Source organism: Oncorhynchus mykiss, chromosome 6 (assembly GCF_057628025.1).
Source record: "Oncorhynchus mykiss isolate SJ-2025 chromosome 6, ASM5762802v1, whole genome shotgun sequence".
In the NCBI taxonomy this organism is placed as follows: domain Eukaryota; kingdom Metazoa; phylum Chordata; class Actinopteri; order Salmoniformes; family Salmonidae; genus Oncorhynchus; species Oncorhynchus mykiss.
In genome coordinates, this window is record NC_143027.1 from 6,993,932 (window position 1) to 7,047,582 (window position 53,651).

The window sequence follows — 53,651 nt, forward strand, 5'->3', positions numbered from 1 at the left end:
TGGTGACAGGTAGCCTAGTTAACAGCGTTGGGCCAATAACGGAAAGGTTGCTGGTTTGTATCTCCAAGCTCACTAGGTGAAAGATCTGTCGTTGTGCCCTTGAGCTAGTCACTTAACCCTATTTGCTCCTGTAAATCACTCCTTGATAAGAGTGTCTGCTAAGTGATGTAAATGTTTGTTCTATCAGTGGGTAAAATAAACATTTCCCACATGATGTAACTTCTAAATGGTCAGGAAATCGTACAGGAACGCATCATAGTGACATAGTTCTTCTCACTGGAGATAGGGGATAACACACTGTCACATTTAATAACGCTTTTAAAACAATTACCTGGACTCCAGATTGCCAAATCAGCCAATATATGGTATGGGCATACTTGTCTAGAACACATCCATATGTTCATATTGTCATGACAAAGTATTTATTTGGCTTAGATGTGCTCAATCTAAACAGTGTAGGAAATTATTCAACAGTTTTTCTCCTTTAAATACCATCTCCCAATGCCCCATGTGTGTCTGGGAAATGTGGGAAAAGCCGTTGCTGCCATAGCAACGTACTCAGCACTCGCTCTGGGCTGAGAGGAACTGTTGAATGCTGTGAGATTGACAGTGCAGTTTGTTTAGGCAATGGAACAGCTAGCTAGCTACTTTTGTATTATTGTGTGTCGCTATGTTTACTAGCTACCTAGCTAGAGAGAGCATTGCCGGTTTTAAGGTCGACATGAGCTGCAACATTTTTCCACAGGGATTTTCAAGTATCTAACAACCTTGCTCTAGCGACAAAATTAAACATTGTTCACAAAAAATATTGTTTTCACATACTAGTGTTATTAATCACTATTAATAATAGGGATTAGTGGTTTGGGTGGATTATTCCTTTAAGAGACAAAGTTACTCCCACCCTTTACCCATGTTTCATTGCATTGAATGAAAGGAGGTCTGGGGCATCCCCAGGGAGGGTGGTGTATTATGAGGTGGAAGTCATTGAAGTTTTAAGGAAGTATTTTTTAAATGTAAAGTCAATTTAAAATGATTTTAAAAAACATTGCCATTCAAAAAAGGTACATGTTCTATCCGTGGGTAAAATAAAAAATTGTCCTGCATGATTTAACTTCTAAATGGTGTTAGTGTTCAAATACTGGAGAGTTGAGACCAAATCACGGACGCTGGACAGAGTGGATTTCAGTTGTAACGAAAGACAGTTTTAATGAGTCAGGGATATCTTGTCCCGCAGTTTTACGTGCACGGACCTAGTTCACATAACTCGGCAAGGAGCCAGGTGAAAAAGAGGCCTATACAATGGTTACATACATTTTTATACATAGAATAAAGTAGGTGGAGTCTTTCGTTTCGGTCTTCTTGACTGGTCGGAGGGTTGGAGGCGGGCCTTGCTCTAGCCAGAGCGGGCCCCATTGGTGCACAGCAAAAGTTCTTTGCTCTTGGGACCGGCCAGTTAGAGGGAGATGAGATGTGTGTTTATATAAGGAAGAGGGGGTCAGTCTTATGGCTGGGTGTATGTGTTCTTACGACGGAATGTCTTTGTTTATATGAGCTATGTGTATGAATATTTATATAACAAATCCCCCTCTTCACGTCTATTAGACGTGAAAACTATAGCAGAAAGGTGGCGGTTGCAATCGTGGGTATACATAAGGTGGTGCTCCTAACCTTGTCTGGTTTGCATGGTGGGTCTGTAGGTGTAGTGCTACGTTTGGGACGGGAGTGATTGGAGGGAGTGATATCAGGAAAGGAGTTAGGGACATGTGTAGGGGTTGGTGTATGTGATGTGGCAGGGTGAAATAGTTGTTCAATTAACCATGTGAAAGTCCTAGGGTTACTCCAAATATCAGTAGGAATATCACAAATAAGGGACCAGATATCCCCAGCCTCACCCAGAGAGGGAGAAATTTCCCTCTAACTGGGCGAGGTTCCCTTCTCAGGGGAGGCGGAGTTTGATGCCGCATCACCTGAGGAAGGAGTGTCTTCATTTGGAATCGAATTTAGGCCGCTCAAATCAGCTCTGACTTCAGTCAGTGTTCTAGAAGGAATTGGGGCTGGGGTGCAATGTGTAAGGCGGTGCCAAGGTGTGCCTGATTTACCTTTGACCTGGACTGAGTGTGAAGTAACCTCCTTCACTTCGTACGGTCCAGTCCACCTGGGTTCCAGCCACTTTCTCTTGTGGACTGTAACCCTCACCCCGTCACCAACCTTTACCTTCAGTAGTGGCGTGTCCCCCGGCAGCTCCCCCTCCTGGACCTTGTGAACCTGGGTAGAGAGTGCTGCAGAGAGAACCGTCAGTTTTTTCACATAATTAGACATTACAATTTGTTGTACATCAAGGGCGGGCATATGACCTCCCTCCCTTGGTGGACCATGCATGACTCTACCAGTCATTATCCCAAAGCTATCTTAGCTTTTGGTTTGACGTTCCACCAGATTTTGGGATTGGGGCCTGTACACAGATCCAAATCTGTGGGTTATGCCAAATCTTTCTTCCACCTGTCTCAGGTGTTTGTTAAATGTGAGCCATTTGTCAAATTTGATTTGTCTTGGGATGCCATACCTGGGTATTAGTTTGGTTTGTAGCCACTTAAAGACTGACCTAGCATCCTCCCCTTTTGTTATTATTGCCTCTACCCATTTGGAGAACCTATCTACTATGACTAGGAGATAGAGTTTGCCTTTAGATACATTTTCGGGGCCCATGTCGGTGTAGTCTATACTAATATCCTGAAAACATGCATTAGGTATTACGTATGAGCCCATTGGTGTTTGATATGGTTTCTTTGGGTTGTGTCTGTCACAACCATTGCATTCGTCACAAAATAAATCATCGTCATAAAATAAGTCAGTCATATTTTTTATGTGAGGGTGCCACCAGATGTGCGAGGCCTTTTTGGAGGGTCTTTAGTTTGCCTTCGTGTGTGGGGCCATGTGTTTCTCATAAAAGTTCTGGGTCCATCAGTGTGGCCTGCTTCATGGGCATGGGCTGAGTCTGTATAAATATTCAGTCTTTCCTTTTCCTCTGATGAGGACCTGCGTCAATCCGATGATTTCAGCTAATTTGGCCGATGCTGGTTGAGGGATGATGGCTGATTGAAGGGTGACATCACGAGGTGAGCTGTTTTTTCAATAGCTTTTGCTACTGCAGCAACGTATCTGGAGCATGTTGACTGTCCTACCTCAATGTGGTCAAGTTTGAAGAGTAGTACATCAAGACCCTTCTCTCCCCCTCTTGTTTCTGGAATAGGACGGATGAGGTAAATCCCTCCCTTTCAGAAACATCCAAATGGAACTTGTTCTTGTAGTCAGGTGCAGTCAGAGCTGCTGCCGCTGATAGATCTGTTTTCAGGAGTGCTATGGCTGTTGATGCTTCAGCCGTCCAGGCCAGGGGTGCATGGAGGTTCCTTGATCGTAGGATGACCGGTGCTGCCACCCCCTCTGGGCCACACCCAATGGTACAACACCTGATAGGTGGGGTCAGGTGCATCATGTCTTCGTCCCAGTCTGCAGTGTAGAGGCAGTCATCAGTTTCTGTTGCATTGAGTGTGCAATGGATCTCAGCTTGGGGAGTCTTATATGGGTGCAGAGTGTAGATTTGAGCTTTCAGTTGGTTGAACTTAAACTGGATGTGAGGGGTGGCAGGCCCTGTGGGTAGGCATTTTAGCCAGTACACTTCTTGGGCTTCAGACAGTGTGGTCATCGGCAGGAGTGGCATCCTCATCATTCTTACTGGGTGATCAGGTGTTGAAGTGGGAGGGTTGGTTGTAATCTTGCTGCTCCTGCTGCATGTGTCTAGGAGAGGGTCCTCTTCCTCTTCCTGGTGCCCCTCCACGTCCTCTTCCTCTTTCTCTCCATTGCTGTTGCTGCGGGGAGAGTGGTTTCGTGCAATATTTGGCATAGTGACCGGGAATTCCGCAGTTATACCACTGGTAGTTTCCCCCTCTGTATGGTCCAGTGTAGGGGCCTCGTTGAGCCCGTTGCCGTCTGTGGGGGAGGGTAATGGGGTGGTGGGGCTGCCTGCTGTTGGATCATCTGAGAGACAGTCTGTGCCACGATCTGAGTGTTATCTGGCTGCTCCCCTTGGTCTTGAGTTTCTACTGCAATCATTTGTTTGGGCGTGATGGCTGCAGACATTTTATCTAAGTCGTCTGATAATGTGTATAATGCGTTATTTAGGTATATTCAATCCTTACTATGTGGTGTTTATTTCTATCGTTGTATGCTTAGCCTGTCCCTGGTCGAGACAAAGGGGGTTATCAGTATGTGACGCCCGCCACGTGTGTATTTCACCGGTATTTTATTTGAATTTGTTCAGCGATTCGTTTAGGTATTTTCTATAAATGATTCTGCGATTTCCTTTTGGAACAATATATCAGTGAATATATGCGGTTCTATAACAATTTTCAGAGTAATTCTAGCTCTCTAGGAAATATAGATAGAATGTCTAGACAACTAAGAGTTGTTCAGTGAATTATTTAAATACTTTCTGTAAACAATTCAGTAAATTCCTTTATGAACTTATATCAGTAAATTCGAGCGATTCTATAGCAATTGTCAGAATAATTATATATCTTTAGGCAATATCAACAGGAATGAAAAAAAACGAAAATCAGTATTCCATTCGATACTAAGGTGGCTTTGTCTACCAGCACGTGTGCATAATAGCCCAGTTACGTATCCCAACCTACTCCGCGACAAACGTTTCTTTCAATTTAATTTCCCCCATCTCCAAATCATGGAATGTCAACTCTGGTTCATCTTATGTTTATTGTTTGATGTGCAATAGCCACATCATTCCCGATCTCTGTCTAGTGGAAGGCCAAACTTACATATCCTATATCTATTCGACTACACCTCTAACATAACCAATTAAACAGTTTACAACTCATTCAATAGGATCTTTTACATGCAGATTCAGTCGATCTATTAATTAACTAAATCTCTAAACACAACCAATTAAACAGTTTAGAACTTATTCAATAGGAACTTTTACGTGCATACTACACAAAACCAATTAAACAGTAAGCACTTATTTAATAGGAACTTTTACATGCAGATTCAGTCGATCTATTAATTAACTAAATCTCTAAACACAACCAATTAAACAGTTTAGAACTTATTCAATAGGAACTTTTACGTGCATACTACACTTCTAATAATAGGCCAATTGATAAAAAATAAAAATACAAATAAAAAATAAAAACGAGCAAAACAAGATCTCCCCGATCAATGTCTTAGGTTCTTATGTAAAAAATTTGGGCACCGATTCATACTCACGCCCAGTACTTTCTGATCAAAATTTGGTTTAGGCTATAATACAATATGCAGATTTCGATATAACGGGCTCTGCTCACCTTTATATAGAGCGCTCCGATCAGATTTCCTGAGGCAAGATGAATGGCTGGGGAAGTCACTCTTCCGTCTGATTTTTTAGCCGTGATCAGTCTCGTCCTCTCACACTAACTTATAATAGATCGAATTCGAGAACAACCAAACTCTGCTACCAATTCTGTTAGTGTTCAAATACTGGAGAGTTGAGACCAAATCACGGACGCTGGACAGAGTGGATTTCAGTTGTAACGAAAGACAGTTTTAATGAGTCAGGGATATCTTGTCCCGCAGTTTTACGTGCACGGACCTAGTTCACATAACTCGGCAAGGAGCCAGGTGAAAAAGAGGCCTATACAATGGTTACATACATTTTTATACATAGAATAAAGTAGGTGGAGTCTTTCGTTTCGGTCTTCTTGACTGGTCGGAGGGTTGGAGGCGGGCCTTGCTCTAGCCAGAGCGGGCCCCATTGGTGCACAGCAAAAGTTCTTTGCTCTTGGGACCGGCCAGTTAGAGGGAGATGAGATGTGTGTTTATATAAGGAAGAGGGGGTCAGTCTTATGGCTGGGTGTATGTGTTCTTACGACGGAATGTCTTTGTTTATATGAGCTATGTGTATGAATATTTATATAACAATGGTCAGGAAATTGTACAGGAACGCATCATAGCGACATAGTTCTTCTCACTGGAGATAGGGGATAACACACTGTCACATTTAATAACGCTTTTAAAACAATTACCTGGACTCCAGATTGACAAATCAGTCAATATTTGGTATGGGCATACTTGTCTAGAACACATCCCATATGTTCATATTGTCATGACAAAGTATATATTTGGCTTAGATGTGCTCAATCTAAACAGTGTAGTAAATTATTCAACTAACTTTCTCCTTCAAATACCATCTCCCAATGAGCCCTGTGTGTCTGTGGGGAAGGCTGTTGCTGCCATAGCAACGTACTCTGTGATTGATAGTGCAGTTTGTTTAGCCGATGGTCCAGCTAGTATTGAGAATTTTTCCAGAACATATGTGGTAATTAATTGCAGAAGAGCTAGCAAGATGAGTGCACTCTATGTGCTCTGGGGTCATAAGACGCCATTAGACACGCACCTGTCTGGGGAGTGGACATGACTGTTTATATTTGTAACTGTTATGACCTAATATGTACTGTTGCTATGGTTACATATAGCGGGTTTTTATATGTACCACAGGAGAACAAAGAAATGAAGAGCGACACCACGGCTGTCTTTTTGGCTTTTATGTCGATCTGCAATAGTATTGTGAAAAGACAGGACAGGAACACATCAGTCTCCAATGCACCATCTGACAAGTTGTTCTGTCTCAGTGTTTTCTCAGACTGAGGAGAACGGGAGCTACGAGTTGTACCAGGGTGTTAGTAGGTGACGCAAGCACCCAGATGAAATAAAATACATTTAATGAAACAAAACCCCAAGATGTTAATATCATTCAGCTACTGTAGTTCCCTACCTAACGTCAACAGGCAGCACCAGTAGCGCAACAATTAAAAATAGACACCAAAAGTAAATTTCCTGGCGATCATAGCGATCTGACTCCCCCCCTTCTGTCTGAACTTGGAATATTCCTGTTGGCGGGCTTGGGCCACTGACCCCCAACCTGGTTGTTCTGTTCTGCCTTGTGTACTATTCTAATCATTTGAAGTTTGATGGAATCACCTTTTAAACTCTCCTACATACTCTCGACTGCCCTGAGTTTTTCTGAACCGTCTCAGTGCTTCTCCTTCCAATAGGGCGCTTTCCCTTTTAATTCCCAATTAAATATCCAGCATCAGCTGCGCAAAAGTGGGGTTGTGAGGGAGAGCCTAATAGAGTTTACCCAGGATAGGATCCACTCTTGGCGTCCGTGAACTACACCTCTCCGTTGTTTTTCGTGACCTTTCTCCGCTGGAGATCTGTTGGCGGATTGGATTGTCTGACTACAACCTTTTTGTATACGGTATTTCATTTGTTTTGATGTATACTGTGATTTAAGTTAGTTGACGCATTAAGAGTTGATACGCTTGATGGCTGTGTGGTAAAATAATTATTTTGAGAGCTCATTATTTGTTTTATATATATGTGTATGGTCAATTATGTTGGTAATACAACCCACGCAAAATAATACCGTTTTTGAAGTTCTTTCCAATGTTTTAAGGGATTAATGAAAAGTATATTTCCATCCTGTCTTTTACAAAATATCTTTGTATTGGTGTAGACTTGACGGACCAGATGGGACTCATTCCCTCCCAAACCAAAAGGAGAAAGCAATATTTTCTCTGCTAGGCACAACCTACCTGGCACCCCTATAAATAATAACCTCAAGTCAAAACCGTTACATAACACGTCTTGGGACTTTTCCAGAACATGGGTGTTCCTTTCAGAGGAACAAGCATAATAATATTACTATCATACTATTCTCTCCTATTTATATCCATGTTATTTTCCTCTCTGATTAATGTACTGAACTATTGGTAATTACCCGTTTCTAGGTTATAATTGTTCTCTCTTTGAGTGTATTCTTACTTCAAGTGTTCCAATTTCTATATACTGTATATTCTTCCACTTCTAGTATCATATTCCTTCAATGGGTATTTATGTACCAATCACATTCACCTCCCCTAGTGCAGGACGAGACACGTCCCTTCTGTCAGATCAAGAGAGGCCCTCAACCTTTTTATCCCACAACAGCAGACAACAGTCACTCACCTTTCACTCTTTCCTAAGCGACCTGAGTATACAGGATTTGCATTTTAATTCATTATCAATACATTCCCTCAACACGACAAGTAAGTCATCTTATAGTATTTCTCTTCCACTTTCCTAAGTGGCTTGGAATGCACATTCTGATCCACTTCCTCGACACAGAAAAGCAATATTATTCCGCATTATTTGAGTAAGGATATTGTAATATGGGGTACTTGGTAAAGTTACTAACATGGAACCCAAACCGGCTGCTCGCGTGCGCCATCGTGCATACATTTATTTTGTCCCCTCACGCCAAACGCGATCACGACATGCAGGTTAAAATATCAGAACAACCTTGAATCAATTATTATTAATTTGGGGACAGGTCGAAAAGCATTAAACCTGTATGGGAATTTAGCTAGGTAGCGTAGCTTGCTGTTGCTAGCTTATTTGTCATGGGATATAAACATTGAGTTATTTTACCTGAAATGCACAAGGTCCTTTACTCCGACAATTAGTCCACACATAAAACGGTCAACTGAAACGTTTCTAGTCATCTCTCCTCCTTCCAGGCCTTTTCTTCGCTTGGCTTTATAATTGGCAACAATTGGCAACTTTCATTAATTAGGTGCATTACCGCCACTGACCTCATTCGTCTTTTAGTCACCCATGTTGGTGTAACCAATGAGGAGAAGGCACGTGGGTACCTGCTTCTATAAACCATTTAGGAGATGGGAGAGGCAGGACTTGCAGCGCGATCTGCGTCAGAACTAGAACTGACTACCATTTTAGTCCTTGGCAAGCGGCGTGCGCGAGCGAGCAGTGTGGTTTAAATAATTTAATAACATAAATTTATTTAGAAATATATTTTGCAACGCGTGCGCGAGCGGTGTAGTCAGAATGTAAGCCAAATAAATACTTTGTCATGAACATATGGATGTGTTCTAGACAAGTATGGCTGATTTGGGAATCTGGAGTCCCGGTAATTGTTTTAAAAGCGTTATTAGCGTTATTAAATGTGACAGTGTGTTATCCCATATCTCCAGTTATGAGAACCATAACTCGACAGCTATTATGAGTTCTAATATGATTTCCTGACCACTTAGAAGTTAAATCATGCAAGAACATTTTAATTTTACCCACTAATAGAACAAACATTTACATCACTTAGCAGACACTCTCATCGAGGAGTGATTTACAGGAGCAAATAGGGTTGTGACTAGCTCAAGGACACAGTGACAGATTTTTCACCTAGTGAGCTTGGCGATTCAAACCAGCAACTGTAACGGATGTGAAACGCTAGCTTAGTTAGCGGTGGTGCGCACTAAATAGCGTTTCAATCGGTGACGTCACTTGCTCTGAGACCTTGAAGTAGCTTTGTGGGTGGCTGTTGTTGATGTGTGCAGAGGGTCCCTGGTTCGCGCCCGGGTATGGGCGAGGGAACGGTATAAAGTTATACTGTTACACAACCTTTCCGTTATTGGCCCAACGCTGTTAACTAGGCTAACTGTCCCCCATAGGCTTTCACCAAATTGACAGGAGTTTCATGATATTTATTCTTGGGATGGATTATCGCTTTAAGGTAGCCAGATGCGATCTTATGAGTCAAAATGTGAAAATGTTTTTATTTTTATTTTTTTACAATGGATAAAAGTAGACTCAAAATGTTATATAATACACTGCATTTGAGGAACGATGGGAAAAGTCATTCTGCTTTGAAAGTTGATCAACTTGTAAACTCACTTTTGAAAAAATCGCTTATGAATGTTTTTGTATCTAGTGAAGAGCTCTTCTTTGTCTACACCCATTCAGCATCGTTCACACCCTCTTCAGCTTTAGCCCCACCCATCTCTGACCGCACACTTGACTCTGGCGGATGATTTCTTGACTTCTGGATAACATGAAAACAGCCTAACAAGCTCTGCTGGCAACAGGTGTTGTACACACGTTACGTAATGTTAGCTAACGAGCCAGCCAGCTAACTTTAGCTAGTGCAACAACAATGAACATGGCTTCCAACACTTTCTAACATTAGGCTCTAACTAGAAAAGCTCTGAGAAACGTATAATGTCCGCTAGGGATCCAGCCAGCTAATGTTAGCTAGCTAGCTAACAGTGCACTCTAGCTTTAGACCTAGCTAGGTTAACAATGAACCTAGCTAGGTAAACAACATTTTAAGACCACACACGTCACGTAACTTTAGCTAATGAGCCAGCCAGCTAACGTTAGCTAGTTAAACAACAATGAACAAAGTGGCAACAATGCCACAGTGCTGTGAGTTAAGCAACCAGGTCCAATGTTAGCTAGCTAACATTAGACTCTTAACTAGAAAAGCAAATGGCTCTGGGAAACAAATAACGTCAGCTAAGGGACCCAATCAGCTAACGTTAGCTAGCTAGCTAACAATGCACTTTAGCTTGCAATGAAACCCCTTTCTGTTAAAATTAGAAACATATAAGCAACATATAATATATGAAAATGTAGCTGGCTACCTTTTCTGCATACATCAACACTGTCAGGAATGCCATACCACAGAACAATCTGAACTCCTCTCTCGGCATATCCAGCCCACTCATTATTTTTCTGTGGCTTAACCAACTAGGCTCATAATTTACAGATGGCATACAAGTTTTGTTATTAAGGCACATGAAAGTTCACATGTTCGAGAAGGAATTTCTGGCAAAAAAAAAAACGCATTTTGATAAAACCGTTTTTTTTAAAGTTCAAACGACTTGCGACATGTCTAGTTTCCTGAATCGGGTCACACACTGCTCTAAAATGGCCAGTGGATCAAAAGCTGGTCTCTACCTTTTTTATTCATACAAGTCATATGGAATGGAAGTAATTGAGATTTGAAGAAAGTATTTGTCATGTTAACACAATTCATTAGAGAATTAATTAGAGAATATCCAAACATAATTGCTGTGGATTTGATGGAAGAGGTCCTTGGACCAATAACAATTGGTTGTATTCATGCAAGTTATATTGAGTTGAAGCTATTGAAGTTTTATTAAGGAAGTAATATTCATTACTTAAAATAAAATGAATTGAAAATATAAAAAGTCAAAAGTCCATATGGATTTGCCGTTGATTGGAGAGATCAGATCCTTGAACCAATATCAGTTTTGTTGTATTGAAGCTATCGAAGTTTTATGGAAGTATTTTTTTTCATGTAAAGTCAATTAAAATTATTTTTAAAAAGAATACAAAAAAGTAATTGGTGAGGTTCCAGAACCAAAACAGTTGGTTGTATTCTTAAAAGTAATATGGGGTGGAAGCTATTGATATTCTAAGGAAGTATCTCTAATGTAAAGTTAATTTAAATTGGTAGAAATTCACAAGTCAAAAAATACTAAAGTAATTGCTGTTGATTGAAGGGCCCTGAACCAGTCACAGTTAGTTTTCCTCATGAACGTTACATGGGGTGGAAGCTATTGACGTTTAAAGTAATAGTCAATAGTAATAGTCACATTTTTAAATAAGTATCCAAAGTCTAAAATAAAACACATTGCTGTTGAATGGAGGCATGACGTCCCTGAACCAGTTGGTTGTATTCATAATAGTCTTATGGGGTGGAAGATATTGATGTTTTAATTTAAGATTTTTTTTATGTAAAGTGAATTTAAATTGATAGAAAATTGCTAAAGTAAGAAATTACAAAAGTAATTGCAGTCAAATCACATTCGTATATGAATTGCTCAGAGATCCTAGAATGTAACCAGACTTCACTATATCATTAGGGGTGTAGTATATCCTATAGGACACCATATCAGAGATCCTAGAACGTAACCAGACTTCACTATATCATTAGGGGTGTAGTATATCCTATAGGACACCATATTTGTTCAGAGAGCAATGCCTTTATGGCACGCTGATGACGTGGTCTTCACTTGAACGACTAACTTTGTCAAATAAGCACCAATCGGGGTCATGCAAAGCTAGCTAAATAGCCAGTGAGCTGGGCTTTATGGGAGTATTCGGGAAACCCTGTATCTGTCATCAAATGTAGCTACTAACCATGTACGACAGTATTTTCCTTTTGGACAAAAAATTATTAGAACATTCAGAATTATGAAGTTATGAAAACTGGTTGTTTTGCAAAGTTGAAGTTATAATATGGCTACTAATACTGGAAAAGCTAAATCAAAGGCCCAAGTATACAGATTTGACGATATTCTTACAGAAAAATGTAATATGAATGCAAATGTCTCTTCACGATATGCCCAAATGTACCTGGTTGACTTCGCTCATACATCAACTTATCCGTCTGAAACTTTTGCACATACACTGGTGCCATCTTGTGGACACCAACAGAATTACAACCAGAGTGATGGCTGGAACTGGGACCTTTCTGTTGCATTTCAAAGAGGGTGTTAGAAAAAAAAGTAGTTTTTTCTTTGTATTTTCTTCTCCTATATTCAATTCACATTTCCACAAACTTCAAAGTGTTTCCTTTCAAATGCTACCAAGAATATGCATATCCTTGCTTCAGGGCCAGAGCTACAGGCAGTTAGATTTGGGTGTGTAAAATTGCTAAAATAAGAAAATACAAAAGTAATTGTTGATTGGAGGGATGAGGTCCCTTAACCAATAACAGTCATGAAAGTCTTATGGGGTAGAAGATATTGATGTATTTTTGTGCTTTTCTGTAAAGTGGTTTATTTATAGATGAAGTCAAACAAAGTTCAACTAATTGCGTTCGAAAGAAGAGGTCTCTTTACAGTGTCAAATTGGTTTGAGTACTCTATGTCTTGTAGTTGAGAAGGTATTGGCATTTATAATTTACAAGCAACAGTAGGCGTTTCAGTTTTAAGACGGTCCCTTAACCCACTGAGCAGAGGATAGTACATTTTTAGCTACGTTTCACCTCCAAAAAGTAAATATGACACCGAATGGTAAAAACAAGGGGTCTAACTTATTCACTATCATCAGCTGATTTAGAATATTATATTAATATCATCCTTGCATGTTCCGTTGAAGAGTTACTGAAGAGTAAAGTCTGAATCTTTAATATAAAGCTAACTTCACCGTTGTAAAACACTGAATGATTGAATCAACCAATTTTGATTCACCAATAAAAACGGTGAGCTCATCTTTTAATAATAATGTATTCATCATAGAATCATCTTTGATTATAGTATTGTCAGTGGCGAGCCGTCATTCAGGGCAGGTTTTGAGCCCCACGTGTTTAGCAAAAAAAAATATTTTGCAATGATGTTGCTTGTTTTGCATGTTATTTTGGCATTAATATGTGTCGCATATAAGTTTGCAAACAATGTAAATACTGTTCTGACTTAGTGGTGCACATTTAGACTATAGCCTGTTTTAGAGAAATGTAATCACCGAATATTATAAGAGCTTTCATTGTCTGCTTATATGCCCGCTTTATTCATCCTGCGGTTCTGATTTGGTGTACAGGGATAATGCTGTAATAACGGCCCCATGTTCTGAATTCTGTCGCTGTACATTTCAAAAGTGCTGAACAAATGGTTATATTCATTACAGTGGTTCCTCCTTTAAAAGTTGTGAGCTTATACTGCAGGACTTGAGGTACACAGTGTCACGGCGTCATTGCTCCAGACCACCACAAGGGGGAGTTAGAGCACTCAGTATGCATTTGGGTCCCAAGGTTTTTATATGACCAATCATATTGAATTTGACGCGAGCCACATGTAAGTAATTATAACGTCACAACACGTCAAGAAAAAAAATGACAATTGAGAGGAATATGTTAGTTAATTTAAAGACAAACGAGTGTGTATCATTAATTGTTCATTAGGTGATGGGGAAGCATCATTTGTTGTTCATTAGGTGATGGGGAAGCATCATTAGTTGTTCATTAGGTGATGGGGAAGCATCATTAGTTGTTCATTAGGTGATGGGGAAGCATCATTAGTTGTTCATTAGGTGATGGGGAAGCATCATTAGTTGTTCATTAGGTGATGGGGAAGCATCATTAGTTGTTCATTAGGTGATGGGGAAGCATCATTAGTTGTTCATTAGGTGATGGGAAATATGCAATATGCATACAAAATAATATACTTACCTGTTTGTATGTTGAAAAAAAGCATTGGAATTAAAAGTGAAATGTTTGAACTGCTTCATTATTTATGTATAACCAGTACGAGAGACAGGGGAGCAGGAAGTATTTTAACCGAGCAATGCAACAAAGCTGGATCATTCTGGCAATGATACCTGCACCATCTACACGCTGCAGAGACTCCCTAATTCTTCGCCATTGCACACGATGGCCCATTGCTCTGAGACTTCCTCTGACCATCTTAAAGCCGGCATGAGGCATCCCTTTCTTCTCCATTGCACACGATGGCCCGTTGCTCTGAGACTTCCTCTGACCATCTTAAAGCCGGCATGAGGCATCCCTGCCTTAATGGGGCTGACTTTCTGGTCTAACTCTTCATCTGACATATCAGAATAGCATTCCCTGACAGACATATTATGTTCTTTCATCCTTCTGTAAAACCTTTTTTTTTTTTCAAGCGAACCGTTTCACTGTCATGGAATATGATTATATATCGACTATGAAACAAATAGGACATGGCCTGCTTATGAGTCGCCATAAAAGAAAGTTAGATTAATTCAACTGAAAATGGCGAGAACAGGCGTTTGTAGGTAAATGCTTTCGGTTAGCTTGAGAACGATAATTGCATGATTTATCATTCTATATAGTACAATGTTATGAACCGACACTGAATCGTGTGAGCTAACTACTAGCTATGTAAAATTTGGGCGGAAGAACGCCCAGTGCTGCTTACCTGAGATGCCATCATCACACAGTCCTTCTTCGTAGGTGTCCGCTATGACTTCCTTTGTGTCGGAAAGAAAGGATGAACAGTATTGGTTGTAGCCAAACTGACAATCAAAAACTGACCAAAATGGAGGGTGGTTGATAGCGAAATTAAATTTGAGTTTTGTTTTCAAATACATTTTTTGTTCTCTAAATATTATTTAGGAAAAAATGCATGAAGTTTTGCGCTCTATAACAAAATATTTGATTGCAAAAAAAAATGTTGAACTTTGAAGCCTAGTTTTTGCTTTCAGAAAAATAATTTTTGGAGATTTGCTCTTGACAAAAATACATCCATTTGTTGCAAGTTGGGGAGGGGGGCTAATAGCTGAACAATAGGCTGTTCAACCTTTACTAAAGAATAGTCTAATAGCCGAGCTAGGTATCACAGACCAGATTTGCCCTCATGACCCAGTTAGAGCACTGATTAAGCTTTTGGGTCACAATGCACTAAGGTGTCTCTAACTGACACCGAATGGGCAATATAAACCAAATAATAAACTGATAATTGTGCACAACATCAAATGAAACAAGCAGGGAGCAGGTTTCCAACCCTCAAACTTCTTGCCCGAAATCCAGCGAGCTATCGACTGTGCACCAAAAGCATGCTCAAGCTGCAGAGTCGATAGAGCGTGTCCCTGTGGTAGCATGCTACACAATGTAGCAATACTAATGACTTTTCAAATAAGTTACCTTACACTTTATGGTGGCTGACAATTTGTTAGCTATGTTGTCCACCGGTATGTTAGCTATCTACCTAATGTTAGTAGTTATCCATCAGCCTATAGTTCATACACTGTCAAGTTTATCTAACTACCTAACGTTTGACTTGATTATTCCCGTCATTCTTAGCTTAGCTAAATGTGCTTTCATAAATTCGCTCTGGCTATCTACTCTGATTTAAGAGCACTCTCGTCTGAGTGTACCAGAGCGCAGAATAATAAATTTACGAGCGCTCAACACCTGTTGAATATTGCCGGTGTCAGTAAACGTCAGCAAAAATAGCTCAATTAAATTGTTTCCAGCAACACAGTCACCAATGCTCTGGTTAACACGGAAACTGCCTAACCAGCTCTGCTAGGGTGAGTAAAATGATCAAAGTGTCTGGAAGTTGCTAGCAAGGTAGCCAACGTTAGCTTGGGTGCTTGACTGCCGTTGTAAGGCCAGAACGCTCAAATCAACCCTACTCCTCGGCCCCGACCGTCCAGTGTGAGCTCCGAGAGCGAAACGGTCTGAATTTACCCACATGTTTTTAGTTTTTCATGGAATGGAAACACCATAATATGAATCTATTAATAAGTACCAGTCAAACGTTTGGACACACCTACTCATTCCAGGATTTTTCTACAGCATACTGCCAATATGCCAATATGGAAGACTGTCAAATGCTTCTCAAACTAACACTAATTTGCAGTAACATAAAAAATTGCTGACAGTTAAATGATGCACCGCAGGATGCTGCGGCAGCCCGCAAGGTGTGACGCAACTTTTAAAGGAGGAACCACTATATGTCTGTCCTAGCTCGCTAATTAAGGTCTTAAATACTTCTTGGGGCTGGACACCAGTCGACAACTTCCGGTGAAATTGGAGGGCGCTCAATTCAATTAAATAATCATTAAAATTATGGATATTAAACATTCAGGTACATACAAGTATCTTATATCGGTTAACTCTTCCAGATGCCTTTCTTTTTCTTGTTCTTGGAGGTTAGCTCTGATGTTTCAGCCTCTTCTGGAGCTTCTAGCTGCTGGCTGTCTGGCCCCCCCTGATGGTTCTCTGGCCCCTCCTGCTGGTTCTCTGAACTCCCCTCCTGGTTCTCTGCCCATGCCTGTTGCCTCCTTGGCCTTTCCTGGTGGCCATCAGCAGATCCAGTGGGCTCTTGGCTTACTTGTTGGCCTGTGGCCCACCAGGGCAACTCCTGACCGTGGTTGTAATCGTGGCTGTGTTGGGTGGTTAGACACCGGTTGTTGATTTGAGCATCAGCCTCCAGATTCATCTGCTCAAGGTAGTTTTCCTTCATCCTCTCCCTCTCCTCCTTCAGTTGTTGATGAGTCTGTTTTTTAAGCAGGGACCGCTCTCTCCACTGCTTATTGAAATCCTCCATCTTCTTCCTTCTCTCTTCAGCCTTCAGCAGCTCCTTCCTCTTCTCCCTCTCTCTCTCTGCCCGGGTCATGGTGGATGTTAGCCTTGTGTGCCCAGGGATGGCTGGGAGGGGAGAAGAAGTAGAGTTTACATTCAACTTAGTGGATCTGATATCAACTTAAATGTAATGGACACAGGGAATGAAGAATAGAAAACCCAGTTGGATCCAATGATTCTTTACTCTTTTCAGTTGAGCATGGCATGGAATTTGTCAATAAAGTGCAATAATTCCCATCCTAAATTGACCTGACCCTAAGTTGAACATGAGTCCAGAATGGCACCTATTCTTTGTATAGTGCCAGGGCATATGTGATCGCTTAGCGCCCCATGGCCACTAGTAGCCCCCGGATCCCCCCAAAACACGTTTTTGTGTGTGTTTATTAGGAACTTGACCCCCATGAGGAACTCTTTCAGGGTCTCAACTTACTCTGCTATCAATTTAAACGTCATGAACAGAGGGAAAACAGGTCTTACCTATGTGGATGATCTTATAGCCCTCCTCAGCTTCTCTCTGATACGTTCTCTCTATCTTTTTGAGGTTCCTCTTCTCCCACTTCTTGTTTACCCAGCCCACAGCTCTCCTTCGGATACTTTTATCAGGTGGGAGAATGTCCTCCTTGTCAGTGTTACAACAATGTTGTCTCAGATGTTTATGCTTGTAGAACCTACAAATGAGTAATGCAATTATTTACAACCTGCACAGATACAGTTATCAACAACAACAACAGTAATGACGTTAATAAGGAAGTGGATATTCAACCGGCAGAAGAAAGGCATAGGGTTTGAGATAAATTAAGGTTAAAGGTTCAGTACCTAGGTTTGGGTTAAGGTAAAGGTTAGGTATAGTTTCAGTGAGGTTAAGGTAAGGGTTAAGGAAAGGAATAAAAGTTAACACTGGGTTAGCGTACCGCTGTCTGCCACTATTCATTTTCAGCTGGGTAAATATACACTGCCTTTTAATAATAACAATGACATGTCTTACTTGGGCCAGTTGTAGGTCCACCATCAGTAGATCCAGCAGTTGTTTGAGTCTTTTGATCTCCTGCAGTTTTCTTTGGTTCTCCTTCGTTTCTGTGACTCTCTGGCTCTGACTGGTTTCTGTGTTATGCACTATAGCCCATTACCATATATATGATTGAATATTATCTGCTGTTGGCTTGTGTGGATGTATGTGTTATGCAACATAGCTGACTTGAAACATTGTTAAAAGTGTCAGGGCCAGGGGACTTACTCATGATGGAAAAATACAGAAGACAGGGCACATTCAGAGCTTGGGGTTGCAGAACAAGCGGTCTTTTGTTAGATAACAGGAGCCAGGTGCGAGATAACGGTATGGAGCATGAGAGCCTGGATGTTCTTCACAGCAACACTTACATCTATCAACAGAAGCGCCAAGAGGCGGAGACCCGCAATAGGCTGAGCAAGTTTAAACCACGCCCAGGCTCTGTGATAGGCCAACAGAAGGGTTGGAACTGTCTATCACAGTAGGAAGAATACTGTTTTACATACGTCTTGTCAGTTCTCTGTTTTGCCCTGCGAGGTGGGACAGAGAAAATTGCATTTACCACTTATTGCTTAGCTAATAAAAAATACATAGTATACAATCGATGACTCATTGTCATATTTATCCTGATACAAGATTCGAATTGACGCAACTCTAACACACTCTACCTTCCTGAGTCTCAGGATTTCAGTCTTCCACTCTTTCATTATACCCCTTTCTACTCTTCTCCTCCTTTCGTCTTTTAAAAGGGCTCTGAGGTGGTCTGTCTCAGACTGTAATTGTTCAATGATCTTGTCCTTCTCTGTTCCACCATTCCTCTTCTTCTTTTCCTCCTCCCAGAGGCACACTTGGAGTCTGTCCATCTCCTTCTTCTGATTTCGGATTGTTCGATCCTTCCCCCTCAACTCAAGCATGTGGGCTTCCTTCTCTGTACAGGTCTTCTTCTCTTCTCTCGGGAAGTGAACCTCCATCTCTGCCTGCTTGTAGCTGGGAGCAAAGGAATGTCAACACATTATTTAGGAAGTGAACTCAGACAATTTAATACAATATTAAAATAATAATTCAACTTCTGCTCAATTTAACTGTCTTTAATAACAAAACTAACACAACTGTGACTTAACAGTAGGTGAATGTGATGAGTTGACTGTCCATATTGGCCTGAGGTGGGTAATGTGTCACTCTGGTCCAGGGCGTTACGTACAGCTTGCAGACACTGAGCCTTCCTTCAGCAAGCCGCACATAATGCCATGGACCAGAGCTTGGTTATGTGATGAATGACTTACAGACTGTTCCACATGATAGGAGGGGGTAAGAAGACAGTCCCAGTAGGAGACGGAGATCGTCCAGAAGAAGAAGAGGTGTCCATCTCCTCAGAGCCTGCAGGAAACGTCTACAAGTTTTATTTCTGGAAAATAAAGAGATGCCTTCGTTCAGCAACAATGTGTGTTTCTATGTTTCTGTCACTAGATGGTGCCATTGTACACAACATTTACTCACCAGGTCAGTGAATTCAGAAACAGTCTTCAGAGTTGAGTCCTCAAGCTCTAGCCTACAACCCATCATGCATCAGCACAACTAATAAAATAATACCTCATCACAACTGCATAATCACAGTACACCTGGATTGTGTTCACAAAGTGTTTCAGGGTAGGAGTGCTGATCTAGGATCAGGTCGCCTCCTGTCCATCAAAACGTATTCAGTTTAATTTAAAAGACCAAACTGATTATTGATCAGCACTCCTTCTATGAGACTTTGTGAATATGAGTGTTGATGATTAACTACAGGAGAGTGAGACCAAATCATGGACGCTGGACAGAGTGGATTTCAGTTGTAACAAAAAGGCAGTTTATTGAGTCAAAAGATATCTTGTCCTGCAGTATAACGTGCACAGACCTGATTCATATAGCTCAGAAGGAGTTAGCTGAAGAAGGGGTCTAGACAAAGGCTGTAGCAGATTATATACATGGAATAATGTAGGTGTAGTCTTGTCGTGGTGGTCTTCTGACTGGTCCCGAAGAGTTGGGGGCGGGCCTGCTCCAGCCAGAGCAGGAACCCCAATGGTGCACAGCAGAGTCCTCTGCTCTTGGCACCCGACCAGTAGAGGGGGGTGGAGTGTCATCGGTCGCTGCATTGGTCGCTGCATCAAAACCAAGTATCCATTACAACTCTATTATTGCATTACATCTCCACATTTCATATTCCAGTATCAAAAAAATAAAAGGTCTGAGGTTAAAATACTATCACCACACATCTACACATTCACATTATATATAACTCACTGTACTATCAGTGTCAATTTGGAAAAAGCTATACATTACTGGAGACCTGTGCTAAACGGTGATACAACCATTATATTATAAACCACTAACATGTAAGCTGATGTTGACTGAAATCAACTAACCTAGAGCTAGCTAGCGCTTAGCCAAGCTAAATATGGTTAGCATCAAGCTAGAGAACTGTTAAATGCTATTTTTGTAGAAATATCAACACATTTTATCGAGACATCACATATTTACATATATTACCTGAACTAAACTGAGTCTTTGATAGAAAATAAAACAAATAGGATCTAAAACTTTGTTGAAAAAAAGTACAGAAAGTTCAGACGCCATCTTGTTCCCTTCTCTTACATGTAAACCATTAGCAACCTAGCCAACCTCCATTACTTACAATGGGGAAATACCAACCGGTTTATCACTCTGTTAAAACTCCCTTCAATTGCCTTCAAATGTGACCAAACTCATGGACTATGTAGTTAACCATGTTACCTCAATGTACTGATAGTCATATTGGACTTTTGCACATTTCGTAACTGAATTAATAGGGTAAAATGATGAGACGGAGAAATGTTATTAGTTTTCAGTAGTAGGCATTCTCCAAGATTGAAGAAGAAACCTCTAAGACCTCACGATCTCACTAACGCTCCCCATTGACATCACAGCTCCCCCTAGCAGCAGTAATCATATACATTACTTTAAATGAAAATACCTGGGAGGCCTAGAAAATGATACAAGGGATGGATCCATCAGATAACAAATGAAGTAAAACATAAAGAATATGACCATACATATTTGTATGTTGCACATATACACATGGCATATGCTTGGGTGCCACCTTGACATCTCTGATCTGCTTGCCTCAGTGGTGGAAAAAGTACTCAATAGTCATACTTGAGTAAAAGTAAAGATACCTTAATAGAAAATGACAAGTAAAAGTGAGAGTCCCCCAGTGAAATACTACTTGAGTAAAAGTCTAAAAGTATTTGGTTTTAAATGTACTTTAGTATCAAAAGTAAAAGTACAAGTGTTAACCATTTCAAATTCCTTATATTAAGCAAACCAGATGGTACAATTTTATTTTCTTTTTAAAATGTATTTGCGGATAGCCAGGGGCACACTCCAACACTCAGATATCATTTACAAACGAAGCTTTTCTGTTTAGTGAGTCCTCCAGATCAGAGGCAGTAGGGGTGACCAGGGATGTTCTCTGTTTAGTGAGTCCTCCAGATCAGAGGCAGTAGGGGTAACCAGGGAAGTTCTCTGTTTAGTGAGTCCTCCAGATCAGAGGCAGTAGGGGTGACCAGGGATGTTCTCTGTTTAGTGAGTCCTCCAGATCAGAGGCAGTAGGGGTGACCAGGGATGTTCTCTGTTTAGTGAGTCCTCCAGATCAGAGGCAGTAGGGGTGACCAGGGATGTTCTCTGTTTAGTGAGCCCTCCAGATCAGAGGCAGTAGGGGTGACCAGGGATGTTCTCTGTTTAGTGAGTCCTCCAGATCAGAGGCAGTAGGGGTGACCAGGGATGTTCTCTGTTTAGTGAGTCCTCCAGATCAGAGGCAGTAGGGGTGACCAGGGATGTCCTCTGTTTAGTGAGTCCTCCAGATCAGAGGCAGTAGGGGTGACCAGGGATGTTCTCTGTTTAGTGAGTCCTCCAGATCAGAGGCAGTAGGGATGACCAGGGATGTTCTCTGTTCAGTGAGTCCTCCAGATCAGAGGCAGTAGGGATGACCAGGGATGTTCTCTGTTCAGTGAGTCCTCCAGATCAGAGGCAGTAGGGGTGACCAGGGATGTTCTCTGTTTAGTGAGTCCTCCAGATCAGAGGCAGTAGGGGTGACCAGGGATGTTCTCTGTTTAGTGAGCCCTCCAGATCAGAGGCAGTAGGGGTGACCAGGGATGTTCTCTGTTTAGTGAGTCCACCAGATCAGAGGCAGTAGGGATGACCAGGGATGTTCTCTGTTTAGTGAGTCCTCCAGATCAGAGGCAGTAGGGGTGACCAGGGATGTTCTCTGTTTAGTGAGTCCGCCAGATCAGAGGCAGTAGGGATGACCAGGGATGTTCTCTGTTTAGTGAGTCCTCCAGATCAGAGGCAGTAGGGATGACCAGGGATGTTCTCTGTTTAGTGAGTCCTCCAGATCAGAGGCAGTAGGGGTGACCAGGGATGTTCTCTGTTTAGTGAGTCCGCCAGATCAGAGGCAGTAGGGATGACCAGGGATGTTCTCTGTTTAGTGAGTCCTCCAGATCAGAGGCAGTAGGGGTGACCAGGGATGTTATCTTGATAAGTGTGTAAATTGGACCATTTTCCTGTCAAAATGTAACAAGTACTTTTTGGTGTCAGGGAAAATGTATGGAGTAAAAAGTACATTATTTTCTTTAGGAATGTAGGGAAGTCAAAGTAAAAGTTGGCAACAATATAACTAGTAAAATACAGTACAGATACCCCCCCAAAAAACAACTTAAAAAGTACTTTAAAGTAGTTGTACTTAAGTACTTTACACCACTGGCTATCTTCAATAAATGAATGCTAGAACATTGGTAGCCAGGATTAGCTGTTTGTATCTGGTCTCTTAATAATTGCATAACGGTGCAAGCTAGACACATGTTGTCTTTTGTTTGCATGTGAGCATGTCTTTTTCTGTCGGTCCTGTCAATGTTGAGTGATCACACATGCCTCAGCACACATAGGAGGTTCCTTTGCCTGCTTGTAAATGTGGGCTAAAAGTGGGGATGTTTCATATGATTTCAGATCATCTTAACTCCCCACCACCAATGAACCATTTATTTTATTACAGAAAACCACTGAACCACCACTGCAATATAGACCTACACTAAGAACAAGGTGCTTTCTACAACCTAAAAGGATTATTCCTCTGTCCCCATAGGAGAACCCTTTTTGGTTCCAGGTAGAACCCCTTCTGTGCCGAGGTAGAACACTTTTGGGCTCCATTCCACGGAGTGTTCTACCTGGAACCAAAAAGGATTTTCCTTCGGTGACAGCCAAGAACCCTGTTGGAACCCCTTTTTAGAAGAGTGTCCTCAACAAGTTCAACCTGTTAAGTTTACACCATTTCATTCTGTCCTCAAACTGCTGATTGGTATTCAAGATAACATGCAACATAGCACCACCACCGTTGAAGGTTTTCATCAACCTCTTAAATAGCAGTGTTCCAAGATCCTCCACCAGGGGTGACTGTAGTATCCTCAAACGGACAGAAAGGAGACACAAGAGGGCCCCACACTAATTTTAGATCCCAAGGGGTCTTTATTTTCATACTGGATGCTCTCACCCTCATCACTATCTCCTTTGTCATCTTCCATTCATGGCATTTCAACATTAAAACAGAGGGGCACATCACACTCATGTCTTTTATTGGAGCTCAAACCACACACACACACACACACACAATTATAGCATTTTGTTTACATTTCTCACTTTGTAGGCGCCCAGCTGAGGCCCTGGATGGACCATATTGCAATGAGATGGGCACAGGGGTATGTACAGTTGATGTCGGGAGTTTACACACACCTTAGCCAAATACATTTAAACAGAGTTTTTCACAATTCCTGACATTTAATCCAAGTAAAGATTCCCTGTCTTAGGTCAGTTAAGATCACGAATTAATTTTAAGAATGTGAATTGTCAGAATAATAGGACAGAGAATTATTTATTTCAGCTTTTATTTCTTTCATTACATTACTAGTAGGTCATAAGTTTAAATACACTCAATTAGTATTTGGTAGCATTCCCTTTAAATTGTTTAACTTGTGTCAAACGTTTCGGGTAGCCTTCCACAAGCTTCCCACAATAAATTTGGTGAATTTTAGAAAAAAAATTGTTTCATCAGACCAGAGGACATTTCTCCAAAAAGTACGATCTTTGTCTACATGTGCAGTTGCAAACCGTTGTCTGGCTTTTCTATGGTGGTTTTGGAGCAGTGGCTTCTTCCTTGCTGAGGGCCTTTCAGGTTATGTCGATATAGGACTCGTTTTACTGTGGATGAAGATATTTTTGTACCTGTTTCCTCCAGCTACGTCACAAAGTCCTTTGCTGTTGTTCTGGGATTGATTTGCACTTTTTGCACCAAAGTACGTTCATCTCTAGGAGACAGAACACGTCTCCTTCCTGAGCGGTATGACAGCTGCGTGGTGCCATGGTGTTTATACTTGCGTACTATTGTTTGTACAGATGAATGTGGTACCTTCAGGCGTTTGGAACTTGCTCCCAAGGATGAACCAGACTTGTGGGGGTCTACAATTTTTTCTGAGGTCTTGGCTGATTTCTTTCAATTTTCCCATGATGTCAAGCAAAGAGGCACTGAGTTTTAAGGTAGGCCTTGAAATACATCCACAGGTACACATCCAATTGCCTCAAATTATGTCAATTAGCCTATCGGAAGCTTCTAAAGCCATGACATCATTTTCTGGAATTTTCCAAGCTGTTTAAATGCACATTCAACTTAGTTTATGTAAACTTCTGACCCACTGAAATTGTGATACAGTTAATCATAAGTGAAATAATCTGTTGGCACATTTTTTGGGAAAAAATAACTTTAGATGTCCTAAACATCTTGCCAAAACTATAGTTTGTTAACAAGACATTTGTGGAGTGGTTGAAAAATTAGTTTTAACGACTCCAACCTAAGTGTATTTAAACTTCCGACTTCAATTGTATGTACAGTCCTTTCTAGTGTGGCGACAAATGAGTTGAACAGGAGAAGAGGATGAGGTTGGTGGTGGAGGAAGAGCAGTGGGGGTGGTGGGTAGAACAGCTGCAGTGACGTTGATTGGTTGATCTGGCTCATCACTTGTTGACTAAAAGAAAGAAAGATTTAGACATTTGTTGGACATTGCCATAGTTCAACAGCTGAAAAGCCTTCATTAACATACTCCCAGAGATAGAAAGACATCCAGTATTCACTGAATGAAGGAGCCTATTTACAATTTCATTCATCAATTAAATAAATGATACTATAGTACATTCAATGAAGTTATTATTGTAGACTATAGGCTACTCCTGTATCTACCTTCTACAATACCGTAATCATTGAATGAAGCAGCATGCCCATCCACATTTATAATGGTAGGTGTGGTGGTGGTAGGGATGGTAAGTGTGATAGATCTGGTGATGGTAGGGATACTAGGTATGATGATGGTAGGTATGGTAGGTGTAATGATGGTAGGTGTGGTGATGGTAAGTGTAGTGATGGTAGGTGTTGTGATGGTAGGTGTGGTGACAGTAGGTGTGGTGACAGTAGGTGTTGTGATGGTAGGTGTGGTTATGGTAGATATGATGATGGTATTTTAAGTGATGGTATGTATGATGGTAGGTGTGATAGGTGTGGTGATGGTAGGGATACTAGGTATGATGATGGTAGGTATGGTAGGTGTAATGATGGTAGGTGTGGTGATGGTAAGTGTAGTGATGATAGGTGTGGTGATGGTAGGTGTGGTGACAGTAGGTGTTGTGATGGTAGGTGTGGTTATGGTAGATATGATGATGGTATTTTAAGTGATGGTATGTATGATGGTAGGTGTGATAGGTGTGGTGATGGTAGGTATGGTCGGTGTGGTGATGGTAGGTGTGATGGTAGGTATGGTGATGGTAGGTATGGTGATGGTAGGTGTGGTGATGGTAGGTGTGATGTAGGTGTGACAGTTGTGGTAGGTAGGTGTGATAGTTGTGGTAGGTAGGTGTGATAGTTGTGGTAGGTAGATAGGTAGGTGTGGTGATGGTAGGTGAGGTAGGTGTGGTGATGGATGGTTTGGTGAAGGTAGGTATGGTAGGTGTTGTGATGGTCGGTGTGGTGATGGTAGGTGTGAGAGAAGTGGTGTAAAGTCAATTTAAGTTGGTAGAATATCACCAAAGTTTTAAAAAAATACAAAAGTAATAGCTATTGATTGGAGGGACGAGGTCCCTGAACCAATTACAGTTGTATTCATGAAAGTCATATGGCTTTGAAGATACAGTGTGCCAAAAAAGTATTTAGTCAGCCACCAATTGTGCAAGTTCTCCCACTTAAAAAGATGAGAGAGGCCTGTAATTTTCATCATAGGTACACTTCAATTATGACAGACAAAATGAGGGAAAAAAAATCCAGAAAATCACATTGTAGGATTTTTAACAACTTTATTTGCAAATTATGGTGGAAAATATATATATTTATATATAACTATATATTTACATGTGTGTTGCATGTACACTAAACCCTCACATTTGGATAATGTCACTTTTTAAAGTGATGACATGTATATTAACAGTGTAAAACATGAATAGATATTTAAACATTCTTTACCTCATCCTAATTTTCTTCCAGATGCTTGGCTTTTTCTTTGTCTTGGATATTCGCTCTGATGTTTCAACCTCTTCTGGAGCTTCTAGCTGCTGGCTGCTGGCCCCCCCTGTTGGTTCTCTGGCCCCTCCTGTTGGTTCTTCTTGAGGAAGGCACGGAATTTGTCAATAAATTTAAATAATTCCCGAATTGACCTGACCCAAAGTTTAACATGAGTCCCAAATGGCACCTATTCTTTGTAAAGTGCAGGGCCTCTAGGCATATGCGATTGCTTAGGGCCCCATGGCAACTAGGGGCCCCCTGACCCCCCCAAAAACCTTTTTTGGTCAAATTACCCAGGGGCCTTGAACTACAGTGAGCCCCCACTAATTTTGTTAATCAATTTCATTCAGATATTATCTTAACATGCCATAAGTCATGGCAAAATGTGTAGAATTGAAGGAAATTAGGTTTAAAACTTCTAATTCTTCTCTGCCCCTTTGGAAAATGTGTAGAATTGCAGCAAACTTGCAAAAAATGCAATATGTTCTCTACGCCCCGTTGCAAAGTGTAGATTGGGAGGAAATGTAGTCAAAAACCTGAACAAAATGTTTTTTAGGGCCTCAAAAGGCTATGATGCGCTACTTTAGACCAGGGTCATTGAGATCCAGTTGAGTTTTCCATTCTAAATTCCCTGTGTACATTACATTTAAGTTGATACCAGATCTGCTTGACCATTTTGGACAGTTTTATATTGAAACAATGATGCAACATGATGACTGGTGTGGAACGTATGTGTGTAGAGGAGACTACAGAGGATGATGTCATAAGTAGAGGGAAAACAGGTCTTACCTATGTGGACGATCTTATGGCCCTCCTCAGCTTCTCTCTGATACGTTCTCTATCTTTTTGAGGTTCCTATTCTCCCACTTCTTATTTACCCAGCCCACAGCTCTCCTTCAGATACTTTTATCATGTGGGAGGATGTCCTCCTTGTCATCGTCCTTCTCCTCCTCCTCTTCAGTGTTCTCTAACTCACCCCTCTTCTCAAGGATCTCCCTTCTTTCCTCTTCGGCCATCTCCTCTCTTTTCGTTGCCTCTATTATCTTCTCTCTCTCTGACTGAAGCAAAATGAAATTCCCAATGCAAATATGAGACATTTTACGGAATCAATTATGTCCACAATGTGTACAAATACAAACACACAACCTTCTTGCCCATTCAGTTAGGGGTTTGAGAAATTCCTGTTACAATTTGTGTGATGTTACAACAATGTTGCCTCTGATGTTTATGCTTGTAGAAATTACTCCTACAAATGATGCTTCACTAATGCAACTATTTACAACCTGCACAGATACAGTTATCAACAACAACAACAACAACAGTAATGACGTTAATAAGGAAGTGGATATTCAACCGGCAGAAGAAAGGCATAGGGGTTGAGATAAATGAAGGTTAGGTTCAGGACCTAGAGTTGGGATTTGGTAAAGGTTAGGTATAGTTTCAGTGAGGTTAATGTTAAGGGTTAAGGAAAGGAATAAAAGTTAACATTGGGTTAGCGTACCGCTGTCTGCCACTATTCATTTTCAGCTGGGTAAATATACACTGCCTTTTAATAATAACAATGACATGTCTTACGTGGGCCAGTTGTAGGTCCACCATCAGTAGATCCAGCAGTTGTTTGAGTCTGTTGATCCCCTGCATTTTTCTCTGGTTCTCCTCCCATTCTATGGCTCTCTCTGACTCCCTCTGTGGCACTCTGACTCCCTCTGGCTCTCTGACTCAGCCTTCCACTCTTTCATTATACCCCTTTCGAGCATGAAGGTAAAACACATATCCTGTCTCACATCCCCAATACATTGCTAGGTGCTTTCAGTGTTGACAGTACCAAAATACAACAACTCATGTACAAAAACACTGCAACACAAACAAGTTACAACGTGAAATCGCCTCTATCCCATTCAGACCGGACAAAACTACATCTCCCATAATGCAAAGCCAGCACCAGTGGGCAGCTAACCGTCTGCGTCACAGAAAGGCATGCTAGCTAGCAACAGCACTTTTAGCACTCTGTAAACTATATTAATAACAATAAAACTCTGAAAGTTACATGTTTCAATAGTCTCACACTCCCTTATAACAATATCTACAGCATTAACATCGGGATGTTTTATTTATTTCACGTTATGGACTTCTACAAAGGAGTAATCTGCAACACATACCTTTCTCTCAGTGTTTTCTCAGACTGAGGAGAACGGGAGCTACGGGTTGTACCAGGGTGTTAGTAGGTGACGCAAGCACTCAGATGAAATAAAATACATTTAATGAAACAAAAACCCCAAGATGTTAACATCATTCAGCTACTGTAGTTCCCTACCTAACGTCAACAGGCAGCACCAGTAGCGCAACAATTACAAATAGACAACAAAAGTAAATTTCCTGGCGATCATAGCGATCTGACTCCCCCCCTTCTGTCTGAACTTGGAATATTCCTGTTGGCGGGCTTGGCTGTTCTGCCTTGTGTACTATTCTAATCATTTGAAGTTTGATAGAATGACCTTTTCAACTCTACTACATTTATATGTAGATTATATTTTGGTTTTATATTTCATATTTGATTGATGATTAGGCCTATGACTTTTGATTCCACTCTGGCTACCTTGCACCATATTGTCCTCTCTTGCTATATCTTAAACTGTATGCCCTTGTGCAGATCTTCTCTCTAAACAATAGTCATGATAGTTTGAATGAGTTGAGTAAACTACACTGTTGTTAGTGTAACAGATGTTAATCGTTCTCTCCTTGCGTTGTGTTTTGTCCTAATAAATCACCCCAGCCAGTGGTCCCAGTTGAGCATTATTATCTGTTGTTCAATAGGAAACAGCAGGTTAGTTGTGAAGGGCCTAATGATGTTGATAGCTGTCAATGGTCAAATCTGTAGCATGAAAACAACTGTGTTAGCAGTGGGCTTATGTGACCATTACATCGGTGCATGCTAGCTAACCCACTAATATACAGCAATCATTTACCAAAGCACATCCCAGAAAGGTATTCTAATGAATTCTGTATGAAAAACCCTCTGTGTCTGCATAGTCTCCATGAGTCTTACTGGGTGTTTCCTAACCCGACCAGCCCCTGACCTGACAGACCTAACAGAGTTATCATTACGTTTAACCTGTTCACCTACAACCCCCACTGGTGGGTCACTGTCCACAGTCGGTGGATAGTCAAGGTCAAGGGTTCTGTGACTGTTGCTGGAGCTTGTGCTACCAGAGGCATCTTCAGAATGCCTTTCTTCTTCAGAGGGTTCGGACATTTCTTCTCCAAAGGTTAGCTCTGACATGCTTGTGCCACCAGTGGCACCCTCAGAATGTGGTGAGTTCTGAGGGATGTTCTGAGGGATGCTCCAACAGCTCATTGGGTATAAACGGCGGTACATTCGAAATCGTTACCCTTGTTGACGGAGAGAAAAGCGCCGTAACTTGAATAAACATTCCTTTAAGAAGTACGCCATGCTCAACCATACGATCTACAAGACTCTCTTCTTTAAGAAGTACGCCATGCTCAACCATACGATCTACAAGACTCTCTTCTTTAAGAAGTACGCCATGCTCAACCATTCAATCTACAAGACTCTCTTCTTTAAGAAGTACGCCATGCTCAACCATACGATCTACAAGATTCTCTTCTTTAAGAAGTACGCCATGCTCAACCATACGATCTACAAGACTCTCTTCTTTAAGCAAAACCACCACCGCTTTATTCATCCGTGACGCATAAGCAACATTCTCATATCCCACCTTCTCTCCTACGGCGACCAGAATCTCCTCCACAGTGACAGTAGCTTCAGTAACACACCTGAAGCCGTGCTGAAGTGACAGGGACGGCATCCCCATGTGGGTCGCCACCCCCGCCAAAGCCAATTTCAACACGAAAAACAATGTACTTAATTCTACCACAACAACTAAATAAAAATACTGATAACCTCAATGATGCATAGGAAGAGAAAAAAGACACCACCAAGAAAAATAAATGTAAAAGAAAAAGCAGGATATGTAACTCTACACAACACTCACTCATACAATTCCCAGCATGCACCAAACACTCTCAGCATGCAGAGAGAGATTGTCCAGACAGAATGTTTTAACACTGTTAATTTGACCACCAGAGAAGAGAAAGAAAACAGTTATGAGCTGAACAATATGCCAGTGGAAAGGAGGACCGTACCAGGTGACCCAATTGTGGTTTGTGACTATTATGATTTCCCATTTCAGCCAATTCAGTTGCAGTAATTCGGTTACAGATTTCTTGGTAATTCCACTAGCATTTTGGTAACGGAATTACGAGTTTTAATCACTTAATAATTCACCCAAAAAATATACATCAGAAAAATCACTAGAACTAATTGTTAGCTCCACCATTACTTCTGTGAACTTTCATTATCCCCCCTCCTCACAAAGACAAATGTGAAAATATCTGAAAGTTATGTGGGTTTTTGGTAACGGAATTACAAGGCACAAGGTAATATTTCTGAAACTTAAAGAAGGTTAATGATTTCTCCAAAACCAAATGTAAGTGTTGATATTAGTAGTCAGGGGTCTTTATGTCAACATGATTCTGTTTTTATGTAGTTCTGATATTGGATATTGGACCTTTTAAGACTTTTTCTGGTGATGTTTTCTAAGATCCCTTTTCCATCTGTTGACCCAGAAATCAAAGCCTTCACTGGTTGAAAAATGTATCTAGAATTACATTTACCAAAAATATACACTCTTAGATTTCATTTGACACCCAATTACACATGCTCCTATGAACGATGCGTTGGTGCTCAAATCAAATCAAATTTTACTCTTCACAACACATGGTTAGCAAATGTTATTGCGACTGTAGCGAAATGCTTGTGCTTCTAGTTCTGAAAGTACAGCAATATCTAACAAGTAATATCTAACAATTTCACAACCAATACCTAATAGACATTCATTTTACATGGAAATGCCTTACTGTAACTCTAGAGATACTATCCAGCCCCAACTAGTAATAAAGTGGTCAGGGTGGTTGCTACTGGCCTCTCCAGCTGCAGCCTGAATCCCACCCATGATGAGAGGAGGTTTACTGGACACACAGGGAGAAACTACAGTCTGAATCACACCCATGATGAGAGGAGGTTTACTGGACACACAGGGAGAAACTACAGTCTGAATCACACCCATGATGAGAGGAGGTTTACTGGACACACAGGGAGAAACTACAGTCTGAATCACACCCATGATGAGAGGAGGTTTACTGGACATACAGGGAGAAACTACAGTCTGATGACTGATGAGACTACCTTTAAGGCTTAAGGGTTTGGTTAATGTTAGGGTTAAGGTTAGAGTCCTTTTTAAGTTTTGGCCAGATGGGCTATCAATGGGATGTTGGTCAGAAAAGTCCATTTAGTCTTTCCCTTCTCAAACCTGTCCTCTAACCAGTTCATATCATGTATTCCACCACCAGCACACCTGATTCACTAATCAGAGGTTTGGATGATTAGTTGACCAGTGGTACAAAGTGGACTGGATCTAGGTGAACTATGTGGAGAGTCTTCCAGGGACAGTACAGTACAGACTGAGAAGCTAACAACAGTGTAGTTTACTCAACTCATTCAAACTATAATGAATATTGTTTAGAGAGAAGATCTGCACAAGGGCATAAAGTTTAAGATATAGCAAGAGAGGACAATATGGTGCAAGGTACCCAAAGTGGAATCAAAAGTTATAGGCCTAATCATCAATCAAATATGAAATATAAAACCAAAATATAATCTACATATAAAGACAACATGTCATCTACATGTGTTATAGAATAGCTCCCTTCTCACATCCCAGGTCATGTTTGGACTGGAACGTGACAACTCAACGGGCTATGCGCATCTCCCCAATAGCCTACAGAAAACTTTCCTGACTGCAATGTCATTAATGTGACCGATATGTACAGTATTATAAGCATAGTGAAGAAGGAAAAGATCCCACCTCTGACGCACAGCAGAGACATCACTGCTGAGATTTCCCCTGGAGCAAGAGTCCCTCAAGAATTTAAAAACAGTCATTGCGTTACAATGAATGTCCTCCCCAAACGCTTGTTGCATCGTGAACTATCCTCCCAGTCCCTTGGGATTTCAGCGGATGGATGATGCGCCTCTGCCATTTACTTGGATGAGAAGTTGGACGAACGCTCCTCCAGCTCACGATACGAAATGGTGGAGAACTACAGTGTGGTGATGTGTCGTTCACGAACGAACGGCTCTTTTTGAACGGATCTTTTTGTTGAACCTCGGGAACCGAATTGCATCGGTGAAAGAGCCATTCCTCTGGCTCTATGATTTGCAAACTGCTACTACTGCTTGTTGAGATCAGAACAACGTTTTTCTGTAGATAAATTACAACATCATTATCTAAAGGGGGTGAATCCTCACTGCAGAAATAATAAATAGTGGGGTGAGAGTTGTGATTGTATGTTTGTTTGTACAGTTATGGCTGTAATGTTATTATTTTGTGTTCTCACTAAACACCCACATTTGTATTTGTGTGGGAAATGTTTGTAGGCTATGGTTGCTGTTTGTATTTCATTGAACTTTAGGCCCATACAAAGACAAATCACACAACATAGAATTCAAAACAACCTTAGGCAAAAATACACGAAATAAAAGTCAAGTGAAAATAGTTATAAATGACTTTATCAATTATGAGTAGCTAAACATTATCGACTTTTGGACACTGATGCGCAGGAGAACCCCTAGCTGTCAATCAAGCAGGCGCGGTGAACGGATTATGACGCTCAAGCGTTCCAAATGACGCAACAATACAGCTCCAGACCAGAGAAAGTTAATGCCGAGGATATTATTCGGTTCAACACTAAAACTGAGGTTTGACACGTGTGATTTGAGGTGAGTCAAATATTTACAAAAGTTTACAATACATTAACCATCCGCTTCGTTATTTCTGTTGCTATCAATCACTCTGTAATCTGTATCTACTCTTCTGTCTGTCTGTCGGACTATCTGAATTGTCTGTGTACTGTCTAGCCAGCATATGCCAGAAAGGTTCTTTCACATAGGCTCATATTCACAAAGTCTCATAGAAGGAGTGCTGATCAATAATCAGTTTGGTCTTTTAAATTAAACTGAATACATTTTGATGGACAGGAGGCGACCTGATCCTAGATCAGCACTCCTACCCTGAAACACTTTGTGAACACAATCCAGGTGTACTGTGATTATGAAGTTGTGATGAGGTATTATTATATTAGTTGTGCTGATGCATGATGGGTTGTAGGCTAGAGCTTGAGGACTCAACTCTGAAGACTGTTTCTGAATTCACTGACCTGGTGAGTAAATGTTGTGTACAATGGCACCATCTAGTGACAGAAACATAGAAACACACATTGTTGCTGAACGAAGGCATCTCTTTATTTTCCAGAAATAAAACGTGTAGACCTTTCCTGCAGTCTCTGAGGAGATGGACACCTCTTCTTCTTCTGGACGATCTCCGTCTCCTACTGGGACTGTCTTCTTACCCCCTCCTATCATGTGGAACAGTCTGTAAGTCATTCATCACATAACCTAGCTCTGGTACAGGGCATTATGTGCGGCTTGCTGAAGGAAGGCTCAGTGTCTGCAAGCTGTACGTAACGCCCTGGACCAGAGTGACACATTACCCACCTCTGGCCATCATGGACAGTCAACTCATCACATTCACGTACTGTAAGTCACAGTTGTGTGATTTGTGTTATTAAAGTATTAATTGATTATTATTAAAGTATTAAAGTATTATTAATTGAGCAGAAGTTAAATTATTATTTTAATATTGTAGTAAATTGTCTGAGTTCACTTCCTAAATAATGTGTTGACATTCCTTTGCTCCCAGCTACAAGCAGGCAGAGATGGAGGTTTACTTCCCGAGAGAAGAGAAGAAGACCTGTACAGAGAAGGAAGCCCACATGCTTGAGTTGATGGGGAAGGATCGAACGATCCGAAATCAGAAGAAGGAGATGGGCAGACTCCAAGTGTGCCTCTGGGAGGAGGAAAAGAAGAAGAGGAATGGTGAAATGGAGAAGGACAAGATCATTGAACAATTACAGTCTGAGACAGACCATCTCCGAGCCCTTTTAAAAGATGAAAGGAGGAGAAGAAGAGTAGAAAGGGGTATCATGAAAGAGTGGAAGGCTGAGATCCTGAGACTGAGGGAGGCAGAGAGCCAGAGGGAGGCAGAGAGTCAGAGGGAGTCAGAGAGCCAGAGGGAGGCAGAGAGCCAGAGAGATTCAGAAAGACAGAGAGAAGCAGAGAGACAGAGAGAAGCAGAGAGACAGAGAGAAGCAGAGAGACAGAGAGAAGCAGAGAGACAGAGGGAGGCAGAGAGACAGAAGGAAGCAGAGAGACAGAGGGAGGCAGAGAGACAGAGAGAAGCAGAGAGAAAGAGGGAAGCAGAGAGACAGAGGGAAGCAGAGAGAGCCACAGAAGCAATGGAGCACCAGAGAAAACTGCAGGAGATCCACAGACTAAAACAACTGCTGGATTTACTGATGGTGGACCTACAACTGGCCCACGTAAGACATGTCATTGTTATTATTAAAAGGCAGTGTATATTTACCCAGCTGAAAATGAATAGTGGCAGACAGCGGTACGCTAACCTAATGTTAACTTTTATTCCTTTCCTTTAACCCTTACCTTAACCTCACTGAAACTATACCTAACCTTTACCTTAACCCAACCCTAGGTCCTGAACCTAACCTTCATTTATCTCAACCCCTATGCCTTTCTTCTGCCGGTTGAATATCCACTTCCTTATTAACGTCATTACTGTTGTTGTTGATAACTGTATCTGTGCAGGTTGTAAATAGCTGCATTAGTGAAACATCATCTGTAGGAGTAATTTCTACAAGCATAAACATCAGAGGCAACATTGTTGTAACATCACACAAATTGTAACAGGAATTTCTCAAACCCCTAACTGAATGGGTAAGAAGGTTGTGTGTTTGTATTTGTACACATTTGGACATAATTGATTCCATAAAATGTCTCATAATTTTTTCAAACCATGATAATACATTAATTGACAATGACTTGTCCAGATGAATTGATCAACATGACCCTGCTATTGATGTTGTCCAGTGTTTGATTCAATTACCTAGCTCTAGGTTGTATTTCTGTGTATCGTTCTCTGCAAATCCTTTGAAAGTATGTCTTGGTAATAGATTATCACTAATTTTACCTTTTAAAATGAAGCAAGAGATTGAGAGATTGAGGCTATGGCAGAAAGTCATGGAGGATCAGCGACCAAGACTGGCCTGGAACAACAAACCTATTGAAACAGGAAGAGAGAGGGAAAGAGAGAGAGAAAGGGAGATGGAAAGGAAGAGAAAAGCAGAATTGGAAAGACAAGAAATGAAGAAGAAAGTGGAACAGGCAGAAGAAACGATAAAAGCGTTAGAACGAGAGATTGAGAGATTGAAAGAGATTGAGAAGGAAATCATATTTGAAAGAGAAAGAGACATGCGTATTGCAGAGAATGAGAAAGTCAAACTGGTCAACGAAAAGGTAAAAGAGTTAGAGAGAGAGGTTGAGAGACTGAAAGAAGATATGACAACAAAAGAGATTCAATACAAAATCAAATTTGAAAGAGCGAAAGAAGCGTTTAGAAGACAGAATGAGAGAGTGAAACAGGTTAACCAAAATGTACTAGTGTTAGACAGAGAGGTTGTGAGAATGAAAGAAGAGATTAGATTGAAAGACGAGACTGAACCAGAGAGACCATTTGATAGAGACAGAGAGAGAGAAAATGATTGGAGACGAAGTGAAGAGGAGATGAAAAATAGAGTGGAGAGAGAGATGGAGATGGAGACAGCCCTCATCAATGACAAAAAGACGTCTGAATTGGAGGAAGTCTTCAAGAAAATCAAGGAACAGCAGATAGAATTAGAAAATATGGAAACAGACAAATATAAATGGAAACAGAACCAAATGGACATGGAGGAGAAGATGGAGGGTGAGCACAACAAACAGAAAGAGGTAGAAAGAAAGAGAATGGAGAAAATACCAAAACAGAGACAAGAAGAAGATGAGAAGAAGGAGCTAGAGAGAGAAGAAGAAGAGGAGAGACGCAAACAGAAGCACATAGAGATGGAAGATGAAGAAAGAGAGAGGGAGAAAGAGAGACAGAGACAGATAAAAAGGAAGAGAATGGAGAAGAGACAGAAAATTATGGAAAGAGAAGAAGAGAGACAGAGAGAGATTGAAAGAGAGATTGAAGAAGAAAGATGTAAACAGAAGCAAATAGAGATGGAAGAGGAAGAAAGAGAGAGGGAGAAAGAGAGACAGAGAGAGATCAAAAGAAAGATAATGGAAAAGAGACAAAAACATATCGAAAGAGAAGAAGAGAGACAGAAAGAGATTGAAAGAGAGAATGAAGAAGAAAGATGTAAACAGAAGAAAATAGAGATGGAAGAGAAAGAACGAGAAGAAGAGAGAAAGAAAGAGATTGAAAGAGAGAATGAAGAAGAACTATTTGAACAGAAGCAAAAAGAGATGGAAGAGGAAGAAAGAGAAGAAGAGAGACAGAGAGAGATCAAAAGAAAGAGAATGGAGAAGAGACAAAAACATATCGGAAGAGAAGAAGAGAGACAGAGAGAGATTGAAAGAGAGAATGAAGAAGAAAGATGTCAACAGAAGCAAATAGAGATGGAAGAGGAAGAAAGAGAAGAAGAGAGACAGAGAGCGATCGAAGAGAAAGAGAGACAGAGAGAGATGGGAGAGAAAGAAAGACGACAACAACAAGAGGAGAGAAAGATAATGTTTGAGAGAGATCAAGAAGAAGAAAATATATGGAAACAGAAGCAAATTGACATGGAGAAGGAGGGAAGAGAGAGGGAGAACAAGAGACAGAGAGAGATAGAAGAGATACACAGACGACAACAACAAGAGGAGAGACAGAAACAAATGGAGAAGGAGAAAGAAAGGGAGAAAGACAATGACAATCAGAGAGAGATGGAATTAAAAGATCAGCAACAGAAAGAGATGGAGAAAGAAAAGATGATTATGAGAGAAAGGGAGGAAGCAGGAAGAAGAAAGGAAGGGCAGAAAAATATTTTGGGGGAAATTGAGGGACAGAATGAACTGGAGATAGAACAGGAGAGAGAGATGGAAGAAAAGCAGGAAGTGATTAAGGAAGCAGAGGAAGAGTACAGGGAAAGAGAAGAGAGAGGAAAGGAAGTAAGCATGAAGAAACATGTAGTAGTTAATGTTAAAGCAAAAGCACGGGAAGTCTTCAATAGGCGTAAAGAGAGGAGGTTAGAAGTGTTGAAGGGGGAGCGAGAACACATAGAAAGAGGACAACAAATCAGGAGGGAGAAGGAGGAAAGACGGCTGGAGATGGAAAGAAAACAGGAGAGGGCAAGACAACAAGAGGAGCAGGATAAAAAACGAGAGATTGAAATTGCTAGACAGAAAGAAATGTTGAGACTAAGAGAGGAGGAGAGGCAGAGAGAGGAAGAGAGAGAGGAGGAGAGAAAGAAAGCCATTAAATGCCTTTTATCTTTAATCAGAGAGAGAGAAGAAATAATACAGGCAAAAAAAAGAGAGCAGATGCTGGAAGAGGAAAGAAGGGAGATCCTTGAGTACAAGAGGGGTGACTTAGAGGAGGAGGAGAAGGAAGATGACAAGGAGGACATTCTCCCACCCGATAAAAGTATCCGAAGGAGAGCTGTGGGCTGGGTAAATAAGAAGTGGGAGAAGAGGAACATCAGAAAGATAGAGAGAACGTATCAGAGAGAGGCTGAGGAGGGCCATAAGATCGTCCACATAGGTAAGACCTGTTTTCCCTCTACTTATGACATTATCCTCTTTAGTCTCCTCTACACACATTTGTTCCACACCAGTCATCATGTTGCATCATTGTTTCAATATAAAACTACTGTCCAAAGAATATGTTAGCTGACATGGCTCATTGAGTGACTGACTGACATAACAAGAAAAATACTGCTGATAACAACCACGTTTTTAAATGGTACCTTGTGTCATCTACTAGTCTAACTCTCAAGACTAAGTAGAGACCCAGAAAGAGTTCCTAAAAACACACACACAAAAACGTGTTTTGGGGGGATCCGGGGGCTACTAGTGGCCATGGGGCGCTAAGCGATCACATATGCCCTGGCACTATACAAAGAATAGGTGCCATTCTGGACTCATGTTCAACTTAGGGCCAGGTCAATTCGGGATGGGAATTATTGCACTTTATTGACACATTCCATGCCTTGCTCAACTGAAAAGAGTAAAGAATCATTGGATCCAACTGGGTTTTCTATTCTTCATTCCCTGTGTCCATTACATTTAAGTTGATACCAGATCCACTAAGTTGAATGTAAACTCTACTTCTTCTCCCCTCCCAGCCATCCCTGGACACACAAGGCTAACATCCACCATGACCCGGGCAGAGAGAGAGAGGGAGAAGAGGAAGGAGCTGCTGAAGGCTGAGGAGAGAAGGAAGAAGATGGAGGATTTCAATAATGAGTGGAGAGAGCGGTCCCTGCTTAAAAAACAGACTCATCAACAACTGAAGGAGGAGAGGGAGAGGATGAAGGAAAACTACCTGGATCAGATGAATCTGGAGGCTGATGCTCAAATCAACAACCGGTGTCTAACCACCCAACACAGCCACGATTACAACCACGGTCAGGAGTTGCCCTGGTGGGCCACAGGCCAACAAATAAGCCAAGAGCCCACTGGATCTGCTGATGGCCACCAGGAAAGGCCAAGGAGGCAACAGGCATGGGCAGAGAACCAGGAGGGGAGTTCAGAGAACCAGCAGGAGGGGCCAGAGAACCATCAGGGGGGGCCAGACAGCCAGCAGCTAGAAGCTCCAGAAGAGGTTGAAACATCAGAGCCAATTTCCAAGACAAAGAAAAAGCCAAGCATCTGGAAGAAAATTAGGATGAGGTAAAGAATGTTTAAACATCTATTCATGTTTTACACTGTTAATATACATGTCATCACTTTAAAAAGTGACATTATCCAAATGTGAGGGTTTAGTGTACATGCATCACACATGTAAATATATAGATACTTACCTGTCTCTGTGATGTCTTACAGCCTTCCTGACGTGCTGTCTGCCTAGAGCTGGAACTCGATGAAGCCACAGTTCCACTGAGGTTACGTTGGTAATTAAAAGTGTCGCCCAATAATTCCTCCTCCTCTTTAAGTCATCGAGCCACATTTCCTCCTCAAAACATTATAGTCTCCTCAAGCCAGCAAGTATCCTCTTTATCAGGCAACAAACCATCGAAGGTCAGTGACCCTCCTCCCAAGAACAGAGACTCTCATCTGTATCCTAGTTAAATTCATCTCTGCTTACCACCTCTACAGTCCTAGAAAATATCCCAAAAATGGAAATGGTTTCAACAGAAGTCCTCCCCTCAGACCAGTTGCTCCACAGACCAGAGTTTCTCATCTTTATTCAAGTTGAATGCAACTCTGATCATTTCCACCACCTCTCCTGTTAAGGGGAGGTTCTGAAAAGGAGGTCTGCAGGTAGCCTGGACCGGACCGGTAGCAGCTAAGTTGCTGGCTCCATCCCCGGGCAGAGCTGCTCAAGTCAGGCCAGTGATGTTTGATGATTTCATTTTTGTTAGCAAAGTTTTATTCTTTAATAAAAACATTTATTAAAAAAGCAATATTGTTGTTACGGTGTGGATTGTTTTGTTATTTATTAGAATTGAAACATCCAGTAGTCATGGTAGATGTTAGACTTTCAATGAGACATCTAACATTCCATCAGTTTGATACAATGTGTGACATGTTATATTAGAGAGGAGTCCTCTATACACATCTATTTTAGACCATAGGAGAAATATCAGATTGAAATAGCTTCTCTAAGAGTCTGAGGAGAGAGCAACAGTAGACGCATCGTTAGCTCTCCCACCTCCAGTTCAGTACTCGGGTCATTCCACCAATTGAGTACCTTTTGGGGAGTGTAACTTTTAAATTCACCTAATTCTAACATTCTGTCATAAAGACCACATGTTCAACTTAATATAAAACATGTTTCCCATCTCAAAGTAACAAATACATACTATAGTAAGTGCCTATTAAGTGCCAAATAAAGTGACAGGGTTGACTGTAACAGAGTTGACTATTTCATCTAGAATCAACCATAGATCCCCATGTGACAGGGGGAATGGAATGCAAGCTTACCAAACACATGTAAATAGTTTCAACATTTCTAGACTGTCTATCTATAGGTAACAGGGTTGGTGTGTTATAATTCACCCACCCAGTGGTGATTGCAGCATGTACATCTTGGTGGGGAAAACTCCCCCAAAATGTTTTAGATTAATGCCAGCAAAGCCACTACACAACACAACACTAAACAATACATTAATTGCACTATAACTTTAACAAACGGTGCCCACAAACTGTTAGGGTCGACATAAAGCTGTCCCAACAGCAGAGCTTTCTTTTCAGCACCATGGAGAGAATCCTTTTTAAAAAACATAGCTGATATGGCTGACTTGCTTAAACAAATGTGGTTTCTACTGACAATTGAGATGTACAAACTATGGCATAAGGGGACAACGAGTGGACTACAGGATATCTGTAATTTAGATTAAGACAATGAGAGAGCTAGGATGAACGTCGTCAATATAACTATGTGTTCAGCACTTTTGAAATGTGCAGCGACAGAATTTTGAACATGGGCCATTCTTACAGTATTCTCCCTGTACACCAAGTCATAACTGCATATAAGCAGACAATGAAAGCTCTTACAATATTTGATGATTACATTTCTCTAAAACAGGCTATAGTCTACAAGTGCACCATCAAGTCATAGCAGTAGACTAAGTTATGAGAGGAGAAAGGGACACAATTATTAGGGTGAGGCACATGGGCTACTAACAGCTTACTACACAACATACACTTAGTATTACTTTCTTAGATACAGTATACATATCTCCCTGTAACGATATTCGTCTTCCTCTGATGAGGAGTATGAAGGATCGGACCAATATGCAGCGTGATACGTGTCCATGTTGATCATTTATTAACATTGAACACAAAAAACAAAATAACAAGGACAACGAACGAAAACAAAACAGATCTGTCTGGTGAAGACACAGAGACAGAAAACAATCACCCACCTCTAAAATGGGAATAACAGGCTACCTAAGTATGATTCTCAATCAGAGACAACGAACGACATCTGTCTCTGATTGAGAACCATACCAGGCCAAACACATAAATACTTAATAGAAAAAATAACATAGACTCCCCACCCCAACTCACGCCCTGACCAAACTAACACAAAGACATAATAAAGGAACTAAGGTCAGAACGTGACACTCCCAGGCATATTACATCATTTATAGAGAAGCTTCCAACCACTCAGGAGTCATGCTGAATAGCAGGCTAGTGATTGCTTTGTTAAGCTTGCAGTTAGCCACTGATTCCTTCCAAACCACTCATTGTTGAATTTGCGATTTCCAACTTTTTGTGTTTATTTGGAAAGGTTGATGAGCACTGATACTTTTTATCTATAATTTCTCTTCATATGACAAGGATTGAAAAGGATTTGCCAGTAGATTGTTGACTGGATGCATGATGATGACTGCTAGCTTGGTAGCTATGATTTTGAAAATATGATGTTGAACCAATCACGGCGCAACCAGAGAACATTACCAACCCCTACGCTCCGTATTTCTCGCTGGCTGCCCCACCACCACAGAAAGCACTAAGCTGGGCTGAAACACCTGCATTTATGAGCTGCCTTCCTCAAGAAAGCAAAAAAGAGAAGGTATGCAGCTTTATTAACTCAATGATTTTTTTAAAAAGTAGACATTGTTTGCAAACTGATATGTGACACATATTAATGCCAAAATAACAAGCAAAGCAGGCAACATATATATATATATAAATATTGTTGTTAAACACGTGGGGCTCAAAACGGGTGTGGCTCCGCCCCACCTGCCCTAAATGACGGCTCAACACTGACAACATTATAATCAAAGATGATTCTATGATGAATACATTATTATTAAAAGATGAGCTCACCGTTTTTATTGGTCAATCAATATTGAATGATTTAATCATACAGTGTTTTACAGTGGTGAAGTTAGCTTTATATTAAAGATTCAGACTTTGCTCTTCAAACCTCTTCAACGGAACATGCAAGGTTGACTAGGCTACCGGGGGCGGCAGGTATCCTAGTGGTCAGAGTGTTGGGTCAGTAACCGAAAGGTTGCTAGATAGAATCCCCGAGCTGACAAGGTAAAAATCTGTCATTCCTCCCCTGAACACGGCAGTTAACCTACTGTTTGTAGGCCGTCGTTGTAAATACGAATTTGTTCTTAACTGAATTGCCTAGTTCAATGAAGGTTAAATGAAAAATATATATATATTAATGTAAAATTCTAAATTGGCTGATGATAGTGAATAAGTTACACCCCTTGTTTTTACCATTCGGTGTCATATTTACTTTTTGGAGGTGAAATGTAGCTAAAAATGTGCCATCCTCTGCTCAGAGGGTTAAGGGACCGTCTTAAAACTGCATCACATACAATTGCCTGTAAATGAAAAATATCAATACCTTCTCAACGGCATGACATAGAGATCTCAAACAAATTTTACACTGATAAGAGACCTCTTTTCTCGAATGCAATTAGTTACATTATTTTAAACTTCTATAAAATCTACTAAAAGTAAAACAAATCACTTTACATAAAAATACTTTAAAAAATCAATATCTTCCACCCCATTAGACTTTCATGAATACAACCAACCAAACTTACCTACCACATTGGTTCAGGGACGTCATCCCTCCAATCAACAGCAATTTGTGTTGTATTTGTTGACTTTGGATACTTTTTTACAAACATTCATTACATTTACATGAATAATACTTGAACATGTCAATAGATTCCACCCCATGTGACATTCAGGAGTTAAACTAACTGTGATTGGTTCAGGGACCTCATCCCTCCAATCAATAGCAATTACTTTTGTATTTCTTGACTTTGGTGATATTCTACCAACTTAAATTGACTTTACAGTAAAGATACTTTCTTAAAACGTCAATAGCTTCCACCCCATATTACTTTAATGAATACAAACAACTATCATTGGTTCAGGAACCACATCCCACTAATAAACTTACTTTGAATTTTTTTGTATTAATTTGAATGGACTTTACCTGAAAAATGCTTCCCTAAAACTTCAGTAGCTTCCACTTTTATGAATACAACAAACTGATATTGGTTCACAGACCTCTTCCCTCCAATCCACGGTAATTACGTTTGGACTTTTGGACATTACAATTGAAGTCAAATTGAAAACATTATTGGTATTGTTGAATTAGGTTTTCATAATAGCAAGCTAGGACTGATGGTTTGGTTATCTAAACTAGCAAGTATGTTGGTTTGTTACCAAGGCAACTACTGTTGCTATCTAGTTAACTTGCTAGCTACTTCAATGGATGTTGAACACATTTCTACCGGCAAATGTGTTCAATTATAGCCATGGTATAAAAGGGATAATCAACTCAGGGCTTTATGGTTCTCTGGAAAATAATGCAAGTCCATGGAAGGTCAGTTCCACAGTGTTCATTATTTACCATAGAACTCATGTCCCTCGTGTTTTTAGCACCCCCCATGTGCTATGCCGGTAATACTGTAAATCCCGGTATGAGAGAAGGATGGTATGACAATATGAACATCTGGATACCGCCCAACCCTAATCACCACAACTACCACACCTACTTATCCCAACTACCACACCTACTTATCCCAACTACCACAACTTCCACCCCTATGTACCACAACCACCACACCAACCTACCAAAACTAACACACCTACCACACCTATCATCACCACAACTACAAAACCTACCATCACCAAACCTACCTAGCACAACCACCACACATATGTACCACAACTACCCCACCTACCAAACACAACAACCAAACCTACCTACCATAACTACCACATCGACCTACCACAACTATCCTACCCAACATCAACACACCTACAATCCACCAACACCACAACTATCACATCTACTATCATCAAACTTACCACACCTACCAAACCTACCACAACTACCTACCCAAACTACCACACCTATAATCACCATACCTACCATATCTATCATCACCAAACCTACCAAACTTACCTACCATCACCACTTCTCTCACACCTACATCACAAAACCTAACACACCTACCATACCTACCTTCACCAAACCATCCATCACCACACCTATCACACCTACCATCACCACACCTACCACAACCACAGCTACCTCATGTTCCATCACCACACCCACCAAACCTACCTACCTACCTACCTATCTACCTACCACAACTACCACACCTACCTACCACAACTATCACACCTACCATCACCATACCTACCATCACCACACCCACCATACCTACCATCCATACACCTACCATCACCACACCTATCACACCTACAATCACTACACCTACCATCATACATACCATCACCACACCTACCACACCTACCATCACCACAAAAACCATACCATAATTACTTCACCACACCTACCATCATCACATCTACCGTCACCACACCTACCATCATCACATCTACCATAACCACACCTTCCACACTTACCGTCACCACATCTACCATCACTACACTTACCATCACCACACCTACCATCACCACATCTACCATAATCACACCTACCATCACAACACCTACCATCATCACATCTACCATAACCACACCTTCCACACTTACCGTCACCACACCTACCATCACTACACTTACCATCACCACACCATCACCACACCTACCATAATCACACCTACCATCCCTACCGTCACCACACCTACCATAACCACACCTACCACACCTACCGTCACCACACCTACCATACCTACCGTCACCACACCTACCATCATCACACCTACCGTCACCACACCTACCATCACTACACTTACCATCACCACACCTACCATCACCAGATCTACCATAATCACACCTACCATACCTACCTTCACAACACCTACCGTCACCACACCTACCATCACCACACCTACCGTCACCACACCTACCATCACCAGCCCTACCACCACCACATCTACCATTATAAATGTGGATGAGTATGCTGCTTCATTCAATGATTACGGTATTGTAGAAGGTAGATACAGGAGTAGCCTATAGTCTACAATAATCACGTCATTGAATGTACTATAGTATAATTTATTTAATTGCTGGATGAAATTGTAAATAGGCTCCTTCATTCAGTGAATACTGGATGTCTTTCTATCTCTGGGAGTATGTTAATGAAGGCTTTTCAGCTGTTGAACTATGGCAATGTCCAACAAATGTCTAAATCTTTCTTTCTTTTAGTCAACAAGTGATGAGCCAGATCAACCAATCAACGTCACTGCAGCTGTTCTACCCACCACCCCCATTGCTCTTCCTCCACCACCAACCTCATCCTCTTCTCCTGTTCAACTCATTTGTCACCCCACTAGAAAGGACTGTACATTCAGTTGATGTCGGAAGTTTACATACACTTAGGTTGGAGTCATGAAAACTCATTTTTCAACCACTTCACAAATTTCTTGTTAACAAACTATAGTTTTGGTAAGTTGTTTAGGACATCTACTTTGTTCATGAAACAAGTTATTTTTCCCCCAAAAAGTGTACCGGCAGATTATTTCACTTATGATTAACTGTATCACAATTTCAGTGGGTCAGAAGTTTACATAAACTAAGTTGAATGTGCATTTAAACAGCTTGGAAAATTCCAGAAAAAGATGTCATGGCTTTAGAAGCTTCTGATAGGCTAATTGACACAATTTGAGGCAATTGGAGGTGTACCTGTGGATGTATTTCAAGGCCTACCTTAAAACTCAATGCCTCTTTGCTTGACGTCATGGGAAAATCAAATGAAATCAGCCAAGACCTCCGAAAAAAATTGTAGACCCCCACAAGTCTGGTTCATCCTTGGGAGCAATTTCCAAACCCCTGAAGGTACCACATTCATCTGTACAAACAATAGTACACAAGTATAAACAACATGGGACCACGCAGCTGTCATACCACTCAGGAAGGAGACGTGTTCTGTCTCCTAGAGGTGAACGTACTTTGGTGCAAAAAGTGCAAATCAATCCCAGAACAACAGCAAAGGACCTTGTGAAGTAGCTGGAGGAACCAGGTACAACAATATCTTTATCCACAGTAAAACGAGTCCTATATCGACATAACCTGAAAGGCCCTCAGCAAGGAAGAAGCCACTGCTCCAAAACCACCACAGAAAAGCCAGACAACGGTTTGCAACTGCACATGTAGACAAAGATCGTACTTTTTGGAGAAATGTCCTCTGGTCTGATGAAACAACATAGAACTGTTCTAAAATTCACCAAATGCATTGTGGGAAGCTTGTGGAAGGCTACCTGAAACGTTTGACCCAAGTTAAACAATTTAAAGGGAATGCAACCAAATACTAATTGAGTGTATGTAAACTTATGACCCACTAGGAATGTGATGAAAGAAATAAAAGCTGAAATAAATCATTCTCTGTCCTATTATTCAGACATTTCACATTCTTAAAAGAAAGTGGTGATCTTAACTGACCTAAGACAGGGAATCTTTACTTGGATTAAATGTCAGGAATTGTGAAAAACTCTGTTTAAATGTATTTGGCTAAGGTGTATGTACACTCCCGTCATCAACTGTACATACCCCTGTGCCCATCTCATTGCAATATGGTCCATCCAGGGCCTCAGCTGGGCGCCTACAATGTGAGAAATGTAAACAAGATGCTATAATTGTGTGTGTGTGTGTGTGTGTGTGTGTGTGTGTGTGTGTGTGGTTTGAGTTCCAAAAAAAAGACATGAGTGTGATGTGCCCCTCTGTTTTAATGTTGAAATGCCATGAATGGAAGATGACAAAGGAGATAGTGATGAGGGTGAGAGCATCCAGTATGAAAATAAAGACCCCTTGGGATCTAAAATGAGTGTGGGGGCCCTCTTGTTGCCATCTTTTACTTTGACTTCCCTACATTCCTAAAGAAAATAATGTACTTTTTACTCCATACATTTTCCCTGACATCAAAAAGTACTTGTTACATTTTGACAGGAAATTGGTCCAATTTACACAATTATCAAGAGAACATCCCTGGTCACCCCTACTGCCTCTGATCTGGAGGACTCACTAAACAGAGAACATCCCTGGTCACCCCTACTGCCTCTGATCTGGAGGACTCACTAAACAGAGAACATCCCTGGTCACCCCTACTGCCTCTGATCTGGAGGACTCACTAAACAGAGAACATCCCTGGTCACCCCTACTGCCTCTGATCTGGCGGACTCACTAAACAGAGAACATCCCTGGTCACCCCTACTGCCTCTGATCTGGAGGACTCACTAAACAGAGAACATCCCTGGTCACCCCTACTGCCTCTGATCTGGAGGACTCACTAAACAGAGAACATCCCTGGTCACCCCTACTGCCTCTGATCTGGTGGACTCACTAAACAGAGAACATCCCTGGTCACCCCTACTGCCTCTGATCTGGAGGACTCACTAAACAGAGAACATCCCTGGTCCTCCCTACTGCCTCTGATCTGGAGGACTCACTAAACAGAGAACATCCCTGGTCACCCCTACTGCCTCTGATCTGGAGGACTCACTAAACAGAGAACATCCCTGGTCACCCCTACTGCCTATGATCTGGAGGACTCACTAAACAGAGAACATCCCTGGTCATCCCTACTGCCTCTGATCTGGAGGACTCACTAAACAGAGAACATCCCTGGTCATCCCTACTGCCTCTGATCTGGAGGACTCACTAAACAGAGAACATCCCTGGTCATCCCTACTGCCTCTGATCTGGAGGACTCACTAAACAGAGAACATCCCTGGTCATCCCTACTGCCTCTGATCTGGAGGACTCACTAAACACAAATGCTTTGTTTGTAAATTATATCTGAGTGTTGGAGTGTTCCCCTGGCTATCCGCAAATATATTTTAAAATAAAATAAAATTGTACCATCTGGTTTGCTTAATATAAGGAATTTGAAATGGTTAACACTTGTACTTTTACTTTTGATACTTAAGTACATTTAAAACCAAATACTTTTAGACTTTTACTCAAGTAGTATTTTACTGGGTGACTCTCACTTTTACTTGTCATTTTCTATTAAGGTATCTTTACATTTACTCAAGTATGACTATTGAGTACTTTTTCCACCACTGAGGCAAGCAGATCAGAGATGTCAAGGTGGCACCCAAGCATATGCCATGTGTATATGTGCAACATACAAATTTGTATGGTCATATTCTTTATGTTTTACTTCATTTGTTATCTGATGGATCCATCCCTTGTATCATTTTCTAGGCCTCCCAGGTATTTTCATTTAAAGTAATGTATATGATTACTGCTGCTAGGGGGAGCTGTGATGTCAATGGGGGGCGTTAGTGAGATCGTGAGGTCTTAGAGGTTTCTTCTTCAATCTTGGAGAATGCCTACTACTGAAAACTAATAACGTTTCTCTGTCTCATCATTTTACCCTATTAATCAAGTTACGTAATGTGCAAAAGTGCAATATGACTCTCAGCATATTGAGGTAACATGGTTAACTACATAGTCCATGAGTTTGGTCACGTTTGAAGGCAATTGAAGGGAGTTTTAACAGTGATAAACTGGTTGGTATTTTCCCCATTGTAAGTAATGGAGGTTGGCTAGGTTGCTAATGGTTTACATGTAAGAGAAGGGATCAAGATGGCGTCTGAACTTTCTGTACTTTTTTTCAACAACGTTTCAGATCCTATTTGTTTTATTTTCTATCAAAGACTCAGTTTAGTTCAGGTAATATTTGTAAATATGTGATGTCACGATAAAATGTGTTAATATTTCTACAAAAATAGCATTTAACAGTTCGCTAGCTTGATGCTATCCATATTTAGCTTGGCTAAGCGCTAGCTAGCCCTAGGCTAGTTTATCTCAGTCTGATAGCTTACATGTTAGTAGTTTATAATATAATGGTTGTAGCACCGTTTAGCACAGGTCTCCAGTAATTTATAGCTTTTCCCAAATTGACACTGATAGTACAGTGAGTTATATATAATGTGAATGTGTAGATGTGTGGTGACATTGAGTGGCTGCTGCCAACACACTGACTCAACTCCAGCCACTTTAATAATGGGAATTGATGTAAAATATATCACTAGCCACTTTAAACATTGCTACTTAATATAATGTTTACATACCATACATTATTTATCTCATATGTATACATATGTACTGTACTCTATATCATCTACTGCATCTTGCCATCTTTATGGAATACATGTATCACTAGCCACTTTAAACTATGCCACTTTGTTTACATACTCATCTCATATGTATATACTGTACTCGATACCATCTACTGCATGTAGCCTATGCCGCTCTGTACCATCACTCATTCATATATCTTTATGTACATATTCTCTATCCCTTTACACTTGTGTGTATAAGGTAATAGTTTTGGATTTGTTAGCTAGATTTCTCGTTGGTTATTACTGCATTGTATTACCTTGACAATGTGGGGATTAATTTGTCAACTTGGTCTGATCATCTCGCCACCTTGAAAAGTGTGTTTCAGTGGTTGGAGAATGCTTCTTTAACCCTCAATTTGGCCAAGTGTGAGTTTGGGAAGGCTACTGTGGCTTACTTGGGGACGCAGGTGGGACGAGGTCAAGTGTGAGTTTGGGAAGGCTACTGTGGCTTACTTGGGGACGCAGGTGGGACGAGGTCAAGTGTGAGTTTGGGAAGGCTACTGTGGCTTACTTGGGGACGCAGGTGGGACGATGTCAAGTGTGAGTTTGGGAAGGCTACTGTGGCTTACTTGGGGGACGCAGGTGGGACGAGGTCAAGTGTGAGTTTGGGAAGGCTACTGTGGCTTACTTGGGGACGCAGGTGGGACGAGGTCAAGTGTGAGTTTGGGAAGGCTACTGTGGCTTACTTGGGGACGCAGGTGGGACGAGGTCAAGTGTGAGTTTGGGAAGGCTACTGTGGCTTACTTGGGGACGCAGGTGGGACGATGTCAAGTGTGAGTTTGGGAAGGCTACTGTGGCTTACTTGGGGGACGCAGGTGGGACGAGGTCAAGTGTGAGTTTGGGAAGGCTACTGTGGCTTACTTGGGGACGCAGGTGGGACGAGGTCAAGTGTGAGTTTGGGAAGGCTACTGTGGCTTACTTGGGGACGCAGGTGGGATGAGGTCAAGTGTGCCAAATAACTGGCAAAGTGGAAGCAATTGTTCCTTTTCCTGCTCTCACGACTTGTCGCCAGTTGTGCAGATTCCTGGGGATGGGAGGGTACTATCGTACGTTCTGTAAGAATTTTTAGACGGTAGTAGCTCTCCTTACATCTCTGCTTAGTCCCAAAGTACCATTTAAGTGGTCCAAGGAATGTAACTATGCTTCACGTTCTGACCTTTGTTTCCTTTGTTTTGTCTTTATTTAGTATGGTCAGGGCGTGAGTTGTGGTGGGCAGTCTGTGTGTTTTTATATGTGTGTTTATCTCTGCCAGAACCGTCAGCCAGTCCTGAGCTGCCCCTCAGTCCGGAGCTGCCCCTCAGTCCGGAGCTGCCCCTCAGTCCTGAGCTGCCCCTCAGTCCGGAGCTGCCCCTCAGTCCGGAGCTGCCCCTCAGTCCGGAGCTGCCCCTCAGTCCGGAGCTGCCCCTCAGTCCGGAGCTGCACCTCAGTCCGGAGCTGCCCCTCAGTCCGGAGCTGCCCCTCAGTCCAGTGGGGCCCTTTAGTAGGGTTGCCAGTCCTAGGTCGGTGGCGAGGGTTGCCGCTTTAAAGAGGCCACAGAGGCGGGCGAAGAGGCGCACCAGAACTTTGGTGAAGTGGGGTCACGCACCAGAACCGCCACCGCAGACAGATGCCCACCCAGACCCTCCCCTATAGGTTCAGGTTTTGCGGCCGGAGTCTGCACCTTTGGGGGGGAGGTACTGTCACGTTCTGACCTTTATTTCCTTTGTTTTGTCTTTATTTAGTATGGTCAGGGCGTGAGTTGGGGTGGGCAGTCTGTGTGTTTCTCTATGGTTTTCTATTTCTATGTTTGGCCTGATATGGTTCTCAATCAGAGGCAGCTGTTTATCGTTGTCACTGATTGAGAACCATATTTAGGTAGCCTGGGTTTCACTGTTGTTTTGTGGGTGTTTGTTTCCTGTGTCAGTCTTTGTGCCACACGGGACTGTTTCGTTAATATTCACTTAGTTATTTTATATTGTGTCATGTTCAGTTTTTTCTATTAAAACATGGACACTTACCACACTGCGTTTTGGCCCGATCCCTGCAACACCTCTGACGAAGAGGAGGAAATCTGCCATGACATTTAGATTCAGCCAAAGCACTACTTGGTAGTGCCCCAGTGCTTGCCGCTCCCAACTTTGACAAACCATTTAAGTTGGACGTATACGCTAGTATAGTATAATTTGGTAACGAAATTATGAGTTTTAATCACTTAATAATTCACAAACAAAATACACATCAGAAAAATCACTAGAACTAATTGTTAGCTCCACCACTACTTCTGTGAACTTTCATTATCCCCCCTCCTCACAAAGACAAATGTGAAAATATCTTGAAATTACGTGGGATTTTGGTAACGGAATTACAAGGCACAAGACAATATTACCAAAACAATTTCTCCAAACCCAAATGTAAGTGTTGATAATAGTAGTCAGGGGTCTTTATGTCAACATGATTCTGTTTTTATGTAGTTATGATATTGGATATTGGACCTTTTAAGACTTTTTCTGGTGATGTTTTCTAAGATCCCTTTTCCATCTGTTTACCCAGAAATCAAAGCCTTCACTGGTTGAAAAATGTATCTAGAATTACATTTACCAAAAATATACACTCTTAGATTTCATTTGACACCCAATTACACATGCTCCTATGAACGTCATAATTGGTGCTTAAATCAAAATCTAATTTTATTGGTCACAACACATGGTTAGTAAATGTTATTGTGACTGTAGCGAAATGCTTGTGCTTCTAGTTCCGACAGTGCAGTATTATCTAACAAGTAATATCTAACAATTTCACAACCAATACCTAGACAATCATTTTACATGGAAATGCCCTACTGTACCTCTAGAGATACTATCCAGCCCCAACTAGTAATAAAGTGGTCGGGCTGGTTGCTACTGGCCTCTCCAGCTTCAGCCTGAATCCCACCCATGATTAGAGGAGGTTTACTGGACACACAGGGAGAAACTACAGGCTGAATCACACCCATGATGAGAGGAGGTTTACTGGACACACAGGGAGAAACTACAGTCTGAATCACACCCATGATGAGAGGTTTACTGGACACACAGGGAGAAACTACAGTCTGATGACTGATGAGACTACCTTTAAGGCTTAAGGGTTTGGTTATTGTTAGTGTTTAGGTTAGGTTAGAGTCCGTTTTAAGTTTTGGCCAGACAGGCTGTCAAAGGGATGTTGGTCAGAAAAGTCAATTTAGTCTTTCCCTTCTCAAACCTGTCCTCCCCCTAACCAGTTCATGTCATGTATTCCACCACCAGCACACCTGATTCACTAATCAGATGTTTGGATGATTAGTTGACCAGTGGAACAAAGTGGACTGGATCTAGTTGAACTATGTGGAGAGTCTTCCAGGGACAGTACAGTACAGACTGAGAAGCTAACAACAGTGTAGTTTACTCAACTCATTCAAACTATCATGAATATTGTTTAGAGAGAAGATCTGCACAAGGGCATAAAGTTTAAGATATAGCAAGAGAGGACAATATGGTGCAAGGTTGCCAAAGTGGAATCAAAAGTCATAGGCCTAATCATCAATCAAATATGAAATATAAAACCAAAATATAATCTACATATAAAGACAACATGTCATCTACATGTGTTATAGAATAGCTCCCTTCTCACATCTCAGGTCATGTTTGGACTGGAACGTGACAACTCAACGGGCTATGCGCATCTCCCCAATAGCCTACAGACAACTTTCCTGAGTGCAATGTCATTAATGTGACCGATATGTACAGTATAATATGCATAGTGAAGAAGGAAAAGATCCCACCTCTGACGCACAGCAGAGACATCGCTGC

General features: G+C 41.3%; 2 protein-coding genes across 2 annotated transcripts; one reads left to right on the top strand and one right to left on the bottom strand.

The window, feature by feature from the left end:
* Positions 1 to 16,508: 16,508 nt before the first annotated feature.
* LOC149982739 (uncharacterized) lies at positions 16,509 to 28,789 on the bottom strand. Its single transcript, XM_090239246.1, has 6 exons — positions 28,752 to 28,789; positions 28,168 to 28,338; positions 27,516 to 27,650; positions 17,459 to 17,594; positions 16,766 to 17,047; positions 16,509 to 16,729 (listed from the first exon to the last, which is right to left on the bottom strand). The coding sequence occupies exons 2-6, from the start codon at positions 28,231 to 28,233 to the stop codon at positions 16,509 to 16,511; spliced, it is 840 nt and encodes a 279-aa protein (XP_090095372.1). The 5' UTR covers positions 28,234 to 28,338; positions 28,752 to 28,789.
* A 5,884-nt stretch (positions 28,790 to 34,673) lies between these two features.
* On the top strand, positions 34,674 to 39,497 carry LOC149982740 (uncharacterized). Its single transcript, XM_090239247.1, has 3 exons — positions 34,674 to 36,946; positions 37,214 to 38,363; positions 38,947 to 39,497. The coding sequence occupies exons 1-3, from the start codon at positions 35,783 to 35,785 to the stop codon at positions 39,495 to 39,497; spliced, it is 2,865 nt and encodes a 954-aa protein (XP_090095373.1). The 5' UTR covers positions 34,674 to 35,782.
* The last annotated feature ends 14,154 nt before the right edge of the window (positions 39,498 to 53,651 follow it).

Bases quoted from the DNA above. Each gene is read 5' to 3' on its own strand.
- LOC149982739 (XM_090239246.1), bottom strand. From the start codon at position 28,233: ATGCAGGGGATCAACAGACTCAAACAACTGCTGGATCTACTGATGGTG. The intron at 17,048-17,458 runs GTAAGACCTGTT...CTCCCCTCCCAG, and splicing joins CTATAAGATCATCCACATAG to CCATCCCTGGGCACACAAGG. The intron at 16,730-16,765 runs GTCAGGAGTTGC...CAGGCCAACAAG, and splicing joins CAGCCACGATTACAACCACG to TAAGCCAAGAGCCCACTGGA.
- LOC149982740 (XM_090239247.1), top strand. From the start codon at position 35,783: ATGAAGCAAGAGATTGAGAGATTGAGGCTATGGCAGAAAGTCATGGAG. The intron at 36,947-37,213 runs AAAGAGATTGAA...GAGAATGAAGAA, and splicing joins AAAGAGAAGAAGAGAGACAG to GAAAGATGTCAACAGAAGCA. The intron at 38,364-38,946 runs GTAAGACCTGTT...CTCCCCTCCCAG, and splicing joins CCATAAGATCGTCCACATAG to CCATCCCTGGACACACAAGG.